The sequence below is a fragment of the Mobula hypostoma genome, chromosome 28 (assembly GCF_963921235.1).
Source record: "Mobula hypostoma chromosome 28, sMobHyp1.1, whole genome shotgun sequence".
In the NCBI taxonomy this organism is placed as follows: domain Eukaryota; kingdom Metazoa; phylum Chordata; class Chondrichthyes; order Myliobatiformes; family Myliobatidae; genus Mobula; species Mobula hypostoma.
Window position 1 is genome coordinate 18,375,327 of NC_086124.1, and position 65,068 is coordinate 18,440,394.

The following is a 65,068-nucleotide window of genomic DNA, read 5'->3' on the forward strand; positions in this document are numbered from 1 at the left end:
AAAGATTTCCATATACTTTAGTCCTTGGAACGTAGAAGACTGAAGTAAGATTTGATAGAGGTATACAAAACTATGAGGTAAATGCAAGCAGGCTAGGCAGTTTGCACAGATGTTGGGCAGGACGACAACCAGAGGTTATGGGTTCGGGGTTGAAGATGAAAGGTTTTGGGAAAAAGTCTGTCAGAGGGTTGTGAGAGTGTGGAACGAACTTCCAGCGAAGGTGGTGCATAGGAGCTCGATTTCAACGTTTAGGAGAAGCTTCGACATGCCATAGAACATAGAACATAGAGTAGTACAACACAGTACAGGACCTTCGGCCCACAATGTTGTGCAAACCCTTAAACCCTACCTCTCGTATAAACCCCCAGTGTAAATTCCTCCATATACCTGTCTAGCAGTTTCTTAAATTTCACTAGTGTATCTGCCTCCACCACTGACTCAGGCAGTGCATTCCACGCACCAACCACTCTCTGAGTAAAAAACCTTCCTCTAATATCCCCCTTGAACTTCCCACCCCTTACCTTAAAGCCATGTCCTCTTGTATTGAGCAGTGGTGCCCTGGGGAAGAGGCGCTGGCTATCCACTCTATCTATTCCTCTTACTATCTTGTACACCTCTATCATGTCTCCTCTCATCCTCCTTCTCTCCAAAGAGTAAAGCCCTAGCTCCCTTAATCTCTGATCATGATGCATACTATCTAAACCAGGCAGCATCCTGATAAATCTCCTCTGTACCATTTCCAATGCTTCCACATCCTTCCTAGAGTGAGGTGACCATAAATGGACACAGTACTCCAAGTGTGGCTTAACCAGAATTTTATAGAGCTGCATCATTACCTCGCGACTTTTAAACTCTGTCCCTTGACTTATGAAAGCTAACACGCCATAAGCTTTCTTAACTACCCTATCCACCTGTGAGGCAACTTTCAGGGATCTATGGACATGGACCCCCAGGTCCATCTGCTCATCCAGACTACCAAATATCCTGCCATTTACTTTGTACTCTGCCTTGGAGTTTGTCCTTCCAAAGTGTACCACCTCACACTTCTCTGGGTTGAACTCCATCTGCCACCTCTCAGAACACTTCTGCATCCTATCAATGTCTCTCAGCAATATTCGACAATCCTCTACAATATCCACAACACCACTAAACTTTGTGTCGTCTGCAAACTTTCCAACCCACCCTTCTACCCCCACATACATGTCGTTAATAAAAATCACAAACAGCAGCGGTCCCAGAACTGATCCTTGTGGAAAATCACTAGTCACAGCCCTCCAATCCGAATGTACTCCCTCCACCACGACCCTCTGCTTTCTTCAGGCGAGCCAATTCTGAATCAACCTGGCCAAACTTCCCTGGATCCCATGCTTTCTGACGTCCTAAATAAGCCTACCTTGTCAAATAAGGAACTTTGTCAAAGGAAGCATGTAGATCACATCCACTGCACTACCCTCATCTACATGCCTGGTGCCCTCCTCAGAGAACTCTATCAGGCTTGTTAGACACGATCTGCCCTTCACAAAGCCATGCTGACTGTCCCTGATCAGACCATGATTCTCTAAATGCCCATACATCCTATCTCTAAGAATCTTTTCCAACAGCTGTCCTATCACAGACGTAAGGCTCACTGGTCTATTATTACCTGGACTATCCCTACTACCTTTTTTGAACAAGGGGACAACATTCGCCTCCCTCCAGTCTTCCCGTACCATTCCCATGGACAACGAGGACGTGAGATCCTAGCCAGAGGCTCAGCAATCTCTTCCCTCAACCCGTGGAGCAGCCTGGGGAATATTCCGTTAGGCCCCGGGTACTTGCCCGTCTTAATGTATTTTAGCAACTCCAACATCTCGTCTCCCTTAATATCAACATGCCCCAGAACATCAACCTCACGCATATTGCCCTCACCTTCATCAAGATCCCTGTCATTGGTGAATACTGAAGAAAAGTATTCATTGAGGACCTCGCTCACTTCCTCAGCCTCCAGACACATCTCCCCACCTTTTTCTGTAATCAGTCCTACCTTCACCCCTGTCACCATTTTGTTCTTCATATAATTGAAGAATGCCTTGGGGTTTTCCTTCACTCTACTCGTCACGGTCTTCTCATGCCCCCTTCTTGCTCTCCTTAGCCCCTTCTTAAGCTCCTTTCTTGCTGCCCGATATTCCTCAATAGATGCTTGCTTCCTAAGCCTCATGTATGCTGCCTTCTTCCACCTGACTAGATTTTCCACCTCACTTGTCACCCATGGTTCCTTCACCCTACCATTCTTTATCTTCCTCACCGGGACAAAATTATCCATTACATCCCGCAAGAGATCTCTAAACATCGACCACATGTCCATAGTACATTTCCCTGCAAAAGTATCATCCAATTCACACCGGCAAGTTCTCGCATTATAGCCTCATAATTTGCCCTTTCCCAATTAAAAATTTTCCTGTCCTCTGTGATTCTATCCTTTTCAATGATAATGTTAAATGCCAGGGAGCGGTGGTCACTGTCCCCCAGATGCTCGCCCACTGAGAGATCTTTGACCTGACCCCGTTTATTACCTAATATTAGATCCAGTATGGCATTCCCCCTAGTCGGCCTGTCAACATATTGTGACAGGAATCCGTCCAGGACACACTTAACAATCTCTGCCCCGTCTAAACCATTGGAACTAATCGGGTGCCAATCAATATTAGGGAAATTAAAGTCACCCATTATAGTAACCCTGTTATTTTTGCACCTTTCCAAAATCCGCCTCCCAATCTGCTCCTTGGCATCTCGGCTGCTAACAGGGAATACTCCCAATGGAGTAACTGCTTGCTTCCTGTTCCTGACTTCTACTCATGCTGACTCAAAAGAGGATCATGCTACATTAAATACCATTTCTGTTGCTGTGATAGTATCCGTGACCAGTAATGCCACCCCTCCTCCCTTTCACCACCCCCCCCCAATCTCTTTTAGAACACTGAAATCCAGGACTATTGAGAATCCATTCCTGCCTTGGTGCCAGCCAAGTCTCTGTAATGGCCACTATCATAGTTCCATGTTTGAATCCAAGCTCGCAGTTCATCACCTTTGTTCGTGATGCTTCTTGCATTGAAGTACACGCACTTTAGCCCTTCTACCTTACTACTTTTTCACCCTTTATTCTGGTTCTCTTTCCTCAAAGCCTCTCTATATGTTAGATCTGGCTTTCCTCCATGCACTATACCCCTGCAGTTCTCACATGACTTTTATCCTCCTCCACCTCATCTTCTCTAAAACTCTGGTTCCCCTCACCCTGAAAATCTCGTTTAACCCCCCAGGAGAAGAACTAGCAAACCTTCCCGCAAGGATATTAGTCCTCCTCCAGGTCAGGTGCAACCCATCCCTTCGGAACAGTTCCCACCTTCCCTGGAACAAGGCTCAATTGTCCAGAAACATGAAGCCTTCCCTCCTGCATCAAGTCCATAGCCACGTATTTAGCCGCATTATCTTCCTATTTCCAGCCTCACTAGCACGTGGCACAGGTAGAAATCCTGAGATTGCAACCCTGGAGGTCCTGTCCTTCAGTTTTGCACCTGACTCCTTAATCTCTCTTGTAGGACCTCCTCCGTCTTCCTATCCAATTCATTGGTCCCTATGTGGACCACGACATCTTGCTGCTCACCCTCCCACTTGAGAATACTGAGAACTCGATCAGGGATATCGCGGACCCTGGCACCAGGGAGGCAACAGACCATCCAGGAAGCTCGATCTCTCCCACAGAACCTCCTATCTATACCCTTAACGCTCGAATCTCCTATCACTACTGCTCTCCTCTTTTCCCTCCTTCCCTTCTGAGCTGAGGGTCCAGTCTCGGTGCCAGAGACACGACCACTGCAACTTGTTCCTGGTAGGTCTTCCCCACCAACTGTATCCAAAACGGTATACTTATTGTTGATGGGAACGGCCACGGGGTGCTCTGTTCATTCTGTCTATTCCCCTTCTCTCTCCTGATAGTCACCCAGCTACCTGTCTCCTGACTTTTAGGGGTGGCTATCTCCACGAAAATCTTGTCTATTTCTACCTCTGCCTCACGAGTGATCCGAAGTTTATCCAGCTCCAGCTCCAGTTCCCTAACTCGTACCATGCCGTGTATGGTAGGGCTATGATGCCGTGCAGGTCGATGGGAATAGGAATTTTAAATGTTCGGCAAGGGATAGATTGGCACAATAGCCCGTTTCTGCTTTGAACTTTTCTATGACTCTGTGATTCATTGAGTGTCAGTGCACATCAATATACACACGTACAACAGAGCACAAATCGGCATAGTTAGACCTGCAGTGCCGGCATCCATAGCAAGTATAATATCCAGTTCCTGCCTTATCCCCATAACCTTGGATTCCGCTATCTTTAAGAGCTCTATCCATCTTTTTCTTGAAAGCATCCAGAAACTTGGCCTCCACAGCCTTCTGAGGCAGAGCATTCCATATATCCACCACTCTCTGGGTGAAAAAGCTTTTCCTCAACTCCGTTCTAAATGGCCTACCCCTATCTCTTAAACTGTGGTCTCTGGTTCTGGACTCACCCATCAGCAGGAACATGCTTCCTGCCTGCAGCGTGTCCAATCCCTCAACAATCTTATATATTTCAATAAGATCCTCTCTCAGCCTTCTAAATTCCAGAGTATACAAGCCCAGTCGCTCAAATCTTTCGACATATGACAGTCCCGCCATCCCTGGAATTAACCTTGTGAACCTACGCTGCGCTCCCTCCCTCAATAGCAAGAATGTCCTTCCTCAAATTTGGAGACGAAAACTGCACACAGTACTCCAGGTGTGGTCTCACCAGGGCCCTGTACAGCTGCAGAAGGACCTCTTTGCTCTTATACTCAATTCCCCTTGTTATGAAGGCCAGCATGCCATTGGCTTTTTTCACTGCATGCTTTACTTGCATGCTTGCTTTCAGTGACTGATGCACAAGAACATCTAAATCTCATTGTGCTTCCCCTTTTCCTAACTTGAGTCCATTTAGGTAATAATCTGTCTTCCTGTTCTAACCACCAAAGTGGATAACCTCACATTTATCCACATTAAACCGCATCTGTCATGCATCTGCCCACTCACCCAGCCTGTCCAAATCACCCTGCATTCTCATAACATCCTCCTCACATTTCACACTGCCTCCCAGCTTTGTGTCATCGGCAAATTTGCTAATGTTACTTTTAATTCTCTCATCTAAATTATTAATATATATTGTAAACAGCTGCGGTCCCAGCACTGAACCCTGCGGTACCCCACTGGTCACCGCCTGCCATTCCGAAAGGGACCAGTTAATCGCTACTCTTTGTTTTCTGTCAGCCAGCCAATTTTCAATCCAAGTCAGTACTCTGCCCCCAATACCATGTGCCCTAATTTTGCCCACTAATCTCCTATGTGGGACTTTATCAAAGGCTTTCTGAAAGTCCAGGTACACTACATCCACTGGCTCTCCCTTGTCCATTTTCATAGTTACACCCTCAAAAAATTCCAGAAGATTAGTCAAGCATGATTTCCCCTTCGTAAGTCCATGCTGACTCGGACCAATCCTGTTACTACTATCCAAATGTCTCGTAATTTCATCTTTTATAATTGACTCCAGCATCTTTCCCACCACCGACGTCAGGCTAACCGGTCTATAATTCCCTGTTTTCTCTCTTCCTCCCTTCTTGAAGAGAGGGACAATGTTAGCCACCCTCCAATCCACAGGAACTGATCCTGAATCTATAGAGCATTGGAAGATCGTTACCAATGCGTCCAAGATTTCTCAAGCCACCTCCTTAAGTACCCTGGGATGCAGACCATCAGGTCCCGGGGACTTATCAGCCTTCAGACCCAACGGCCTATCCAACAGCATTTCCTGCCTAATATAAATTTCCTTCAATTCATCCATTACCCTAGGTCTTTTGGCCACTATTACACTATTACACTATTACACTATTACATTGTTTGTGTCTTCCCCAGTGAAGACAGATCCAAAGTACCTGTTCAACTCGTCTGCCATTTCCTTGTTCCCCATAATAAATTCACCCGCTTCTGTCTTCAAGGGACCAATTTTGGTCTTAACTATTTTTTTTTTCCTTCCCACATAGCTAAAGAAGCTTTCATTATCCTTCTTTATATTCTTGGCTAGTTTACATTCATACCTCACTTTTTCTCCGCGTATTGCCTTTTTAGTTACCTTCTGTTGCTCTTTAAAAGATTCCCAATCCTCCGGCTTCCCACTCGTCTTTGCTATGTTATACTTCTTCTCTTTCATTTTTATGCTGTCCATTATTTCCCTTGTCAGCCTCGGCCTCCCCTTACTCCCCTTAGGATCTTTCTTCCTCTTTGGAACGAACTGATCTTGCACCTTCCTCATTATTCCCAGAAACACTTGCCATTGCTGTTCCACTGTCATCCCTGCTAGGGTATTGTTCCATTGAACTTTGGCCAGCTCCTCCCTCATAGCACCATAGTTCCCTTTGTTCAACTGTAATACTGACACTTCCGAGTTTCCCTTCTTGCTTGAATATTTGTAGTGCAAGTGCAATTAAATATTCTATCCCTGCATTGATTGGAAATTTTGGCCAAATTCAGCTTTGCTCTACACCTTTCTAAAAAAAAAAATGCCCATAATTTTTTGGAATTTCGTACCAAAATCTCTCTTCCTGTCTATGTAATTCTGGGTTTCTACCTAGTACAACTACATAATTCAGTCACTAATATCCTACTCTGGTTCCAAATATTTCATGTACTATTAGTCCTACAAAATTCACGTCAACGAGTACACTCTTCACAACTGTTTATTTTCTTTGCAGCGTCAATGACATCTAACCGATTATTTCACCATTCGCTCATTCGCAGGCTTCAACTTAACTCCGTTCCCAGCTGTATATGCACTCATTATTCTCTCCGTCTTCCGGGTACTAGGTGGGTTGAAACAACTCTTGAGGAATATGTAATCTGCGTATCGTTAAACAATCTGGAAATTGTCGCCCTCCTGGTAAAGAACCGTGGCGCCGTACTAACATGTTTGTCAAATCTTACCCTCCTAATCGCTTCATATTGAATGGATCAGTAAACACCATCTAGCCACTGCACAAAATTGGTGGCTGCAAACTAGCCGCTTCCCAGCGTACTGTATAGGCAATGCTACACTGGTGCAGAGCTAAATAGAGAAGCGATAACTTTATATCATTGTGGTATATGATGCGTAGAAATATTGCTTCCGTTGCAGCCATTGTTATTTTTAGCTTCTGTAAAAAGACCCCAAAAATTCGCCTGTGTTAAAGTTGCGTTGCCATTGTCACGTACCTGTCACGTACCTTTCACGAACCAGAAATAGTGTTAATTTCCTCTTCACCGATGCTTCAACTACTGGTCGTTTTTGCTAAAAATATTTAGTTGTTATACTGCTGCTGCGTTCTGTAAAAGGACGGCCGATGTCAGCCAGACAGCATACAGTAAGTAATGTGTTTACCTTTGTTATAGTAAGCTCTACAACCTATGTATTATTACCGAAAGAGATGTGGACGAACGTTTAGAAAATTTAAATTGCTCAATTTCATTTGCCAAAAATAAAAATAAAAATACGAAAATTCTTCTCCTCACAATTTCTTCAGGTCATCTGTCGATTTTTAAATGACAGTTTTGCTCTGACTTCTTCCATTATGATTGGATCATTGTAGAGATTTCTTTCATGATGTTGAGCGATATTACTGAGGTTGCGTTATTACTGATCTACAAACGATTCAATAGAGCTCCTTTGCATCGGTATTTGAGATAACGTTGTGTTTAGGGCTGTCATAGCCCATGGGGGCGGGATGTATGTAGTGGGGATAAGTATGTAGTGCAGAACTATTTCGACTGATAGGAAAAAGGGCAAAGTCTGGTTACGGGCGCCTTAAAAACAATCGCTTCAGGCAGCTCATGATAAAATGGCGGAGCAGGATTCCTGAGGAAACTCTCCAATTTCCCATTTTTAACGCGTGCCTCGTGCCTATTTTATAGTTATAATGTCCTCGGTGTTCCATCTCATGCCATGTTTCTACGTAGAGAAAAAAAAATGCTCTGACATCGAAATTAAATACTTACGGTGGTGTGTATGTTTGGTTCTGAGTGTGTTAGCATGAATATATTCATGTGTTTTATTTGTTTTGATTAGTTTTCAATCATTTTCAATGCTTCATTTTGTCCAGTTTTAATGGACAGACATTCTTAACAACAAAACAGCAATACGCAGCCATGGCACCTTTTGAAAATCGCCGGTCCATAATAGACCATTAACGTTTAGACCATTAAATCTATTTGACAGGATATAAACGTATTTGCCGAGGGATAGTAACTGAAGTAATAGGGCTGAGGGTGAGGTAGTTTGTTTAGTTGGTTTATTAACAGAGGCAGTTTGTAAATAGACAATATAGACAATAGGTGCAGGAGTAGGCCATTCGGCTCTTCGAGCCACCACCGCCATTCACTGGGATCACGGCTGATCATCCACAATCAGTATCCAGTTCCTGCCTTATACCCAGAACCTTTGATTCCGCTATTTTAAGAGCTCTATCCATCTCTTTCTTGAAAGCATCCAGAGACTTGGCCTCCACTGCCTTCTGAGGCAGAGCATTCCAGATATCCACCACTCTCTGGGTGAAATAACTTCCTAACAAGGAAAGGTTGATGAATTTACCGTCCACAGCATGAATACAATGTAAAAGGCGGACAATATTGGAAAAGGTGAATACAGAACTGAAGGTTTTATATATGAACGTGCGCAGCATACGGGTTAAGATAGATGAACTTTTAACACAGTTACAGGTCGGCATATATGACGTTGCGGGCAACACTGAAGCGTGACTAAAAGAAGAAGGTTATAGAAAGGAGCTTAACGTAAGTAATGTAAGATCAGCAGCAGCAGACGGGGTTGCGTAGCTCTGTTAGTAAAAATAAATGAAATCAATTTATTAGAAAGAGGTGACATAGGGGGATAATAGGTTACAAATTACAACGGCGGGAGGCGGAGGTGGTGGAAAATGCATGCCAAAAGACCAAGGCTATGATAGTTATGGGGGATTACAGGCTGCTGGTAGATTAGTAAAATCAGGTTAGTGCCTGCTTCCAAGACAGGGGTATTTTTAGAATCCCTACGAGATGGTCTTTTAGAGCAGCTGGCGGTTGAGCCCACTAAAAGATCCGCTAATCTGGATTAGCTGTTGTGCATTGAGACGGAATTGATTACAGAGATTAAGGTAAAGCAACCACTGGGGACAGGTGACCATTAAATTTTAGTATTCACGCTACAATTTGAGAAGGAGAAGGTAAAGTCAGACGTATTAGCATTGCAATGAAGTAAACGGAATTCCAGTGGCATGAACTAAGAGCTTGTCATCATCGGTTGTAAAGGAAAATTGGTGGAGATGACGGCTGAGCAGTAACGTCTGGAATTTCTGGGACCAATTCTGAAGGCTCAGGGTATATGAATGATAAAGAAGTATTCTAAAGGCAGGAAGACACAACAGTGGCCGACAGGAGACTTCAAAGCCCGCATAGACATCAAAGAGAATGCATATAATACATCTCAAGTTAGTGGAAAACTGAGGGGTGAGAAAGCTTTTAAAACCCACGGAAGGGAGAATCTTGAGAGGCTGAAATATCTAATGATACACAATCACCTGCATCGGATGGCACATAACCCTGAAGTATTTGGCTGAAATAATTGTGGGTGAATTAGTGATAATCTTTCAAGTATCAATTCATTCTGGCATGATTCCGGAGGAATGGAAAATTGCAAATATCACTCCAGTCTTCAAGGCAGGGAGAGAGGCAGAAGTGTGAAAATTATAGGCCAGTTCATCTAAACTCAGTGGTTAGGAAGATGCTGGAGTCGATTGTTAAGTATGTGGCATCTGAATAAATGGATGTTAAAATAGGCCGCAATCAGCATGGTTTTCTTTCGAGATGGTATTCTTTGAAGAAATAACAATCAGAAATGACAAAGCAGAATCGGTATATTTCGGTGACTTGGATTTTCATATGTCCTTTGACAAGTTGCCACATGAGGCAGCTTAAGAAGTTAAGATCCTATGGTATTATAATGAATGATCATGGTCAGGATCGCGGACCATACTAAGATAGGCGGAGAGGCAGGTAGTTTTTAGGAAGTAGAGAACCTGCCGAAGAACAGAAAGACATTAGGAGTATGCGCAAAGCAATGGCAAATGGCATATAGTGTCAGGAAGTGTATGATCATGCATTTTGGTTGAAGAAATAAAAAGATAAACTGTGTTACAAATGGAGAGAAAATATAAAAGTCTCTGGTGCAAAGGGACTTGGGAGTGCTCGTGTGGGATTCCCTAAAGCATAATTTACAGGTTCAGTCTGTAGTCGGGAAGGCAAACGCGATGTTCGCATTCGTTTTTAGAGGTCTAGAAAATAAAAACAACAATGTAATGTTGAACAAAAACAACAGGAATTCTGCAGATGCTGGAAATTCAAGCAACATACATCAAAGTTGCTGGTGAACGCAGCAGGCCAGGCAGCATCTATAGGAAGAGGCGCAGTCGACGTTTCAGGCCGAGACTCTTCGTCAGGACTAACTGAAGAGGGTGTCGGCCTGAAACGTCGACTGCGCCTCTTCCTATAGATGCTGCCTGGCCTGCTGCGTTCACCAGCAACTTTGATGTATGTTGATGTAATGTTGAGGCTTGATAAAGCACTGATAAGGCCTCACTTGCAGCATTGCGAGCAGTTTGGTCCCATTATCTGAGAAAGGGTGTGCTGATATTGAAGAGGTTTCAAAATAAGCTCACGAAAATTATTCCGGGATTGTCGTATGGAAGTGTTTGATCGTTTCCTACGGTAGCGGCGTCGAACTCCGGAGGACACAGCCTCCGAGTAGAGCGGCATCCTTTTAAAACGGGCATTAAGAGGAATTCGTTTAGGCAGATTGTTGTGAATCTGTGGAATTCATTGCCACAGGTGGCGGTGGAGGCCGATTCATTGCCTATATTTAAGACGGAGTTTGAGAGGTTCTTGATTATTCTGGGAATTAAGGGTGTCCGGGAGAAGGGGACTGACAGCGAAAATGAATCAACCATGATGAAATTGCAGGGCCGACTCGTTTGGCCAAATGGCCTAATGCTGCTCGTATGTCTCATGTTCCTGTGGCCTTATAGTTCCTGCTCAGTTCCTCCAGCACTTTCTATGTGTTAATCTCACTCGTTCGCTTCCGCCAGCCATTTGCTTACTTCTCCAAATTTCAGCATCAACATTTTCTTGTATCTCTGGCAGCGCTGAATAACATTCGTAACAATTCCATTTTTTTTTTGTCATTCCGTGTTGGTTTCAATTATATTGCAAAGACCGAGCAGATATAACATACTAAATGTTCAAAGATTTTCACAAAAAATGTTCACAACTGTTTATTTTCTTTGCAGCGTCAATGCCATCTAACCGATTATTTCACCATTCGCTCATTCGCAGGCTTCAACTTAACTCCGTTCCCAGCTGTATATGCACTCATTATTCTCTCCGTCTTCCGGGTACTAGGTGGGTTGAAACAACTCTTGAGGAATATGTAATCTGCGTATCGTTAAACAATCTGGAAATTGTCGCCCTCCTGGTAAAGAACCGTGGCGCCGTACTAACATGTTCGTCAAATCTTACCCTCCTAATCGCTTCATATTGAATGGAGCAGTAAACACCATCTAGCCACTGCACAAAATTGGTGGCTGCAAACTAGCCGCTTCCCAGCGTACTGTATAGGCAATGCTACACTGGTGCAGAGCTAAATAGAGAAGCGATAACTTTATATCATTGTGGTATATGATGCGGAGATATATTTTTTCCGTTGCAGCCATTGTTATTTTTAGCTTTTGTAAAAAGACCCCAAAAGTTCGCCTGTGATAAAGTTGCGTTTCCATTGTCACGCACCTGTGACGTACCTTTCACGAACCAGAAATAGTGTTAATTTCCTCTTCACCGATGCTTCAACTGCTGGTCATTTTTGCTAAAAATATTTAGTTGTTATACTGCTGCTGCGTTCTGTAAAATGACGGCCGATGTCAGCCAGACAGCATACAGTAAGTAAAGTGTTTACCTTTGTTATAGTAAGCTCTACAACCTATGTATTATTACCGAAAGAGATGTGGACGAACGTTTAGAAAATTTAAATTGCTCAATTTCATTTGCCAAAAAATAAAAATAAAAATACGAAAATTCTTCTCCTCACAATTTCTTCAGATCATCTGTCGATTTTTAAATGACAGTTTTGCTCTGACTTCTTCCATTATGATTGGATCATTGTAGAGATTTCTTTCATGATGTTGAGCGATATAACTGAGGTTGCGTTATTACTGATCTACAAACGGTTCAATAGAGCTCCTTTGCATCGGTATTTGAGATAACGTTGTACTTAGGGCTGTCATAGCCCATGGGGGCGAGATGTATGTAGTGGGGATAAGTATGTAGTGCAGAATTATTTCTACTGATAGGAAAAAGGGCAAAGTCTGGTTACGGGCGCCTTAAAAACAATCGCTTCAGGCAGCTCATGATAAAATGGCGGAGCAGACTCGGTGGGTCGAATGGCCGACTTTTGCTCCTTTGTCTTATGGTCTTGTCTTATGAAGCTCGTCAGCCGTAGTTGGCAGCTGATCTAGGAGAAAATATCTGATCTCTCCTACATTGCGGCTATATCCACTCACGGGTAATGCTTCGAGAGTAAACCCAAGGGAAAATAGAGCTCCCTAACGCAGTTCTATGTTGAGTCCTACGACGCCACTGTTGTCAAACTGTATTGGTCTCGGTCGTCCATTTGTATTCAACAGCTGCGTGGAGAGAGTGAATCTGGTAAATGGTATACAGCTTGTTCTCTATATCGCATTGCCCTGGCTTCGGTGCTGGCTTGTGTATGCAATCTAGACAGCTAGGAAGCAACAGTCATGGTCGACTCCGACTCTGTATGTATTTAAAAAAAATCAGTGAAATTTGCTGTATCTTCAATGTAGCAGATTTAACCATTTACCTCATCCACATTGCCACGATAATTTTCTTCATCCGTTCCTTGCATACATTTTCAACAGATGGGTGAGCAGAACACAAGCTTCGTTGAACGTATTGTCTTCTTGGGTAAGTGATGCAAAGAATGTTTCTACGACAGTGGGAAAAGAGTTTGAGTAGTTAAATTGCAAGCCGGACATCAGGTCCTGTACTCGTTTGTGTTGGAAATAGCCATTAACATTTGCTACATCCACTCATTTTCAACGACGGTGTTTGACATTTAAAAACGCAAACACGAGGAAATCTGCAGATGCTGGAATTTCAAGCAACACACACACAAAATGCTGGTGAACGCAGTAGGCCAGGCAGCATCTCTAGGAAGAGGTACAGTCGACGTTTCGGGCGACGAGGGGGAAGCCCAGAGGATGGGCAAGGAGTATAGTGAGAGGGTCAGTGGGAGAAAAAGGAGAGAGAGAAAACAAATAAATAAATAACGATGGTGTACGCAGGGGAGGTGGGGCATTAACGGAAGTTAGAGAAGTCAAACGCATCTCTCCCATTTCACGCACATCTGCTCTCATCCCATCCTCCCGGCACCCCACTAGGAATAGGGTTCCCCTTGTCCTCGCCTACCACCCCACCAGCCTCCGGGTCCAACAGATAATTCTCCGTACCTTCCGCCACCTCCAACGGGATCGCACAACTTAGCACACCTTTCTTCCACACCCCACCCCCCCCCCCGCTTTCCGCATTCGTCCCCCCACCCCCATCCTTTCCTACCGATCTTCCTCCCGGCGCGTCCGGTGCTCCCGATGCGGCCTTCCATGTATTGGCGAGACCCGTCGCAGGCTGGGAGACCGTTTCGCTGAACACGTACGCTCTGTCCGCCAGAGAAAGCAAGGTCTCCCGGTGGCCACACATTTTAATTCCACGTCCTATTCCCATTCTGTTATGTCTATTTATGGCCTCCTCTACTGTCAAGATGAAGCCACACTCAGGTTGGAGGAGCAACACCTTATATTCCATTCGGGTAGCCTCCAACCTGATTGGCATGAACATTGAATTCTCTAACTTCCGTTAATGCCCCACCTCCCCTTTGTACCCCATCCGTTATTTATTTATTTATGTGTTTGTTTTTTTTTTCTCTCTTTCCTTGTTCTCCCTCGTTCCCTCTCACTATAGTCCTTGCCCATCCTCTGGGCTTCCCCTCTCCCCTTTTCTTTCTCCCTAGGCCTCCCGTTCCATGATCCTCTCATATCCCTTTTGCCCATCAACTTTCGAGCTCTTAGCTCCATCCCTCCCCCTCCTGTCTTCTCTTATCATTTCGGATCTCTCCCTCACCCTCCCACTTTCAAATCTCTTACTATCTCTTCTTTCAGTTAGTCCTGACGAAGGGTCCCGGCCCGAAACGTCGACTGAACCTCTTCCTATAGATGCTCCCTGGCCTGCAGCGTTCAGCCGCATTTTTTAATGTGTGTTGTTTGACGTTTAAAATTCTGTTTTGCTTTAGCAATGCCATTTTATTTTTTTATTTCTTTTACTGCAATATTTATTGTGCATCGTTAGACATAAATCGATTTTGCTGTTTCATATAAGTTATGCCACTGTTGCTGTTCTGACATTTTATTGTTATTTTCAGGGCTTCTCCTTGCTGGTTGCCCATTTACTTCAGAAGGTTAGTACGGAAATAACTGTTAAGCTAACCTGTGCAGCAAACACAAAATGCTGCAGAAACTCAATTGGTCTGGCAGCATCTACAGAGAACAATAAAGGGACGACATTTCGGATCGAGAAATGTATTCCTTTCCATGGGTGCTGTCTTCCCTGCTGAGTTCCTCCACCATTTTATTTGTGTTGCTCTAGATTCCTAGAATCTCCAGCATTTCGTGTGTTTATGTTAAACTACTTGGCCTCCTATTGCCTAAACTCCATTGTGAATCCAGAATACTTGTCAAAGTCACTGAAGCTCCAGGTGAAGGTGAATGAGGAGAACAAAAATAGAAAATACAGAAAACAGGCTCATAGAGCAAAACACACACCGCATAGTGACTCCACGTACTGTAATCACAAAACAGACCGACAACTTCTCTGGTTACTCGTCCTCTCAGTAAGTATACACAATCCATTGGGATATACAATAATCACGTTTGTCATCGACATTTGATGACTAGCTTTTTGTCCTTCACATTTCCTTTGTAAGTATTGTGCGACACTCGCAGGATTCCTGAGGAAACTCTCCAATTTCCCATTTTTAACGCGTGCCTCGTGCCTATTTTATAGTCATGATGTCCTCGGTGTTCCATCTCATGCCATGTTTCTATGTAGAGAAAAAAAAATGCTCTGACATCGAAATTAAATACTTACGGTGGTGTGTATGTTTGGTTCTGAGTGTGTTAGCATGAATATATAGTAATGTGTTTTATTTGATTTGATTAGTTTTCAATCATTTTCAATGCTTCATTTTGTCCAGTTTTAATGGACAGACATTCTTAACAACAAAACAGCAATGCGCAGCCGTGGCACCTTTTGAAAATCGCCCGTCCATAATTAACCATTAACGTTTAGACCATTAAATCTAGGATATAAACTTATTTGGCGAGGGATAGTAACTGAAGTAAGAGTGCTGAGGGTGAGGTAGTTTGTTTAGTTGGTTTATTAACAGAGGCAGTTTGTAAATAGACAATATAGACAATAGGGGCAGGAGTAGGCCATTCGGCTCTTCGAGCCACCACCGCCATTCACTGGGATCACGGCTGATCATCCACAATCAGTATCCAGTTCCCGCCTTATCCCCAGAACCTTTGATTCCGCTATTTTAAGAGCTCTATCCATCTCTTTCTTGAAAGCATCCAGAGACGTGGCCTCCACTGCCTTCTGAGGCAGAGCATTCCAGATATCCACCACTCTCTGGGTGAAATAACTTCCTAACAAGGAAAGGTTGATGAATTTACCGTCCACAGCATGCATACAATGTAAAAGGCGGACAATATTGGAAAAGGTGAATACAGAACTGAAGGTTTTATATATGAACGTGCGCAGCATACGGGTTAAGATAGATGAACTTTTAACACAGTTACAGGTCGGCATATATGCCGTTGCAGGCAACACTGAAGCGTGACTAAAAGAAGAAGGTTATAGAAAGGAGCTTAACGTAAGTAATGTAAGATCAGCAGCAGCAGACGGGGTTGCGTAGCTCTGTTAATAAAAATAAATGAAATCAATTTATTAGAAAGAGTTGACATAGGGAGATGATAAGTTACAAATTACAACGGCGGGAGGCGGGGGTGGTGGAAAATGCATGCCAAAAGATCAATGCTACGATAGTTATGGAGGATTACAGGCCTCTGGTAGATTAGGAAAATCAGGTTAGTGCCTGCTTCCAAGACAGGGGTATTTTTAGAATCCCTACGAGATGATTTTTTAGAGCAGCTGGTGGTTGAGCCCACTAGAAGATCCGCTATTCTGGATTAGCTGTTGTGCATTGAGACGGAATTGATTACAGAGATTAAGGTAAAGCAACCACTGGGGACAGGTGACCATTAAATTTTAGTATTCACGCTACAATTTGAGAAGGAGAAGGTAAAGTCAGACGTATTAGCATTGCAATGAAGTAAACGGAATTCCAGTGGCATGAACTAAGAGCTTGTCATCATTGTTTGGAAAGGAAAATTGGTGGAGATGACGACTGAGCAGTAACGTCTGGAATTTCTGGGACCAATTCTGAAGGATCAGGGTATATGAATGATAAAGAAGTATTCTAAAGGCAGGAAGACACAACAGTGGCCGACAGGAGACTTCAAAGCCCGCATAAAAATCAAACAGAATGCATATAATACACCTCAACTTAGTGGAAAACTGAGGGGTGAGAAAGCTTTTAAAACCAACGGAAGGGAGAAGGATCTTGAGAGGCTGAAATATCTAATGATACACAATCACTTGCATCGGATGAGGTATTTGGCTGAAACAATTGTGGGTGAATTAGTGATAATCTTTCAAGTATCAATTCATTCTGGCATGATTCCGGAGGAATGGAAAATTGCAAATATCACTCTAGTCTTCAAGGCAGGGAGAGAGGCAGAAGTGTGAAAATTATAGGCCAGTTCATCTAAACTCAGTGGTTTGGAAGATGTTGGAGTCGATTGTTAAGGATGTGGCATCTGAATAATTGGATGTTAAAATAGGCCTCAATCAGCATGGTTTTCTTTCGAGATGGTATTCTTTGAAGAAATAACGAACAGAAATGACAAAACAGAATCGGTATATTTCGGTGACCTGGATTTTCATATGTCCTTTGGCAAGTTGCCACATGAGGCAGCTTAAAAAGTTAAGATCCTATGCTATTATAATGAGATAGCAATATGGATAAAGCATTGGTTGATTGGCGGGAGACAAAGACTGGGAAAAACGGACGATTTCCTGGCTGGCTGTCGGTAGCCTGGGGTGTTCCACAGAGGTCTGACCGCTTGGTTTTATGTTTAAATCCATGGCATCGATGACGGAATTGATGGAATCATGGTCAGGATTGCGGACCATACTAAGATAGGTGGAGAGGCAGGTAGTAGAAGTAGAGAAGGAAGTAGAGAAGCTGCCGAAGAACAGAAAGACATTAGGAGTATGCGCAAAGCAATGGCAAATGGGATATAGTGTCAGGAAGTGTATGATCATGCATTTTGGTTGAAGAAATAAAAAGATAAACTGTGTTACAAATGGAGAGAAAATATAAACGTCTCTGGTGCAAAGGGACTTGGGAGTGCTCGTGTGGGATTCCCTAAAGGATAATTTACAGGTTGAGTCTGTAGTCGGGTAGGTAAACGCGATGTTCGCATTCGTTTTTAGAGGTCTAGAAAATAAAAACAACGATGTAATGTTGAGGCTTGATAAAGCACTGATAAGGCCTCACTTGCAGCATTGCGAGCAGTTTGGTCCCATTATCTGAGAAAGGGTGTGCTGATATTGAAGAGGCTTCAAAATAAGCTCACGGAAATTATTCCGGGATTGTCGTATGGAAGTGTTTGATCGTTTTCTACGGTAGCGGCGTCGAACTCCGGAGGACACAGCCTCCGAGTAGAGCGGCATCCTTTTAAAACGGGCATTAAGAGGAATTCGTTTAGGCAGATTGTTGTGAATCTGTGGAATTCATTGCCACAGGTGGCGGTGGAGGCCGATTCATTGGCTATATTTAAGACGGAGTTTGAGAGGTTCTTGATTAGTCTGGGAATTAAGGGTTTCCGGGAGAAGGGAACCGAGAGCGAAAATGAATCAACCATGATGAAATTGCAGGGCCGACTCGATTGGCCAAATGGCCTAATGCTGCTCGTATATCTCATGTTCCTGTGGCCGTATAGTTCCTGCTCAGTTCCTCCAGCACTTTCTATGTGTTAATCTCACTCGTTCGCTTCCGCCAGCCATTGGCTTATTTCTCCAAATTTCAGCATCTACATTTTCTTGTATCTCTGGCAGCGCTGAATAACATTCGTTACAATTCCATTTTTTTTTTGTCCTTCCGTGTTGGTTTCAATTATATTGCAAAGAGCGAGCAGATATAACTTCCTAAATGTTCAAAGAGAACCAATCCTGTAATTTCGCGATATCCTACGTCCAGGGAATAGCAATTTGAATTGAATGATTGGCTGAGCAATGGGAAAAGGGGAATTTCTTGATCATTTTCAAAATAATCAAAATATTCGTCAAAAAGCACATTAAAGCCAAAAAAATCTGCATTGCAAAAAACGCGTATGTTTTTTTTTTAAATTCCCTCTGACCAAGGACGAGAACGCTTGATGTTTACTTTGTCTGTTGCCAGGCATATTCCAGATACACCATCTTGTTTATCGCCGCAACTTTGCTTCATTAGTTATATTTTTTTCTGCTTATTCAAGGACAACGTAAACCGACGATGATGATGAATCCACCCCTGGAAGGTGTCGTTAAAGGGGAAACAGTTAACCTGGAATGCGCTGTTGGTTCTCCGTGTTCGGGTGGATGGCTTTCCTTGCACAAGTACAAACAGGAAACATTTGACGCTCAAATACGAATCACGGATCCAAAATGTTCAAGCGCCTTTACAATTGAAGCGATTATAGACACGTCTTACACATGTGCTTTCAACTCAGTTGGAGCCCCATACCTTAGGAATGTAGTGTACAGTGATCCCGTGTCAATTTCTGTACTCGGTAAGGGATACCTCTGGACGTGTTCACGCTGTTTTAGGAAGTTTGTTGTATCTATTCAGCTGCACTTATAATGTTTTTAGACATTTGGATACAGCAGGGAAGCCAATAGCTTACAATGCTAGGGGCCGTAGATAGAAATTAACGATGCAATTAATGAAAATATCCTTATAAACTGCGGAAGAGACACGAGAGACTACAATTGAATCTGGAGAGAAAAAAAGCATACCGTGGGATGAACTCAGTGCGTCGAGCACAATCTGTGGTAGGAAGAGATTTGCTGACATTGATTTCCAAATGAACTTGTTTACAGCGTATAGAACATATAACAGTATAGTCGCAGGAACAGACCTTTCGGTCCACAATTCCTTTCCTCTCATAAATGTGGCTCAATTCTGTTACACCCTACAGAAATTGATTTGTAGATTGAATACCAACCGCCTAGGCAGGTAAGTGGAATTATAGCATAGAAACAGAGCATTGAGTTCACCGAGACCATGAAAATCATAAAGCATCAATTTAAACAGACACTACCTTAAACTTATTTTATTCTCGCCCTCAGTATTTAACTCCTCACCAATGCCCGCAGATGCTTTATATTTGCCAAATAATCTAACACCTAGGAGGCATAAGTATAAAACGAACTACGTTAGGGAAACCCGTTCAGGAGAATCCTGCAAACACCATAGACAGAGAGAAAGGAAAATCACAAATGAGCCCGCTTTGCTGCCTCTGTGAGGCAGCAGCTGCTCGGTAAATTCAGGAACTTAAAAGCGATTTTGAAATTATGCTTAGTCTCAATATTTACTCTCACTGGCAGTCTGTTGGACACAGGTAGGAATTTTGCAAAGTTATGGGTAAACGCTGGCAGATGAAATCAAACTTGGTCTGAATCATTGCGCTTGTCGAAATATACGTTCACATGTAAGTTAGTGCGTAGATTTAATTTGAAATGCTTCTCGGGAACATGACCCTATCACCCATTCGCCAATGTTGCGAGGAAAGACCAACAAATATTTGCAGCGATACGAAGCTTAACTTAATCCAGATGTCTCTGCGTATGTTCAAATAAGCAATTTTCTATCCGAGCAAACTAATGGATTCTCAAGCACAAATGAAAGTATATTTATTTTCCTCATTTGTACCAGCCTATAACATCAATGCACTGTGCTGCTTGATGAATTCTCACCTCTCCACCCATATACACACGCACATACGTACGATTTATTCTCATGATAAGAGTCTCATAACAGCACAAAAAAAATCCTTTCGCCCCAATTTATGTACGGCAACCAGGGATAATATAATTTAGTATCACAGATTCATGAGGTTATGCAGCTTTGAATAAGGCCCTTTGGCTCATTTGGCCCATATCTGTTTGTTTATCCGATTTTCCTACGCGTTTGAACCATATCCACCTGAGGTTTTCCTACAGATATACCTGTCTCTTCAATTCCAGCTTGCACGTGTGCTCTCCAGTGTCTGCATTAATGACTTGGCTCCCGAGTCTGTTATTAATCTTTCCATTCTTAAGTTAAACCTCGGCCTTCTAGTTTTGATTTGCCTTCCTCTTCCATAGAAAACAATAGTTTGTCCAGTAATGGTGATTATTCCCATTATGATTTCTACGCCTTCTGAGGGGTTACCTCTCAGCCTCTCATTCTTCAACGAATGAAGTCCTAACCTGAGAAATTCATCACAAATCAACTTCTAGCAATATTGGCCTCAATGCATTTCCTCTTTTTGCCCCAAGTCCTCTGAACATTTTCTATCGACATGCCACTTCAAAGATGTTTTAATGTTTGTACTTATTCTAGCCTGTACCACATCGCGTGGCAACTTTTTCCATAAATCCACAGAAGTTTGATGCTAATCTACCTTGAATGTGGCAATAATAGAATTAGCCTAAATGGCAGTGCGATAGCAAATGCATACTGTTATGTTGCACTGTTTGTTTCACCTTTACCTTCCACTAATTTCAGATCGTCCGATGATGCCGGAAATACATCTGAATAGCAAATTTACAATATTTGTGAAAGGAGAGACCGTAAAGATTGCCTGTCTACTGAGTATGAGTTTCTCGTGTAATCAGATGTACTTGCTTAAAAACGATGAGAAAATATCCAAACAGGGAGTCCAAAGTGGCGTCCACAGCCATTTTATCACCTCATTTGAAACTGTACCGGATGACTCCGAACATTACACCTGCCAGTGTGCTTTGTTAGTATCTGGAAAGTGGCTGACATCATATCCCAGTGATGCGATCAGTATATCTGTTATAAGTACGTATGTTTGAGGTTTATTGCTTTGAAGAGTGCTGTACAGCATTATACCAGGTTTTCTACATCAGTGCAACAACTTTTTCCAACGTGTTTCGCGGCGACGGGGAATGGATTTATAGTGGTTGCGATGTTCCAAGGCTATAGACCTTTTATTTAAACTGTAAATATGTTTTCTAGGACACTCACAGCCGGCACTCTCCCCTTCCCTCCCCCCCCCCCCCACCCTCTCCGTGTTGAGCACGTTTGGAATTACAGTTAACTGTAATTTGTCTCTGTAACACTTGTCCGTACATGACTTTATATCAGGTTACACACATCAAAGTTGCTGGTGAACGCAGCAGGCCAGGCAGCATCTCTAGGAAGAGGTACAGTCGACGTTTCAGGCAGAGACCCTTCGTCAGGACTAACTGAAGGAAGAGTTAGTAACAGATTATTAACTCTCTTACTAACTCTAACCAATCTCTTACTAACTCTTCCTTCAGTTAGTCCTGACGAAAGGTCACGGCCTGAAACGTCGACTGTACCTCTTCCTAGATATGCTGCCTGGCCGGCTGCGTTCACCAGTAACTTTGATGTGTGTTGCTTGAATTTCCAGCATCTGCAGAATTCCTGTTGTTTGCTTTTATATCAGGTTGTCGGTTTTCTTTTTATTTGAGTTTTTCGTCGGGGGCTAGAGGATTTCCTCTGCATTCCGCAGCCTTGCATTCTTTTACCAACGGTCCATCCGCTGCTCTGCACCCATTGAACAGATAATGTTCTAGTACCATGCGTCAAACGACATCCCCGACTGTCCCTGCAGTATTGCACACGTCTTTTGTCTGATAAACAATATCCGACCTGTAACATCGGTTCTGATTCTCTGTCTCACAAATGCGTCCTGGCGTACTGAGTGTTGCATTTTCCTTTTTCAGTTTCGCAGTGATAAACCTTCCCCACATCTACCTGTTTACCTGTCCTTAGGTCGGCCCACGAAGCCAATCCTCTCTCTAAATCACACAGAAGATCTAATTGTGAAGGGCGAGTCCGTGGAACTGAGATGCGCCGTTAAATTTTATGCTTCTTCTACGAGATATTATTTATACAAGAGTGAACTCCAAACATTCGATTTTCAATATCGTACTGAAAAGGATCGACATTTCATGACGTTTCTGATTACACCAAGCGCCACTGACTATTACACCTGCGTCGTTGCAGTGTACGTGCTGGGACACTGGGAATATTCAGAACACAGTGACAGAATGAATGTCTCAATAATCGGTAATAATGCCACAGATGAAATATTATATCACATTTGATCGTTAATGTATTAGGCATTAAAATAAGGTTTCCAAATGTAATAATATTGCTTGTTATCCATTAATCAGATCGCCCACGGAAGCCGACAATCAGTACAAATTGGAATGGAAATGCGCTTCTCAAAGGGGAGACTATCCAGCTGAAATGCGAAACTGAAAGTCAGTATTACGTTCGCAATTTTGCTTTGTACAAAGGCAAAGACGGACACTTGGAGAAGAGCATACGTGTTGACTTTGGTTACAATACTGTCGCGTTTGAAACTTCAGTCAATCACTCAGAAATCTACTGGTGCGCCTACCAAGCGGTAATATCAGGGCACATGATAGACTCAGAGAGAAGTAGAAGCTTGTATGTACCCGTAGTTGGTAAGTCCAGCAATTGATAACAAAAATTTTCTACATGACCAGAATCCATAAACGTCTGTCTAGATATTTCAGAGGCAGGTGTATTGTTGGCTATGTACTAACACACACAATATGGATCTGCCGACCTACCAAGACTCATATTTCTTTCATCCTCTTCAATCTCTAATTTTTAAAGATTATCGTTTGTTTATTTTTTAAGTAATCTGGTAATTTGTTTATTATCGTCTCAAGTGCCTAGATGCGGTTTAAAAGGAAAGTCTGTGTGCCCGAAAAAAGATAGATAAATTGATAGATAGATAGATATACTTTATTGATCCCAAGGGAACTTTAGTTAATTATCCCGTATACAAATAGGACGCCAATCAAATAAAAATATATTAAAGGAAAACTTTCCGTTTTCAGACTACAAAGAAGGCAAAGTTTAAATAAAGGAATGAAGGGCAAAATCTACGACTGAAGACAATGAAAGTTCAGTAATTTATCATTAGCGTATAAGTTAGTCCTTTCTATCAGTAAGATGTAAGATCACGGATTCAGTATTCAATTCAATAGCCCGTAGTCATCAAAATTAATTTGCAACATTTTTATTCAACTACACTAAATTTTATTGATATGTACTCTGTCGATGCACTTAACACATAGGGTTTCCTGAGATTATAAATTTAGTTCCATGACATAAGAAAAAATGAAATAAACATTAAATAATGCGTTTCTAAAAATAGCATGCCATTTAGTATTACTGATTTTATTTTATTTTAATTCATTTCAAGATTCATTTTGGATCAAAACCATCTGTCCCATCGTGCCGCACCGCCCAGCAATTCATCTATTTAACACCAGCCTAATCACGGAACAATTTACAAATACTAATTAACCCACGAGCCTGCACATCTTTGGAATGTGGGAGGAAACCTAGTTGCTCATGGGAGAACGTGCAAACTGCATACAGACGGCGCCGGAATTGAACTCTGCAATGCCCCGATCCATAATAACGTCCTGCTAACCCGTGAAGTACCGTGGCGCCCTTAGCTTCGTTTCAATAAATATTTCTAGCGTGTTTTATTTCATGCACCTCCAAAATCCTAACTAAAATATTAAATTGCCGGTGTCTGACCTTGGACAGCATATTAATGATAATTTAAATTGTTATATGATTGCAGGTCCTCTCAAGAAACCAGAGATTTTCCTGAACGAAAATTTCCCTATATATATAAAAGGGGAGATGTTGCTACTAACATGCAAAGCACCAGTGCGGGGACCAAACAGAACATTTCACATCTACAGTGTAAATAAGACATTTCCAAATACAACATCTCGCATCATCGAGGGGACACTTTCGGTAACCTTGGACCTAACAGGGGTGTTGCATGCCGGGAAGGAAATCTACAGATGTCTTTATAAAACAATGGTCCGAGGACGTCAGATTGACTCGGAGCAAAGTGATCCATTGGTAATAAGTGTAACAGGTCAGTGGCTTCTACTGCATTGTTTGTTTTCATTTGCCTTCAATTTATTGTGTTCCAATCTATGTACTTTGGTCACTCGGGGGCATTTCTGTTTGTTTTCATTCAGAACCCTATCCTTGCTGGCATTCTTATTAAATCATTTGGCCATATTTATAATTTGTTTCTTACTGTCACATGCACAAAAATAGAGTGAGCATGGACTCCGCAAAGACCATTCCTCACATAAGATTTCGAGGCAGTACCAAAAATTAGTATGGGAAATTTTCGAAGTTCAAAGTAAGCTTTATTATCAGGGTACATATATGTCATCATATACAGCACTGATTTTTTCCTGTAGGCATACTGGCCAAATCTATAGAATATGAACTATGACAGGATCAATGGAAATCAAATAGAGCTGAGAAAACAACTCTCTGTGTACATGCAAATATAAGCATATAGCAATATATAACGAGAGCAAGACAAGCCAAGGTAAAGAATGGGATCATTGGTTGTGCAAACATCTCAATATGTGAGTGCAGTTATCTACTTTTGATCAAGACCCTGATGACTGAGGATAGACAACGTTCTTGAACATGGTAGTGCGAGTTCTTAGGTTATTGGACCTTCTACATGATGGCAGCAGAGAGAAAAGAACATGGCCTGGGTGGTGAGGATCTTTGATGATGGATGGTTCTTTCCTGCGACAGCGTTTCATGCAGATATGCTCAATAGATGGGAGGGCTTTACCCGTGATGTACTAGGCCGAATCCATTTTATTTTAATGCATTTTCCTTTCAAATGCGTTGATGTTCCCAGAAAAGGCCGTGATGCTGTCAGTTAATACACTCTCCACTATACATAGCCATAGTCATAGTCATAGTCATACTTTATTGATCCCGAGGGAAATTGATTTTTGTTACAGTGGCCCCAACCAAGAATAGAGTATACATATAGCAATGTAAACCCATAAATAATTAAATAGTAATATGTAAATTATGCCAGGAAATAAGTCCAGGACCAGCCTATTGGCTCAGAATGTCTGACCCTCCGAGGGAGGACTTGTAAAGTTTCATGGCCACAGGCAGGAATGACTTCCTATGATGCTCAGTGTTGCATCTCGGTGGAATGAGTCTCTGGCTGAATGTACTCCTGTGGCCAACCAATACATTATGTAGTGGACGGGAGACATTTCCCAAGATGGCATGCAACTTAGACAGCACCCCCTTTTCAGACACCACCGTAAGAGAGTCCAGTTCCATGCCCACAACATCACTGGCCCTACGAATGTGTTTGTTGATTCTGTTGGAGTCTGCTGCCCCAGCACACAACAGCAAACATGATAGCACTGGCCACTACAGACTCGTAGAACATCTATAGATGTTTGCCAAAATCTTTGTTGCCATACCGAATCTCCGGTGACTATTAAGGAAGTAAAGGCGCTGACGTTCTGTCTTTGTTATGACGGTTATATGATTGGTCCAGAAAGAAATATCTGCAGCTAGACAACTGCGGTGCAGAGGCCATGACGTAATACATCGAGAGTACAACACTTCATCGTTATTCTCTTGTTGCCAGTTTAATAGTCTTACCACAATGGGATAAAAATTGTACATGAGTGAGTCGGCAAGTTTTAGCAAGCTTCCGTATATTCTACCCAATAGTAGGTGTAGAAGATAAAACTGCTGAGGAGATAAAGGTCAAGATCATGTTGGTTGTTTACTGAGGCTTCGGGAAATATAGTCAGACGTGAAGTGGCAGATTTTCCTGATAGCCTGGGTTACGTTCACAAGCGTTTGCAATGTCTTTCTGGAAGAGCTGCTGCCATACCATCTTGTGATGGATCCGGGTAGGATGCTTTCTATACTGCATCTGTGAAAATACTGCTGAAGGTCAACGGGGATATATCGAATTTCATCAAGCTTGTGAGTACGTAGAGGCGCTTGTGTCCTTTCTTGACCATAGCATCGAAGTGGCAAAGATGCAAATTATAAGTGATATGCTTACCTCGGGATGTGAAGCTCTCAAAGTCATGGACACAGGCAAATTTGTGAATGTCACTGTACTTTCTTTTCAATGACGGGATCTCAGTTTTGCTAACATTGAGGCAGAAATCGCTACCTTGTCTTCGTATCACTACATGCTCTCTACTTTCTTCCAAAATTGCAACTCGGAGGAATATGTTTTAGAGACGCAGGAACATCATCCTTCGTTTTATCTCAAGGCACACTTGCCAATGTTACAATTCCAATATTTGAATTCTAATATTTCAATGTAAAGCTCTTCTGCATCCCTGGATGTATCAGAGTCTGAGTCGCAAAAAAAAAAAATTGTTGTTATATAAGGTAGATATTTCCCCAGAAAAAAAACAGTGGTTTTTATTTACATTTGCCATTTCGTAAGACTAGTAAAAAAAAATAATACTGAGGTTGAAGAACCAAAGAGCTTGTGCGGTAGTGTTTTCTATAACGATGCCAATGTTTAACCAACTATGCATCACTGTTTTTGCGCTACTTTGCAGATCGTCCGTTAAAACCAATAATTGCGCTGGAAAGTGATGACCCGATGACAGGGAGGGAACAAAATCGCAGTGTTCGTTGCACAGCTCCCCAACATTACACTGTTAATAAGTTTTATTTATACACAAATTATGGAAAACAATCTTATAAATATAGCAAATCAAACGGGTTACATTCCGCAACATTCAACCTCACGGAGCCCCTTTTAAATTGGAACGTCGAATATCTTACCTGTCAATATGAGGTATGGATATCCGGTCGATCAATAGTTTCAGAGATCAGTGATCGTCTGTTTTTCATCCGATCAGGTAAGAGAGACAATGCTCATACAACCCTTCCAGAATTATGGTATAACTCATAAACGGTAACTCATTTACAGAATAATTTAAATTTACCTTCTCCTTCCGTTGAAGCAGATACCATTAGAGATCAATTACCTAATTCGTTCTCTGTCATGGACTTTTCAACTCTGAAAATAAACCTTAACTGGGATTTAAGGTTTGAAATTTTTTGAGATTTGAAATGCAAGCTATAAATATCAAGAGACAGGAAGAAACGCAGTTTCTGTAATGTTCAGGCAACGAAGTTAAGACTCGGAGGTCCAAATACATATCACCCAAAAAAAAAAATAACAAGGCCATAAGATCAGAAGACTTAGGCTCAGAAATAGGCTAGTCTACTTTTGGACACAGCACTGTCATTTCACCATGGCTGATCCCGCATCCCATTCACCCCCATACACCTGCCCTTCACCATAACCCTTGATATACCAACCAGTCATGAATCGATCAATTTCCACTTTGAAAATTCCCACGGACAAGGCCTCCACGCAGTCTGTGGCAGAGCATTCCAAAGATTCAGCACTTTTTGACTCAAAAAGATTCCTTCTTATTTCTGGTCCGAATGATAACTCCTCAAATTTGAGTTTGTGTCCTCTAGTTCTGGATACACCCATCAAAGGAAAGATTCTCCCCACGTTTTCTATATCTTGTCATTTCAACATTCAGTAGGTTTCAGTGCGATCCCCACGCATTCTTCTAAATTTCAGTTAGCGCGAGCTCAAATATGTCGAACACTCCTCAGACGTTAACCCCTTCATTCCCGGAATTATCCTCGTGAAATATTTCTGGACTCTCTGCAATGATAATACATTTTTTTGAGATGGGGGGTCAGAACTATTAACAAGACACCAAGTGCGGCCTGACTAGTGTTTCATAAAGCATCAATATTATCTGCTTCTCTGTATATTCTATTCCCCTTGAAATAAAAAAACAACGTTGAATTTGGCTTCTTTACCACAGACTCAATCTGCGAATTAACCTTCTGGGATTCTTGCACGAGAACTCCTAAGTCCCTTTGAACCTGTGATGTTTGAATTATTCCCCATTTAGATAATACTCTGCACTATTGTACCTTTTACCAAAATGCACTTTCATACACTTCCCAACACTCTATTCCATATCCCAAAGTTTTGCCCATTTTTCGAATTCGCCTAACTCCAGCTGCAATCGCTTGCTTCTGCAGCACTACCACTCCACCTATTGTATCATCGGCAAACTCTGCCACTGCCACAAAGCCATCTATTCCACTATCTAAATCATTGACAAACAACTTGAACAACAGTAGCCATCCCAATTCTGACCCCTGAGCAACACCACCAGTCACTGACAGCTAACTAGAAAAGACCCCCTTTATTCCCACTCGCTGTTTCCTGCCTGTCAGCGATCCCTCTATCCGTGCCTGTATTTCCTGTAACAGCATTAAGATTTATCTTGATAAGCAGCCACATGTGAGGCACCTTATCAAATGCCTTCTGAAAATCTAAGCAAGTGACATCCGCTGCCTCCCCTTTGTCCACTTTGCTTTCCATGGGACAGGATCATGGGACACCTACCCCTCGTACCCCATCCGTTATTTATTTATTTATTTATTTATATACACACATTCTTTTTCTCTCTCTCCTTTTTCTCCCTCTGTCCCTCTCACTTTACCCCTTGCCCATCCTATGGGCTTCGCCTCTCCCCCTTCTCTTTCTCCCTAGGCCTCCTGTACCATGATCCTCTCATATCCCTTTTGCCAATCAACTGTCCAGCTCTTGGCTCCATCCCTCCCCCTCCTGTCTTCTCCTATCATTACGGATCTCCCCTCCCCCTCCCACTTTCAAATATCCTACTTGCTCTTCTCTCAGTTAGTCGTGACGAAGTGTCTCGGCCCGTAACGTCGACCGTACCTCTTCCTATAGATGCTGCCTGACCTGCTGCGTTCACCAGCAACTTTTATGTGTGTTGCTTAAGAATTTTCTGTCTGCCTAGCACTGTTTCTTTTGTAATAGCAATGGCACTCACTTTTGCTCCCGGACACTCGCGGATCTCCAGCGTACAGCTAGTGTCTTCCACTGTAAAGAGGGAGACAAAGAACTTATGAAGTACACCAGCCAATTCTTTGCCCCCCACTATTACTTCACCAGTATATTTTCCAGCGGTGCAATATCAACTGTAGCCTCCCTTTTATCATTTATAAAGGTGAAAAGAATTGTTAGTTCACTGCTTTATAGTATCGGCTAGTTTGCCCTCAGATTTAATCTTTTTCCACTTATAGCATTTTACTTGCCTTTGATCAACCAACTTCTCTGGCTTTAGTGCAGTCCTTAACTTCCCTTTGTCAGCCATGGCTGCCTAGTCCTGCGATCTGCGAACATATTCTTCCGGGGAACTTAACTATCCGCCGCCTTGTGAACTATTCCAGAGACTTTAGCCACCACTGTGCTGCTGTCATTTCCCCCAGTATCTTTCTCCAATCCACCTGAGCAAGCTCCTTTCTCATGCCTCTGTAATTTCCCTTATTCCGTTGGGATACTGATACATGTGACCTATGCTTTTCCCTCTCAAATCTCAGTATGAATTTAATTATGCTATGATCACTGCCTCCTAAGGGTTCCGTTACCTTAAGCTGATTAACAAAATCGGGTTTATTACACAACACCTAATCTAAGATAACTTTTCCCCTAGTAGGGTCGAGCACAAACTGCTCTGAAAAGCCTTCAACGTAGACATTCAACAAATACCCTCTCTTGTGATCGGACGCCAAACTAATGCCCCAGCATATTGAAGCCCGCCAGTACAATTGTGACATTACAGATATCATGCGGTTTCCAGCTCCCTTTGCAATCTCAACCCCACATCCTGATTACTATTTTGATGTCTATCTATGATTCCCATCACGATTTTTAACCTTAACTCCACTCACAAAGATTGACCATTCTCTTGCATTATGTCAACAGTTTCTAAAGGTGCAATTCAATCTCTTACCAACAGAGGCACACCATCTCCTATGCCTTGCTGCCTGTCTTTTCGATACAAAATATGTCCTTTGATGTTAACCTCCTAGATATGACCTTATTTCAGCCACGACTCAATGCTGCCCAAAACATTATACCAAGTAATTTCTAAATGCACCACGAGTTCGGCCACCTTACTCCAAACGTTACGTGCTTTTAAGTACAACACATTCAATCCTGCATTCTTCGCCTTTTTGATTTTTGCCTCTGCGGTACGACTTAACTCTTTGCCCTCTCTGCAGTTGTACCGAATCATTGGTTTGTCCTTCATTACATTAATTTTACATATTGCATCGTCTACTTGTGAACCTGCTGGTTCATCGTCAGTTCTATCATTCTGGTTCCCATCACCCTGCCATATTAATTTAAACCACTCCCAATAGCTCTACCAATCCTGCCCACAAGGACATTGGCCCCCTCGGATTCAAGTGCAACCTGTCACTTTTGTACAGGTCACACCTGCCCCAGAAGAGGTCCCAATGATATAGAAATCTGAATCCCTATACCCGGCTCCAATGTTTATCCGGTATTTCATTCTATTCCTATCCTTAACGTCACGTGGCACAGGATGCAAACCCGAGATTACTACCCTTGAGGTCCTGCTTCTCAGATTCCTCCCTAACCCCCGTATTATGTTCTCAGTATTTCCTCCCTCTTCATGCCTATGTCGTTGATACCAATATGTACCACGACGTCTCACTGTTCACACGTCCTTTTCAGGATATTGTGGCCGCGTTCAGAAAAAAATCGTGGACCCTGGCACCTGGAAGGCAAACTTTTCTCCGTGTTTCCATTTTGCATTCAGAGAATTATCTTTCTGTCCCCCTCACTGCAGAGTCCCCTGTTACTGTTGTCCTACTTTTCAGTTTCCTACCTTTCTGAGCCACAGGGTCGGACTCTGTGCCAGAGGCACGGCCGCTGCTGCTTCCTCCGGTAGATCCCGCCCCCTCCCCCCCAACAGTACACAAAATAGAGTACTTATTGTTGAGTGGGACGGCCACAAGGGTGCTCTCCATTATCTGACTTTGTCCCTTCCCTCTCCTAACAGTCACCCATTTATCTCTCTCCTGTAGAATTGAGATAACTACCTCCCTGTAGCTCCTGTCTATCATTGCTTCACTATCGCCAGCAAGCCGACAGTCATCGAGCTGTAGCTTCAGTTCTCTAACACGATCCCTAAGGAGTTGAATCTCGATGCACCTGATGCAGGTGTGTCCATCGGGGAAGCTTCTAGTCTGCAGGAAATCCCACATCTGACACCCAGAACAGAATACAGGCACTGCAGACATAACACTATTCGCTCAAGAGTAAAATAAGAAATAAAGAATGAACTTACTTGCTTACTTTGCGTCTGCCTGTTCCCGCCGAATTACTTGTTGAGCCAAAGCCTTATTACTCTGTCTCAGGCTACTCCAACGACGACCGTTCCCATGATAATCGCGAGGCAGTACCTCTCCTTTCTAGAGACTGAGTTTTAAAGCTCTTCACCGGACCTGCGCAGGGTTGCTTCTGATGCATCATCGCAGTACTCCAATTGAAGAGGTGTCCAGAAATATCCGCCAGAGGATGCATTATTTGTTGTCCGTTCTCTTGCCATCCTCCCTATATCCAGTATATTTATATTACAGTACATGAGTATTACTGCTTTCAGTCCTGACAATGTTCTCCTCAACTTTTCCTTCCAGCCTCCACTGCAGGATGTCAATTGAGCAATGACTGGAACTGAGTTCACGAAAAAAGTTCAGACATTCCATGTTTTTTCCTGTAGTCTAGCCATACCCTGTATAATATCATATTATTTGAGCCATAGACCAATGGAACACGAATACGCGTTTGTCGGCTCATTAGGCCATACGAATCGCATTGGCCGCATGATCCCAATTTCCTGCATTCCGCTTATAACATTCCAAGTTTCACCTTTCCATTCACGCATTCAGTGACTTCTTAGATGTTATATTGATGTACATGCATTATCTGCTTCTTCTGGATGCTCATTCAGCTATTTATTAGACTTTGCTGATAAAAATTGATCCTTGCCCCCCACGCGTCATAAAGCTATGCCCCTATTTGTAGGATCTTGGACCTCGGGGAAAAGACATTTGCCATCCACATTATGTCTCTCATAGTTAACAAAAATGGATAAGTTTGCCCACATTCTCCATCTTTCTAAGGAATAAAACGCTAGCTTGGACAGTCCTTCCCTATACATGAGTTTCTTTTGCTTTGGCAACGCCTTTATATATCAATCTAACCCCGGCTTTCCGATAACATGGTGTTGAAAAGAGTGCACATTGCTCCAAGCGCTGTCTGGCCACGGTTTTGTACAACCGCAGCTCCTCTACTCAGTGTCTTATTCGAAGACGCCCGGCCTACTAACAACAATTCGCTATCTTCTCTACCTGTGGCACCACTATAAATAAACTACTTTGTCCCTCTATTCCATGACTCCCACTAGAGGCCTGCAATTTATAGTGGAATTTCTACGCTGGTTTAGCTTTCCATAATGCATCTGCTCACATTCATTTCTTTATTGAAATGCATTTACCACTCCACGACCTGGTTCCCCAATTAATAAATCCCCCTGTAATCTACAGTCGCCTCAGTCACTATAATCAAAACTTTCAAATTTCTGAACGTGCTGTAGAAAGAAGAAAATCTCCACAAGTGGAAACCAAAACTTGCTCCCAAATTCCTGCAAAACGAATGAAAGGTCGACTGTCATGAGAAATAGATCTCTTCAACGAAGCTATTGCATAAATAGAGTAATACATTTAAGGGTTCAGCGAATCCATGACGAATCCAATGGGGATAGTTTGTTAGTATAAGAACAAATTTACTTTAATGCAAAGTAAAACATGGTCAGAGATTTGTTTTTTGCCCTCGACCGTATAACGGGTGAGAGCAACTCTCTGTCTGCCTGTGCTAGTCAGCTGCGCTTGAGACAGACAAACATACTCAGTGCTCATGCTGCAGATTACATGAACGCTGCTATGAGGGGCTATGGGCAGACTGCCCGAGGTATGACGCCTAGTTTCTAGGTGAATCATATTGATGTATACAGTGATTATCTTTTCGTAAGTGTGCATCGATAATTAGCGTGAGTCTGTTTGTAAGTTGTTACTATTCCGTGCTTTGTTGCTGAAATAAAGAAACTCATTATGATTCTTCCTCAAGATTCAATTTTCGAATGGCATTCCTGGCAATTCATGCTTTCCGTGGGAGCAGCGGTGCTTCTGTTTATGATCGCCGTCCTTGTGTCTGTTACCGTGGCGAGAAAGAAGAGAGGTAATTAGTCCTTGACTAACAGTATGCACAAATTAGTAGTATAACTATATGGTAGGACGCATTGTGCAAAGTATAATATTATTACATTTGACAGTAATTATAGACTATCGGTTGAACTACTCCGCAAAAGATCTCAGCGGGAACTAAATGAGATGATTTAATGGAGTTTTCTGAACATTTTGCAGAAGTGTTGAGAATATACTACATACGCATTAAATGAAACATACGTATATGTTTGAGTTAATCGGATTTGTCAGGTGTAGCTGGGGCAACGTAGCTTGAAGGTCCGGAAGTGCCTTCTACGTGACGTATCACTAGCTAAATAGATAAAAATAGGTGCATGGGAAGGAAATCGTCCATTTCAAATCAGGATTATGTATTTCGACGAAGTTCTTCATCCATCTAAACGTCGATCTTCTACACTGCCCCCAGATTTCCTGATTTCCTTACAGTTAGAGAGCTTAGGACCGAGGTGGAGCCCACAGGAATCAATATTGAACTTTTCATAACTTGCTTTCATTTATCTTTTTATCAGAAATGCATATTATGATTTCATTAGTTATCCTCGGTACCTTCTGCTATACTTGTGTATATTGCTTACTTGGCATGTCGCAAGTGTCACATATTATCACCGTTACATAGACATAGAATAGTCCAGCGCAGTACAGGCCCTTCGGCCCGCAATGTTGTGCAGACCATCAAACCCTTCCTCCCATATAAGCGCCACCTTAGATTCCTCCATATACCTGTCTAGTAGTCTCTTAAACTTCACAAGTGTATCTGCCTCCACCACTGACTCAGGCAGTGCATTCCACGCAGCAACTACTCTCTGAGTAAAAAAACCTTCCTCTAATATTCCCCTTGAACTCCCCCCCCCCCCTTACCTTGAAGCCATGTCCTCTTGTATTGAGCAGTGGTGCCCTGGGGAAGAGGCGCTGGCTATTCACTCTGTCTATTCCTCTTATTATCTTGTACACCTCTATCATGTCTCCTCTCATCCTCCTTCTCTCCAAAGAGTAAAGCCCTAGCTCCCTTAATCTCTGCTCATAATGCATACTTTCTAAACCAGGCAGCATCCTGATAAATCTCCTCTGTACCCTTTCGAATGCTTCCACATCCTTCCTATAGTGAGGTGACCAGAACTGGACACAGTACTCCAAGTGTGGCCTAACCAGAGTTTTATAGAGTTGCATCATTACATCGCGACTCTTAAACTCTGTCCCTCGACTTATGAAAGCTAACACCCCATAAGCTTTCTTAACTACCCTATCCACCTATGAGGCAACTTTCAGAGATCTGTGGACATGTACCCCGATATCCCTCTGCTCCTCCACACTACCAAGTATCCTGCCATTTACTTTGCACTCTGCCTTGGAGTTTGTCCTTCCAAAGTGTACCACCTCACACTTCTCCGGGTTGAACGCCATCTGCCACTTCTCACCCCACTTCTGCATCCTATCAATGTCTCTATGCAATCTTTGACAATCCTCTACACTATCTACAACACCACCAACCTTTGTGTCGTCTGCAAACTTGCCAACCCACCCTTCTACCCCCACATCCAGGTCGTTAATAAAAATCACGAAAAGTAGAGGTCCCAGAACAGATCCTTGTGGGACACCACTAGTCACAATCCTCCAATCTGAATGTACTCCCTCCGCCACCACCCTCTGCCTTCTACAGGCAAGCCAATTCTGAATCCACCTGGCCAAACTTCCCTGGATCCCATGACTTCTAACTTTCTGAATAAGCCTACCGTGTGGAACCTTGTCAAATGCCTTACTAAAATCCATATAGATCACATCCTCTGCACTACCCTCATCTATATGCCTGGTCACCTCCTCAAAGAACTCTATCAGGCTTGTTAGACACGATCTGCCCTTCACAAAGCCATGCTGACTGTCCCTGATCAGACCATGATTCTCTAAATACCTATAGATCCAATCTCTAAAAATCTTTTCCAACAGCTTTCCCACCACAGACGTAAGGCTCACTGGTCTATAATTACCCGGACTATCTCTACTACCTTTTTTGAACAAGGAAACAACATTCGCCTCCCTCAAATCCTCCGGTACCATTCCCGTGGACAACGAGGACATAAATATCCTAGCCAGAGGCTCAGCAATCTCTTCTCTCGCCTCCTGGAGCAGCCTGGGGAATATTCCGTCAGGCATCAGTTACAGACATCAACATTATTCAATCGATTGCACTTACTCTCATTCTCTGTATCTCAGGTAAATGCGCGTTCTCTGATTCACAGTCCGAATAAAAGGGCTTCGTTCAGAAATACAGAATTTTACCTATCCACAAACACTGGATGATCTGCTAGTTTTCTTTCCAACTTCTGATTCTCTTTCAGCATGCCGGTTTCTGCAGACGAATTTTTACCTGTTTATTTTATTTCCTTCTATTCATATTTGACACAAGTGATCTCAGAACTTCTCCTGCTCTTCACAGAATGCTTTCTGAAACTTCCTGCCGCGAGCATGAAGAACCTTGCATGTCATTTTTAATCACGCTTTCAACCAGAGGTTTTACACTTTCCTGACAACTTCTAACGATCCATACGAAGGCTCGCAATCAAAAAAGGCGAGCGTTTCATTTCTGTCCACCGATGTAACATAACCAGATGAGGTAATCAAGTCATTTAATTGCTGCAACGCACATTTAGTAATGAAGGAACTCAGCAGGTCAGACAGCATCTATGGAAATGAATAAACAGCCAGGAACGTCGCCTGTTTCCATCGGTACTCATGACCTGCCGTGTTTCTCCGGCATTTTGTGTGTGTTGCTTTCGATTTCCAGCATCTGCCGACTTCTTCCGACTTCCTGGTATTAACTATGTTAAAATATTAACTATATTTTAATATTTGATCTCAATTCAAGCGCATACAGTCTCTTGTACCTCCAATTCCATGATCCCCCTCCTTTCTACTCCTCGCGGCGAATAGTAGCTTTGTTCTTCTATGAAAAGTGTCGTCGTCCACAAACTCTTCGTGAAATTCATTGAAGTCAGTTATATTTTAAGTAAACCGTGTAGAATCTTACCCTGCGCAATCTCGGTTCATGCGATAAATTTCCCTTCCCTGAAGGTATAGATCCAATGAATTAAATATTGCCTCTCTGTGTTCGTGTTCCCCTGTTAATTAAACAGACCAGCACTGGCCACGTGACTCGAGGTCCTATTTAATCAATGTTTTCCAAAGTTAGAGTAAGAAATCATTAAAATCCTGCTCAAACCTTTTAAACATAAATAGAAAAGTAAGCTCTTTTTTTTTCTAATTGATTGAAACTTTGTATTGTCATGATTTAACTGTGTTGGCCTGTATTTACTTGTTTTCCTGTGAATAGCAGCATTATCCATTTGTTTCAACGTTATAAAATTCATTCTGTTGTGTGTTTAGTGACTTGAATCAGAATCAGCCCAAATGTCCAAATCTTGCAACTGTCCAAATGTGTATGAAACGTAAGGCCACTACCAATTCTTATGGCTGGCAGATTCTTCGCTATATCATCGCAGTCTACCTGATAATGATTCCAATAAGGTCCCTTTTGAACTTTTTTTCACCTCACTTTAATTCTACCATTTCGTGGCTTTTACTGTTCTGAGAACAGATTGCGACAATTCGTGATAGGATACCCTCCAATGACTTTATGAACCTCAATTACGCTACGTTGTGACGAATGCCAACATTTCACAAAATGTACTGATTTTTTTCTCTGTCATTTTTTTATTCTACCATGCGAACCGAACGACTCAGCGAAGAAAAGGTGAGATATTTGTTTATTTTCTTTCCTGAAATACCAATACACTGCTGCTCCCTGCTACGTTTAATATAAATACAGAACGTAACAATATAGTAGATCGCTCGACGCTTAAGTATATTTATAATTTTAAAAGTATGCAGTTATTGTTTACGCTTGCCAAGGATATGTTATGCAGTAGATTATATAACATTATTTATACTGTCAACTATATATATTTTTATGTCTTGACAAAGTAAATGCTTAGCATTGCGTGAGTTCATTGTAAGGAACAAGAGATGGCTATCATCTTATTTGTTGACATGTCGTTACTAATATAAGAGTATCTTCAGAAGGAAAAGCATACATTCCTTTTTCATAATTAACCTTGAATTAGCGGTGTTGGACGGCTTTACGGATCTGCAGCTTACTTTATTCCTCGTAGACGTTTACAGTGTGATTTTGTTCAGAGAAACCAGGGATAAATTGCAACAGTAACAAAAGACTAGTAAACACCGTGTGCGTTGCACCAAGAACGTATTTTCCAAGTCCTGGTCGAGGTGGACTGGAAAGGACACCCTCAGTATGTATATTCCACGGCAGCAGTAGATCTTGTACTTCCTCCTTGTATACGATGGTGGCAATAAAGCGCTGCTGCATTTTATATAGTAAAAAAAAATGGAAGTCTACGTTTTTATTTCAGTGTGCTGTTGCTGATATTCTAATTAGAATAGAGACGCTTAACTGGATAATCACGTCAACTGTTCCAGAATTCTAATTTTTCACAGAGCACGGCCGAAGTCATGATCCATATTTAAACAAAGGGCATTGATTCCAAAAGACAATGGATAATTGCCTAATGCAGATAAAAGAAACCAGATGGTATCAAATGAAACTAGGTACCGTTACAGATTTCATACAGAACTCATGGGGAGTAATATATTATTTTTTCCCAATGTTTACTTTAGAATCCATGTTGAAATAACTGTCCTTCAGACTTGCGCCAGTTCTGAACAAAGATCACAGTTCACAGTAAATTCGTTACCAAAGTACATAAATATCTCCACATACAATCCTGAAATCCGTTTCCTTGGGGCATGCTCAGTATATCCTTGATAGAATAATAACCACAATAGAATCAATGAAAAAAACACAACAAATTATGCAGTGCGCAAAGGGCAACAAGCTGTGCCAATCCAAAATAAAGGAAAATAGTAAAAAATAAACAAATAAGCAATAAATTTCGCGAACATGAGATGAAAGTGTGCCTGAGGGTTCTGGAAATTTTTCACTGTTCCAGCAAGTGTGGTTCATTGATATTATTCGCTTTCGTTCAATAATTTGATGGTTGAGGAGTAATAACTGTTCCTGAACTTGGCGGTGTGTGTCATCAGGCTCCTTTGTATTGTTTTTGACAGGAGCAGCGAGACGACACCATGGCCTGGGTGTAGAGGGTCCTTGATGACTGCTGCTGCTTTCCTGTGACTTTTTGTCGGATTTTCCATTCAAGAGCATTGATGATTCCCTAATAGGGTGTGATGCAGCTAGTCAGTATAAGCACCACCAGGCACCTATAGAAGTTTGTCAAAGTTTTAGATGTCATGCTGAGTCTTCGGAAACTCAGGGGGAATAAAGACCTTGCTGCTCTTTTAGATTTTTTTTAGATTATGAGGACACTCAGTCGTCGTTTATTGTCATTTAGTAATGCATGCATTAAAAAATGATGCAATGTTCCTCCAGTAGATATCACAGAAACACAAGACAGACCAAAACTAAAAAACTGACAAAAAAAAAACCATAATTATAACATATAGTTACAATAGTGCAAAGCAATACCGTAATTTTTGGTATGGACCATGGGCACGGTAGAAAAAAATCTCAAAGTCTCGGAAGTCCCATCATCTCACGCAGACGGTAGAAGTATGAAGAAAACTCTCCCTGCCATGAACCTCCAGCGCCGCAAACTTGCCGCTGCAGCACCCGACCACAGCCGACTCTTGAGTCCGTCGGAAAAATTCGAACCTCCGACCAGCCCTCCGACACCGAACACCGAGCACCATCTCTGCCGAGAGCTTCGACTCCGTCCCCGGCCGCCAGCAACAGGCAAGGCCTGGGATTCGGGCCCTACCCCTCCGGAGATTCTCGATCGCACAGTAGCAGCGGCAGCGAAGCGGGCATTTCAGAAGTTTCTGCAGATGTTCCTCAGTGCTTTTTACGTCTGTCTCCATCAAATCAGGATTGTGGACGGCATCCTACTTGACAGATACCGATATCATTCACCGGAGAGGCCGCGCGCGTTGCGTCGCGCCGCCGTTTATTTTCCGTAATTGCTTTTACGTGCTATTGCTAAGTAATTCTGGACACATATATAATAGAATGTAACCTTGCATCTTCACCCTTTCAGAAATGATTCTTTACCATTGGAAGAAAGCAGACCTCCTGTTTTTATCTGTGAGTTAAATATATTTATCCACACTTACCAAAAATATATTTTATTATTCTATTTGTTTCTTTATTCCAGAATGTTTTAACTTTCGAATTTGGCTTAAATGGGAGGCAAGAATAGCATAAAAAGCCAAGAGTTTTTTTTTACTTGTTTATTATGCAGGGGGGAAAACGTATTGATTACCTTGATACATTGATAATTTTACCATGTTTTTTTTTCCGTTTCGAAGCATTGTTGTGAATTGTTTTTCATGATGTAGTAAAATCTGCCGTTATCACGTGAAAATCATATGGAAAATGTCCATGTTGCTCTGGTACCTGGTTTTTCACCAGGTAGAATTTCCCATGGAAATGAACAAATATTCAAATCCAATAATTTATGGGAGATGTTTCCCAAACAACCAAGTGGCATTTTATTCAGAAAGACAGATAACTGAGCACTAGATTATTAGTCATCAAGAGCTTGCAACCAACAAGTAGGACGTAGGAAGGAAATAGAAAAGAATACTCAGACAGCTATCCAATATTTTTAAACAACAACAGATCCGAATAGAAAGACATTGTAAACCAGAACAAGGAACAGTCAGTAAAATGGACAAAGTATATGGAAACATTCGTAGAATCGGCAAGGAACATAAACTATATTTAGTTAATCTAATGTGCATTAAGGGTGTTCAATGTAACAATATTACATTTCAGACACAAACGTCGCTAATGAAGGGAGGACAGTTCAGTCAGATGTAAGTCTATTCAATTTAAATAATTGCCTGTATACTATCCTCCATCCCTTTACCTGTTGCTCTCTCTCTCTCTCTCTCTCTCTCTCTCTCTGCCCGTCTGTCTATCATTCCATCTGTCCCTCCATCCATCCATCTCTTCATCTATCTACCACTCCAACTATCTCCCTGTCTGTTTAAATATCTATCTATCCACCAACCTATCCATCTATCTTCAAGGGCATACAAAAATATTAACTTTCCTTGGAAGTTTTCAAGGTTTTATTGTTTTATAATATTGAATCACAGTGGATTTAATTTGGCTTTTTTGACAATTATCAACAGAAAACGACTTGTCATGTCAAAGTGAAAAGGCATTTCTACAAAGTGATCTAAATGAGTTGCAAACGCAAAACACTGAATAATTGACTGCATAAGTGTTCACCCATTTTATTGACGCACCAAATCATCATTGACGCAGAAAATTGCTTTAAGAATTCACAGAATTAGTTAAATTGAGATCATCTGTGTTCAATCAAAGTGTTTCAATTGATTGTACTAAAGATAAACTTGTATCTGGAAGGTCCAACTGCTGGTGAGTCAGCATCCTGGGGGGAAAAAACTCCATCATAAAAACACTCCAAGCAACTCCACGTAAAGGTTACCGAAAAACACAAGTTAGGAGATGGAATTATACAATAAAATTTCCACTGAATATCCCTTTTAATACTATGAAGTCAATCACCAAGAAATAGAAGAATCTGACTCAACTGTAAATCTACCTAGAGCAGGATTTCCTCAAAAGCTGAGTGACCGTGCAAGAAGAGGACTAGTGAGGGAGGCCGCCAAGACATCTATGATAATTCTGGAGGAGCTGCAAACTTCGGCTGAGATGGGAGAAACTACAAACGCAACAACTGTTGCCCGGTGCTTCACCAGTCGCAGCATTATAGGAGTGTAGCAAAGCGAAATCCACTGTTGATAAACAGATCTCATATGATATCTCGGCTGGAGATTGCCAGAAGGCATGTGGGAGACTCTGAAGTCAGCTGGAAGAAGGATTTATGGCCAGATGAGAGCAAGATTGAGCGAATTGGCCATCAGTCCAAATATCATCAGATAAACAACCTGCATCATCAAAGCACACCATCCCTACCTTAAAGCTTGACGTTGGCTAAATCATGCTGTGGGGATGCTTCACTGCAGCAGGCTCCGGAAGGATTCTGAACGTATACGGTAAAATGACTGCAGCAAAATACAGGGAAATCTGATGCAAGAGAATTGCGTTCTGGTAGAAGGCTTGTTTTCCAACAAGATAACGAACCCAAGCATAAAGCCAAAGCTACACGGCAAAGGTTTAAAAACAACATAGTTAATGCCCAATACAAGAGAAAATCTGCAGATGCTTGAAATTAAGTAACACAGACACAATGCTTGAGGAAGTCAGCAGGCCAGACAGCATCTATAGAACGGAGTACTTTCGATTTTTCTTCCATAACACTTCATCGGAGCTGGAGAAAAAAAAAGATGAGATGACAGGGTTAGAAGGTGGGGGTGGGGGAAGAAGAAACAGAAGGTAATCTGTGAAACCGGGAAGGGGGTGGCTGAGAAAGGAGCTGGAAAGTTTATCGGTGAAAGCGATAAAGGGTTGGAGAAAGGGGAATCGAATAGGACAGAACAGAAGGCAATGGGAGAAAGAAAAGGAGGAGGAGCTCCAAGATAGCAGAAAGGAAAATGGGGATGGGGAATGGGGAATACGGAGGGGTGTCCATTACCTGAAGTTGGAGAAATTGATGTTCGTGCCATCAGATTGTAGGCTATCCAGACGGAATATAAGGCGTTGTTCGTCCAACCTTAGATTGGCCCCATCGCGCAATACAGGAGGCCATAGATTGACATGTCGGAATCGGAATTGGAAGTGCCATTAAATGGGTGATTACTGGGAGATCGAAGAAGTCTCCCAATCTATGTCGGGTCTCACCTATATACAGAAGGCCACACCGAGAGCATCAGGTACCGTAGGTGACCTGAACAGACTCACAGGTGAAGTGTCACCTCACTTGTGATTACTGTTTAGGGCCCTAAATGCTGGTGAGGGAGGAGGTGTAGAGGCAGGTGTAGCACTTGTTCTGCTTGTGTAGGGTGCGATCCCCTTGGAAATCAGAATATGAGAGGGAGGTGGGGTGGAGGGAAAGACGTGCCTGCTGGTGAGATCTCGTTGGAAGTGACGCAAGTTATTTGCTGGACGCGAAGACGGGTGCAGTCGTACACGAAAACAAGATGAACCCCGTCCCTCGTGAGTGCAGAAGTGCGTGAAATGGAAGAGTTGCGGTTAAGGACAGTGTTGACGGTGGAGAAAGAGAAATACCCAAACTTTGAAGAAGAAAAAGGACATCGTTTGTGTTATCGAATGAAAAGTCCCATCCTGAGAGCAGATACGGCAGAGACGGAGGAATTGAGAGAGGGGGATAGCATATTTACAAGTCACAGAAGAGGTACAGTACAGAGTGGGCAAGTCTGTGTCCAGACCTCAATCCAATTCAGAATTTGTGGGTGGACTTAAAAAGGTACTACTCACTCAGGGATCCCATGCAATTTGACAGAGCTTGAGCTGATTTGTAAAGAAGACTGGAGAAAGAAAGCAGTTTATAGATGTGCAAAGCTGTTAGATACTTATCGACACAGAATTGTAGAACTGCCAAAATTGCATCTACTAAGCACTGACTTGAAGGAGGTAAGTAATTATGCAAGTAATTATTTAACATTTAATAGTATTTACTAATTTTAGAAAAAAATTGTGGAAATTTGTTTTCACTTTGACCTGAGAGAGTGTTCTCTGTTGATCCACTCTAAAGCCAATTTAAATTCATTGTGATTTAATGTTGTAAAACTTTAAAATATGAAACCTTCCAAGGGGTGGGGTGAATACTTTTTTTATAGAGGCACTGCATCTACAGTATCTATCTAGGCCGGCTGGTGGCGCAGTGACATCAGCGCCTGACTCCGGAGCGAAGGTTTCCATCCGTGCCGGGTGGAGTGTCGAGCTCGCAAATCGGCCTCTTAAAAAAAAAACTGCGCTGTCAGAAGGAGGTGGGGGACCCTCACAGAATCTTTCCAACAAGACAACCACTTGGGAAAAAAGTGGTCGCCGAGGCTCTGGCAGAGTATGGCGCACGAAAAAAAAATTATCTATCTATCCATATCTTCCTCTGCCTTTCTATCTCACTATTTCTCTCTCTTTTTCTCTTTCTTTATATACATCTATGCTTGTATCTATCCATCTATTTCCTGTCTGCTTTCCTATCTGTCCAATTAGCTTTTCAATTAGCTATTTAATTATCTATCTATCTAGCTATCGTTTGTGTCGATTTATGATCACAGTGAATGGCGGTGTTGGCTCGAAGGGCCGAATGGCCTACTCCTACGCCTATTGTCTTTTGTCTATCTGCTCAGCAGGCCATATAATTGCTTACTTTTCACTTCGTTTATGTACCAGCAGCAAATACGTATTGATAAAAAGTTTTGAATTATGTGAAATATGTGATAAATATTCATCAGGTTGAACACGAATATGCCACGATCCTTCAGCCTGAAGAAACTGAAGCTTCGAACACCTTTCGGACGAGACAGGTGTCGCTCTATGCCGCAATCAAATAAGCCCTATGAATGAACAGGTTTGCGGATTTCCTATGTGTCTATTCATTATATTCTGAAGCAGATTCTCGACCACAAACATTGACACTTTCCTTTCCACATTGATGCTGCCAGATATGCTACGTTAGTCCTGCAGTGTTGTTTTTTTAATATTTCGCTCCAGACTCCAGCAACTCTAGTCTCTTGTACCTTTGCTGTAACTGCTATGTCTATTAGATCTCCATTCCGAGAACTTATTCGTTACAACGATGATTACCTCTAAGAATTTCTATTCAGCATACTTTCTTGTTATCCAATAATTCCAATGTATATTTTCAGTACAAGGGAATGCCATTGTGCTGTCTGAGGGCATTGAGAAACTCCGCATAAAAGAAATAAATGTATTTAGGCATTTTCTATGTCTGAGTGTTATCTTGATCAGAAATTATTATAACATGCATCTGCAATGTTCTATTTTTCGGCAGCTTTGCAGTGCAGGACGTAAAAATAATATGTTTCAAAAGGGGATTAATGATGTGGTGTTCATTAGTTCACGAAACGTTCAGAAATCTAATGGAAGAAGATGTTTCTAAGATTTTAAGGCTGACTCTTCCGCCTCGAAAACCGCTTCGACGATAAGTAGTGACGCAGAGGGAATATCCTGAATAGTGAGAGTCTTTAATGATCGATAGCCATCTTGAGGCTCCACCTCTGTAAGACGTCCTCAATTGTGCTGAGAATCGTTGCTGTGATGGAAATGGCTGAGTCTACAACCCGCTGCAGCTTTTTGTGATTATACATATTGGGGCCGTTACAAATGACGTTGATTAGACCAAACACGATGCGTTCTACAGAATATTGCCAACATTTTAAATCTACTCAAAGTCCTCATGAGGGATAGCCGCTAGCGTGCTTTCTTCGTGACCGCATAAATATGCTAGGCCAAGGATTATATTTTAGAGACGTTAATGCTAAATAACTTCAATCTTCTCATGCCGACACCCCACTGACAAAATGTATGTGTTCTCCAGGATTCCCCTTTCTAAAGGGCACAAATAATAGACTGGTCTTGCAGACGCTGAGTACGCAGATGATATTAGTAGCATTGGAGATGTCCTTGTATTCTGAACCAGTCATTATTGAAATGGATTGAAGTGAGTTGGAGTAAATCATTTATTTTTTACATTTAGCAGCGGCCACGATACATTCTGTTGCCACAGTGAAGTTTGCATATAACATAGTGAGGCAGCAGGTTAGGATGATCTCTACCGTGGATCTGGAGAAGTGCTTGAGTATAGCTGTGCATAGTCCAGCTTTGTCCAGACTCCTTAGTAAGCAGAGGCTTTACTGAGAATTTTAGTTGTGAAGAATGTGTTCTAAGAGCATGAAATGCTGTTAGAGATGTGTACTTCCAGGAGTTTGAAACTGCTGTCAGTTTCCACTGTTATACCGCCGAAGAATTGCACGGTCCCTGATCTTTCTTGTAAATGTCAAGAATCCTATGAGAACTACCGCGTCTACACAGTCACAGGCCAAAGCGCCTCGTAATATTTTTCCCATGATTCTTCTCTTACGGAGACTCGAGGATAGAGTACAACGTTGCAGAGATATTTCAGGATTTTGGTCAGGTGTCGCAGCTGTTAATGTGGAGCGCCACTGCTCCAGGCACCAAGTTCGATCCTGACCTCCAGTGTTAATACGTGCACATTGTTCATTCCCCGTTTGACACAGTGGGTTTTCTCCATCTTTTCTGGTTTCCTCCCACTTTCCAATGGTGTCCGTTTAGCAGATCAACTGACCAAACTATATTGCCCGTAGTGTGTAAGCTTCTGGTAGAATGGGAGAAAGGGGTTAATTGAATGCAATCTGAATCGAACGTATGGAATTTGTGTTAGCTGGTGTTTGATTATTGGGCTAGAGATTGTAGGCTATATGCTTTCTTCACGGCTGTATGCTCCTGCGAACTCGGTTGCTGATTCCATGCGGGTAATACATGGCATAGGATTCATTGTTTCAGGAATATCTTTCGGGATTGGGAATGAGGGAATGAAAACTAAATTGCAATAAAATTGGTCTTGTTTATTCTTGTAAATATTTGTTTCTTAAATATTACTATTCTGATTTGAATTATACTGTTGTTCACTTCACAGCTATTTAAGATAGAATTTACAGTTTACATTGCTTTTCCTTGACAGCTTTACCAGTCGAGGATTAGGGTACAGGTTAACTCAATTGAAAGATACCAAGACGCATTACTTTCCAGACATCGTCGCGAGAATTCAAGAGACTTCGAATCAGAACATTGACATGGTGTCTTCTGATTCATAATGGGATATTCTGCTGTAGGTGGACAGTTATCAACTGATCAGCGTTTTTTTTTATCTGCGGATATCATTCTTACCTGCGCTTGAAATCAGTTTCTATCCTACCCTCCTCACCAACCAAACGCTGTTCGTTAGCACAATTGATGTGCCTTCTATACGTTTGTAATTTCCTTGAGAAATATACTAGTGCATGTTTATAACAACCAGGTGTATAAAACCCTGGTGAGGACGTTGAAATAATATGAATTTGGCGAAACGTAGATTTTCTCTTTAATTCTGCAGCTTGTAGTATTTACATAGGGAAAAAATGTATCATAACGACATACGCTTTTATCAACGTGACTTAACCAAAATAAAACATTAAACCTGTGAACTTTTCATAAAGACATGTGTCTATGAGATGGTGCAAAGTCCCATTCACTTTCAAAAACCCGGCTTGGATAAGGGTCCACTTCACTGCGAGAGGAAATCCACAGCGGTCAGGTCTCTGCCGCTGGGTTTGGCTCTGTGGCTCAGAAGTGCAACGGGCGTAGGAGAATGCTGTAGTGACAGTGGTTTCCATAGTTAGGGGAGCAGAGTCCCGAAAGGCTCCTCGCCCCACCCCGGACTGCAATTTCAAATGAGCTGGTCCGCCACTTATTCTTATACGCTGACTTTTAGATATCTTCATGCAGGTGAGTGATGTTACCGGACCGGTCATGGATGCAGGTGGGCATTCTTGACTAATAACACTACAAGTTCCACTCTCCTTTGTGTGCAGGTAAGAGAAGACCGTGGAAATTAGTACCAGGGACAGCTTGGCCGTACATGCTGAGAGGATATTATTCAAAACATCCTTTCTTTGTAGTAGCCTTCCTACCGACTAGCATGAGCAAGGGGTTCATCTAAGGCACAGCAGTGGCATGCATACGGCACCAGATATCAATCGCAACACCCTTTGTGAATAATCGGTAGAGCTAGGAAGTGCATATCCAGAAAGTGTCATTCATCTTCCAACGAGTGACCAGCTTAACAACAGAATTTTTCATAGACACTGCCTTTCCAGGATACAGCTCCTGCTCACGCTTGCCATCCACCATGCACCTTGTACCTGTACCGAACATCCCATCTGCGCCAACACCCCCCAGCAGGTGGGGAAATCGTTTTAAGCGTCACGAAATTCCAATTATATAAATGGTGCGTCGGGAAATACGAGCCCTTAAAGCACTTACTCCACCAGCACTATTAAGGCTGTTCCCATTGGCTGGAATATACTACTGCCTCTCAGCTCCCCAAAAATGATAAAACCCAAAAACCATAAAATTGCCCCCAATAATCTTTTTTTATTTGTCATCGAAGGAATCGATATCAGTGTCATCCCTTCTGTGATGTATTAAGGAGTCTTCATAGACATTCAACAATATGACCCGTAGGTCCAGTGTGCAAATTCAAACGCGATCTGCAGGATCGACACCACAAAGCAGCATTCACCACCTTGCTATTCCGTCGTGCAATGAGGTACGAATACGCTCGCTCTTGATTAATCACTGGATACGTAGAAAATAGAAAAGCAACAGAACTACCAGTATTGCTCCCCAAATGCTCAAATCCCTCTGAAAAGCACGTACTGTACCTCATATCAGAAAATAAAGTTGACCAAATTTCTACTCAAATTTCATATGGCCAGTATGAAAAATCAGCGATTCCTAAAACCAATTATATGGGGAAACAAGTAACAAAATAACAAATTAAGACACAATAAACACATACCAGATTTAAAAAAAAACAAGAAGCAAAATAACTGTCTGAATAAACGGAGGAAACAACGTAACCGATTAAAAAAAAAACAAACTCAAAGCAAAGAGCCCAAGCTGTACTCCTCTTCTTTAAAACTTCCTATACAACTGCGAAAATGTAAAACAGACAATTATTTTCTCACAGAGATACAGCACACTTATCAGAGAATAACTGATAAGGAAAAGGAAACTGGGCAGGTCCGAAGACATTCTCAGACTCCCTTAAAGCTCTTAAAGGCTATGCCCTTTCTCCGAAACACACACACACACACACACACACACACACACACACACACGCACACACACACATACACAAACTAGCCGTCTGGCCACACTGCACGTTTCTCCGCATTCAATTTCTCACACTCTATTTAGCGGAAGAGGGATGCAGGTCGAATACCCTCCTCCTTACAACAATGAGGCACTAACCACCGCGATTCCCTGGCGAACGTTAGAAAATATCCTTTGTAGGGAACACAGAATGTAATGGGAGGACTCTGGCAGTGGACAAAAGTAACCCTTATCCACAGAGGACTTGAAGAATGACCCTTCCCTCTCAGCAGTCTCCCTTTTTTGCTTCTGCTGACACTATTTCGACATTGCATAGAGGGTGGAGGTTGGTCATCCAGTTATCTGCTCCTCCAAAGTCCCAGCTTTACGCAAGGCTGAAAACATTTTTTACGGGACATACGGGATCCCCTACTCCCCGACTGCTTATCTAACTTTCGTACTTGGCTACACGCACCCTCTTCTATAAATTCTAAACCTTTTATTAATTGAATGCATATAGGATAACCAACACCTGGTGCTATTAAAGACAACACTAACATTTTAATTAGAAAAATTTCGGAAGTAATCGCGTGTCCTACCATTCCAAAAGTTAATTCAACATTCTCTGGTGGGATATCGCAGTAAATTTCTGTGAAAAGAGCCCACTGGTGTAGAACTTTAGTACCCGCCTCTACTGTACTGTATTCCTTGTTTTTGTCTTAGAAATGCGCATAACAACAGATATCCTCATATTATAAGTAAAAGAGACTGTGCAGATACTGGAATCTACAGCATGAGTCACAAGATGCTGAAGAAATTCAGCTGGTGGGAAAGATTCGACGCTTCGGGCTGAGACTATTTTCAGGACTGGGAAGGAAGGGGGACGACACCTGAATAGAAAGGTTGGGGGAAGGGAAGGATAACTAACTGGAACGTGTTAGGTGATGCCAGGTGGACGGGAAGGTAAAGGATGCATAAGAAATTTGACAAGAGAGAAGTGTGAACCATGAGAGAAAGGGAAGAAGGAAGGATCCCAAAGGGAATGATAGGTGGGAGACGAGAAAAGAGAAGAGGATAAAGTGTTAAATACAATAAGAAGGAAACCGGAGGAAAAACATGTACCGGAAGGAGATTTCTACACCATAGCAACAGGTTGAAGGCTACCTTGACGAAATGTGGGGTATTCCGTCGAGGGAGCGTAACAGCACAGGTGTGCGGGATAATGAAAATACCATCTTTGATCCTCGCCTTTGTTATCCGGTGTATAGGCTACAGAACCTGAACTGCCATAAAAACCCAGGTTGAATCAAGAGCCTAGTTTCTACTTGTGTTGAATTTCCTCCTTACTCTGGTGATCACACGGCTTTCTACAGTGTACAAAGGAATTCTCGTACTTCCTAAGATGAGCGGGTCGATAGGTTAGTTGGCCCTCTGACTTGCCCTTATTCTGCTGTTGACTGGTTCAACTCAATGTAAGTTGATGAGAATGCGGAGATAACTCTGAAATATGGGGTTACTGTCAATTGGTATCTATATTCTGCATCATCCCCTTAGGAGGAACAACGTGTCTATATATCGTATATCAGAGGCAGAAGAAAGGAAATTATAAACATGAGAAATTATGCAACACATACAGAATTCTGCAGAAACACAACAGGTCAGGCAGCATCTATGGAAATGAATAAACAACCGACTCTTCTTCATGCAACACACATCAAAGTTGCTGGTTAACGCAGCAGGCCAGGCAGCATCTCTAGGAAGAGGCACAGTCGACGTTTCAGGCCGAGACCTTTCGTCATGACTAACTGAAGAAAGAGCTAGTAAGAGATTTAAAAGTGGGAGGGGGAGGGGAAGATCCAAAATGATAGTTGAAGACAGGAGGGGGAGGGATGATGCCAAGAGCTGGACGGGTGATTGGCAAAAGAGGTACGAGAGGATCATGGGACAGGAGGCCCAGGGAGAAGGAAAAGGGGGAGGGGGGGAAGCCCAGAGTATGGGCAAGGGGTATAGTCAGAGGGACAGAGGGGGAAGAAGGAGAGTGAGAGAAAGAATGTTTGTATATAAATAACGGATGGGGTACGAGGGGGAGGTGGGGCATTAGCGGAAGTTAGAGAAGTCAATGTTCATGCCATCAAGTTGGAGGCTACCCAGCCGGAATATAAGGTGTTGTTCCTCCAACCTGAGTGCGGCTTCATCTTTACAGTAGAGGAGGCCGTGGATAGACATGTCAGAATGGGAATGGGATGTGGAATTAAAACGTGTGGCCATTGGGAGATCCTGCTTTCTCTGGCGGACAGAGGGTAGGTGTTCAGCAAAACGATCTCCTAGTCTGCGTCGGTTCTCGCCAATATATAGAGGACCACATCGGGAGCCCCGGACGCAGTATAACACCGGAGGCTCCGGAAGGCTTCTGATCGTATAGGGTAAAATGAATGCAGCAAAATACAGGGAAATCTGATGCAAGAGAACTGCGATTTAGGAGAAGACTTGTTTTCCGGCAAGATAATGAACGTAAGCATAAAGCCAAAGCTACACGGCAAAGGTCTAAAAACAACAAACTTAATACCCAATACAAGAGAAAATCTGCAGATGCTTGATATCCAAGCAACACACACACAATGTTTGAGGAAGTCAGCAGGCCAGACAGCATCTATGGAACGGAGTACTGTCGACGTATCGTCGGTGACACTTCATCAGAGCTGGAGAAAAAAAAAGATGAGAAGACAGGGTTAGAAGGTGGGGGTGGGGGAGGAAGAAACAGAAGGTGATCTGTGAAACCGGGATGGGGGTGGGTGGGAAAGGAGCTGGAAAGTTTATCGGTGAAAGCGATAAAGCGTTGGAGAAGGGGGAATCGAATAGGAGAGGACAGAAGGCCATGGCAGAAAGAGAAGGAGGAGGAGCTCCAAAGATAGCAGGAAGGAAAAAGGGGTGGGGAATGGAGAATACGGAGGGGTGGCCAGTACCAGAAGTTGGAGAAATTGATGTTCGTGCCATCAGATTGTAGGCTATCCAGACGGAATATAAGGGGTTGCTCCTCCATCCTTAGATTGGCACCATAGCGCAATACAGGAGGCCATGGACTGACATGTCGGAATTGGAATTGGGAGTGCAATTAAATGGGTGGCCACTGGGAGATTGCAGCGGTCCCCCAATCTATGTCGGGTCTCACCTATATACAAAGGCCGCACCGAGAGCACCAGGTACCGTAGATGACCTGAACGGACTCACAGGTGAAGTGTCACCTCACTTGTAATTACTCTTTGGGGCCCTAATTGGTGGTGAGGGAGGAGGTGTAGAGGCAGGTGTAGCACTTGTTCCGCTTGCGTAGGGTGCGACCCTTTGGAAATCAGAATGTGAGAGGGAGGTGGGGTGGAGGGAAAGACGTGCCTGCTGGTGAGATCTCGTTGGAAGTGACGGTAGTTATTTGCTGGACGCGAAGAATGGTGGGGTCGTATATGAAAACAAGATGAACCCTATCCCTTGTGAGTGCAGACGTGCACGAAATGGAAGAGTTGCGGTTAAGCACAGCGTTGATGGTGGAGGAAAGGAAATATCCTACCTCTGAAGAAGAAAAAGGACGTCGTTTTCGTTATCGAATGAAAAGTCCCATTCTGAGAGCAGAAGCGGCAGAGACGGAGGAATTGAGAGAGGAGGATAGCATATCTACAAGTAACAGAAGAGGTATAGTACAGAGTGGCAAGTCAGTGTCCAGACCTCAACCCAATTCAGAGTTTGTGGGTGGACTTAAAAAGGTACTACTCACTCAGAGCTTGAACTGATTTGTAAAGAAGACTGGAGAAAGAATGCAGTTTATAAATGTGCAAAGCTGATAGATACTTATCCACACAGATTTAAGGCTGTAATTCCTGCCAAAAGTGCATCCACTAAATACTGACTTGAAGGAGGTAAGTAATTATGCAATTAATTATTTAATGTTTAATAATATTTACTAATTTTAGAAAAAAAATGTGAAAATTTGTTTTCCCTTTAACTTGAAAGAGTCCTCTCTGTTGATCCACTCTAAAGCCAATTTAATTCCACTGTGATTTAATGTTGTAAAACTTTAAAATATGAAACCTTCCAAGGTTTGGGATGAATACTTTTTTATATATAGGCACTGTATCTACAGTATCTGTCTAGGCCGGCAGGTGGCGTAGTGACATCAGCGCCTGACTCCGGAGCGAAGGTTTCCATGCGTGCCGCAAGGGGGTGTCGAGCTCGCAACTCTGCCTCGTAAAAAAAATTGCGCTGTCAGAAGGACGTGCGGGACCACTCACAGAATCTTTCCACCAAGACAACCACTTGAAAAAAAAGTGGTCGCCAAGGCTGTGGCAGTGTATGGCGCACGAAAAAAAAATCTATCTATCTATATCTTCCAAACAACAGGAATTCTGCAGATGCTGGAAATTCAAGCAACACACATCAAAGTTGCTGGTGAACGCAGCAGGCCAGGCAGCATCTCTAGGAAGAGGTACAGTCGACGTTTCAGGTCGAGACTGGAACGTCGACTGTACCTCTTCCCAGAGATGCTGCCTGGCCTGCTGCGTTCACCAGCAACTTTCATGTGTGTTGCTATCTATATCTTCCTCTGCCTTTCTATCTCACAATTTCTCTCTCTGTCTCTCTCTTTCTTTATATACATCTATGCATGTAGCTATCCATCTATCCTTCCTGTCTGCTTTCCTAGTTGTCCAATTAGCTTTTCAATTAGCTGTTTAACTATCTATCTATCTAGCTATCCTTTATGTCGATTTATGATCACAGTGAATGGCGGTGCTGGCTCGATGGACCGAATGGCCTACTCCTACACCTATTGTCTATTGTCTATCTGCTCAGCAGGCCATATAATTGCTTACTTTTCACTTCGTTTATGTACCAGCAGCAAGTACGTATTGATAAAAAGTTTTGAATTATGTGAAGTATGTGATAAATATTCATCAGGTTGAACACGAATATGCCACGATCCTTCAGCCTGAAGAAACTGAAGCTTCGAACAACTTTTGGACGAGACAGGGTCGCTCTATACCGCAATTAGCCCTATGAATGAACAGGTTTGCGGATTTCCTATGTTTCTGTTCATTATATTCTGAAGCAGATTCTGGACCGCAAACATTGACACTTTCCTTTCCTCATTGATGCTGCCAGATATGCTACGTTAGTCCTGCAGTGCTGTTTTTTTAATATTTCGTTCCAGACTCCAGCAACTCTAGTCTCTTGTATCTTTGCTGTAACGCTATGTCTATTAGATCTCCATTCCGAGAACTTATTCGTTACAACCCTGGTTACCTCTAAGAATTTCTATTCGGCATGCTTTTTTGTTATCCAATTATTCTAATTTATATTTTCAGTACAAAGGAATGTCATTGTGATGGCTGAGGGCTTGGAGAAGCTCCGTCTAAAAGAAACAAATTTATTTAGGCATTTTCTATGTCTGAGTGTTATCTTGATCAGAATGAGGATCTGGTTTATTATAACATGCATCTGCAATATTCTATTTTTCGGCAGATTTACAGTGCAGGACGTAAAAATAATGTAAGTTTAAAAAGGTGATTAATAATATGGTATTCATTAGTTCACGAAACGTTCAGAAATCTAATGGAGGAAGGGAAGAAGATGTTTCAAAGATTTTAACCGTGAGTCTTCCGACTCCAAAGCCGCTTCGACGATGAGTAGTGACGCAAAGGGAATGTCCTGAATGGTGAGAGTCTTTAATGATCGATAACTATATTGAGGCTCCACCTCTGTAAGACGTCCTCAATTGTGTTGAGAATCGTTGCTGTGATGGAAATGGCTGAGTCTACAACCCGCTGCAGCTTTTTTGTGATTATGCATACTGGGGCCGTTACAAATGACGTTGATTAGACCAAACACGATGCGTTCTACAGAATATTGCCAACTTTTTAAATCTACTCAAAGTACAAATGAGGTATAGCCGCTGGCGTGCTTTCTTCGTGGCTACATAAATATGCTAGGCCAAAGATTATATTTTAGAAACGTTGATGCTAAATAACTTCAATCTTCTCAAGCCGACACCCCGCTGACGAAATGTATGTGTTCTCCAGAATTCCCCTTTCTAAAGGGAACAAATAATAGACTGGTCTTGCAGACGCTGAGTGCACAGATGATATTCATAGCATTGAAGATGCCCTTGTATTTTGAACGACTCATTATTGAAATGGAGTGAAGCGAGTTGGATTAAATTATTTATTTTTTACACTTAGCAAGGGCACGACACATTCTGTCCAGCGCAGTGCAGTTTGCATATAACATAATGAGGCAGCAGGTTAGGATGCTCTCCACCGCGGATCTGGAGAAGTGCTTGAGTATAGCTGTGCATAGTTCAGCTTTGTCCAGACTCCTTAGTAAGCAGAGGCTTTGCTGAGAGTTTAAGTTGTGAAGGATGTGCTCTGAGAGCATGAAATATTGTTAGAGATGTGTACTTCCAGGAGTTTGAAACTGCTGTCAGTTTCCACTGTTATACCGCCGAAGAATTGCACGGTCCCTGATCTTTCTTGTAAATGTCAAGAAGCCTGTGAGAACTACCGCGTCTGCACAGTCACAGGCCAAAGCACCTAGTAATATTTTTCCTATGATTCTTCTCTTACGGAGATTCGAGGATAGAGTACAACGTTGCAGAGATATTTCAGGATTTTGGTCAGGTGTCGCAGCTGTTAATGTGGAGCGCCACTGCTCCAGGCACCAAGTTCGATCCTGACCTCCAGTGTTAATACGTGCACATTGTTCATTCCCCGTTTGACACAGTGGGTTTTCTCCACTTTATCTGGTTTCCTCCCACTTTCCAATGACGTCCGTTTAGCAGATCAACTGACCAAACTCCATTGCCCGTAGTGTGTAAGCTTCTGGTAGAATGGGAGAAGGGGTTAATAGAATGCAATCTGAATCGAACGTATGGAATTTGTGTTAGCTGGTGTTTGATTATTGGGCTAGAGATTGTAGGTTATATGCATTCTTCACGGCTGTATGCTCCTATGAACTCGGTTGCTGATTCCATGCGGGTAATACATGGCATAGGATTCATTGTTTCAGCAATATCTTTCGGGATTGGGAATGAGGGAATGAACACTAAATTGCAATAAAATTGGTCTTATTTATTCTTCTAGATATTTGTTTCTTAAATATTACTTTTCTGATTTGAATTATACTTTTGCTCACTTCACAGTTATTTAAGATAGAATTTACAGTTTACATTACATTTCCTTGACAGCTTTACCAGTCGAGGATTAGGGGACAGGTTAACTCAATTGAAAGATACCAAGACGCATTACTTTCCAGACATCGCCGCTAGAATTCAAGAGACTTCAAATCAGAACATTGATATGGTGTCTTCTGATTCATAATGGGATATTCTGCTGTAGGTGGACAGTTATCAACTGATCAGCTAATGCTCTAACCATATTAGTAACTTTCCTGTAATAGCACAGGTCTTAACTTGGTAAGTAGCCTCATGTGTGGCATCTTGTCAAATGCTTTCTGAAGGTCAAATATACGACATCCACTGTATCCCCTTTATCGATCCTGCTTATAATCTCCGCAAAGAACTCCGTTAGGTTCGTCAGGCAGGATTTTCCCTTAAGGAAATCATGCTGACTTTGTCCCATTTTGCCCTGTGTGACAAGGTACTCCATCACCTCATCCTTACCATTTGACTGTAACATCTTGCCAACTACTGAGGTCAGGCTAACTGGTCTATATATATATATTTCCTGTTGCTTTCCTCCTTTCTTAAAGAGTGGTGTGACAGTTGAAAATTTTCAGTCCTCTGGCACCATGCCAGAGTCCAATCATTTTTGAAAGGTCATTGCTAATGCCGCCACAATCTCAAACGCTACTTCTTTCAGAACCCGAAGGTGCTGTTCATCTGGTCTGAGTGACCTGTCCTTTCAGGTGTTTCGGCTTTTTCAGCACCTTCTCCCTTGCAATAGTAACTGCACACACTTCTCTTTCTTCACACACTACAACATCTGGCACACTGCTTGTGTCTTCCACAGTGAAGACTGGTACAAAATACTCATTTAGTTCATATGCCATTTGCTTGTCCCCCATTATTTTTCGCCTGCCTCATTATTTAGCGGTCCTATATTCACTCTGATCTCTATCTCTCTTTTATTCTTTGCAATCTTTAAAAGCTTTTACTATCCACTTTGATATTATTTGCTAGATTCCTTTCATATTTCATCTTTTCCCTTCTAATGATTTCATTAATTGCTCTTTGTAGAAGCTGCCAAATTCTCTATCTTACCACTAATTTTTGCTGTTTTGTTTTTACATCAGCTTTGACTTCCCTTGTCAGCCACAGTATTATTATTTTTCCGTTTGAGTATTTCTTCATTTTTGGAAAACACATGTCCTGCACCTTCCTCATTTTCCCCCAGAAATGCACGTCATTGCTGCTTTGCTGACATCCCTGCTTCCAGCTCCTTCAAATTTACTTTGGCCAACTCTTCTCTCATACCACTGTAATTTCCCTAATTCCACTGAAATACATAAACGTCAGACTTTACTTTCTCCCTGTGAGATGTCAAATTGAACTCAAGCAGATTGTGATCACTGTCTCCTCAGGGTTCTTTTACCTTAAGCTCCCTAATCGCCTCCGGTTCATTACATATCACCGAATCCATTATAGTTGATCCTCGAGTAGACTCACCGACAAACTGTTCTAAAAAGCCATCTCATAGTTATTAAATAAACTCACTCACTTAAGACTCATTAGCAACCTTATTTTACCGATCCACCTGCAAGTTGAAATCTCTCATATCATGACATTGCTCTTTTGACACACTTTTTCTATTTGCTGTTGCAATTTGTGGTCCACCTCCCAGCCATTGCCGGGTCTCCTATATATAACTGCCATCAGGTCCTTGTGCATTTTCAGTTTCACCCCAGAAGTATTCAACGTCTACAATGACTTTATCATCTGCATATCGGATCTCCATGGTGGAAATATTTGACACTTTGCTCTTTGCCTTGAACCTGTTAAGGTTAAAGAGCTCCTTATCTGTCCTATAGAGAATCTGGACTCCTTGTGGAAGGTTTTGGCCTGAGAAGTGAAGAATAGGTGCAATGAAAACGGCAGAGTTGAGGCAATAATTCACCCTTGTTTAACCCCCGTCTCACCTTTAAATAACAGACCAATCGCAATAGTCATGTAAAATCTGGATAGTTCCAAAATTTGCTCACAGACCCAGTACCGCAGAAATATCGCAGAAATACCGCAGAAATATTAAAGGCCACCAGATCACTTATCTTGGATTAAAGCTGTACGTCATCCCCAAGACATCGCCTTGATCCCTCATCCTCCTCTTTAGATTTACGTGTTCAGCTCTCAAAGATATAAAAAAAATATATCTTTATTGATGGTAGATTACAGGGAGCGATCCCCATGAGAAATATTGCATTCCACGGACATCTTAAAATGTTTTTCTCCCGCACAACTTCCGTTTGCACTTCCCTCTTTCCTCTCTTTATTCGATGTTCCACCTTCCTATAGACTTTATCAACTTCATCCTTTTGTCACTTCCACCTATCACGATGGTCCTGTCATTTCAGTCTCTGAGGCCAAGCATCCTTCAGGAGGGCACTTGGCCCAGTCAGAGGTACTTGATCATGGACGAAAGACCCGTGCTGATCAACTGGCTGGAGTGTTCGGCAATATCTTTAACCTCTCATTTCGGCAGTGTGTGGTACCTAGCTGTTGCAGGCAGGCTCCATTTATACCGGTGTTAGGAAGAGCAGGTTAACTTACCTCAATGGCTATCGCCCAGCGACACTTCCTTATACAGTAATGATGTGTTTTGAGAGGTTACTGATTAGATATATCAACTCCTACCTGAGAAATAATTTAGATCTGATTCAATTTGCCAACTGAAACAACAGGTCCACAGCAGATGACATTTCATTGGCTCTTCATTCTACCCTGAAACATCAGGCCAGCAAAGATGCATATCAGCTGAGCTCAGTATTTAAGACCATCATTCCCTCAAAACAAATCAATAAGCTCCAAGACCTTGGTCTCATTTCTACCTTGTGCAATTGAATGCTCAGTTTCCTCACTTTCTGACCCCAGTCAGTTCAGATTGGAAACATCATCACCTCCACAATCTCCATCATCACAGGTGCACCACAAGGCTGTGTGCTTAGCCCCCTGCTCGACTCACTTTATGCTTATGACTGTGCGGCTATGCACAGCTCCAATGCCATATTTAATTTTGCTGATGACACCTCTGCCAGTGGTGGAATCAGAGGCGATGGCAAATCAGCATATAGGATGGAGATTAGAAATCTTGCTGAGTGGTGCCACAACAACAATCTCTCACTTAATATCAGGAAGACCAAGGAGATGAATATTGACTTCAGAAGGAGATAACTGGAGGTCCATGAGCCATTCCTCATCGAGAGAGTCAGAGATGGAGAAGGTCAACAATTTTAATTTCCTCGGTGTTATTATTTCTGAGGATCTTCCTGGTTAAGTGCACTACAAAGAAAACAGACCTAATCCTCTACTTTCTTAGAAGTTTGCGAAGACTTGGCACGCCATCTAAACCATTGACAAACGTCTGTAGATGTGAAGTGGAGAGTATATTGACTGATTGTATCATGGCCAGGTATGGAAACACCAATGCCCTTAAAAGGAAGAAAAACAACAAAAAAGTACTGAATATGGCCCAATCCTCCACAGGTAAAGTTCTCCCCACGACTGAGCACATCTACAAGTGCGCTATTGAAGGATAGAGGCATCCATTATCAAAGACCCACACCGAGACCATACTCTCTTCTCACTGCTGCCATCTCGAAGAAGGTACAGGAGCCTCGGGACCCACATAAGCAGCTTCAGGAGAAGTTATTACCTCTTAATCAGAGAGGCTCTTGAAGCAGAGAGGATAACTTCCGGCATGCGTAGATGTTCTGATGTTTGTGTAACTTCATTCAACTTCTCTTCCCCTATCAATGAACTGTTCCCACAATCTATCGATTCACTTTCAAGGACTCTTCATTTCATGTTCCCGATCTCTTTGCTTATTTATTTATTTATTTATTTATTTATTCATTCATTCATTCATTCATTCATTAATTTTTATTGTTGTTATTTGCTTTTTTGCTTTTTGTACGAAATCACTTTTTATTGGGCTTCAACGGAAATGCGGCTTGTTGCCTCTCGCTAACAGCCACTGGACTCCGCAGCGAGAAACCCACCTTTCTCATGCTTCGTACATCTAGGGTAAATATGCTTTTGGTTCCACCAAATCAGTGAGGCCCATCCAGACCACGGTTTGTGCGACTGTTGTATGATGTTCTGACCATGACAATTGCCCGTTTGTTAGAAATAACAGATCGCACACTGCATGCAGTTATAAAGTAGTATATTTACGAATGTTAACTTAAGCAAAAAGTTATTAAAGGAAAGAAAGCCAAAAATGAAAAAGGCCTATTATTCTTAAACGGTCAAATGTGCACTTAAGACCATAAGACCATAAGACCATAAGGCAAAGGAGCAGAAGTAGGCCATTCGGCCCATCGAGTCTGCTCCGCCATTTTATCATGAGCTGATCCATTCTCCTATTTAGTCCCACTCCCTCGCCTTCTCACCATAACCTTTGATGCCCTGGCTACTCAGATACCTATCAATCTCTGCCTTAAATACACCCGATGACTTGACCTCCACTGCTGCCCGTGGCAACAAATTCCATAGATTCACCGCCCTCTGACTAAAAAAATTTCTTAGTGTCTCTGTTCTGAATGGGCACCCTTCAATTCTTAAGTCATGCCCTCTCGTACTAGACTCCCTCATCATGGGAAACAACTTTGCCACATCCACTCTGTCCATGCCTTTCAACATTCGAAATGTTTCTATGAAGTCTCCCCTCATTCTTCTGTACTCCAAGGAATACTGTCCAGAGTGGAGAAACGTTCCTCATATGTTAACCCTCTCATTCCTGGAATCATTCTAGTGAATCTTCTCTGTACCCTCACCAACGTCAGTACATCCTTTCTTAAATAAGGAGACCAACGCTGCCCACAGTACTCCAAGTGAGGTCTCACCAGCTTAAGTGAGGTCTCTCCACTTAAGTTGGAGCTAATCTTGAATTTGTCTTTCACTCAACCGCTGGACCTTCTGTCTGCGGAAAAGAGCACAGTACTTCCGAATGTCCCTTGAAATACATCTCGACCAATGGGACTACTGGTCCTCCTTGAAGCCGTTCACCTGCCAAAGCATCTTGTGCAACAGGGATGCCATGCTCAGCCATCTTCTCTCCTGTCTTCCCAAGCCCCCGCCCAAAAAAGACCTCAACTAAGCATTCTCCTGAACCTTCTCCCAATTCCACCTTCCTGATTGACTGACAGAACATTGCTAAGTTGAACAACAAAGCCTCTTTCTCTCAGCTCAAACCCCAACAGGCCGAAAGGAGAACAGAAAGCTCTTACAGAACTGCTCTAGTGAAATACCTACAACATAGCAATATATACAATATCTTAACCAGGTCATTACATGTGTTACGTAACCGGCAACAATGAATGTCAATCGAGACAGGTTATATAAAAACAACCAAACATTTATTAAACACGGATAAACAAATTAAAAAAACACCCCAAGTCTCTAGCCAAGCCTCGCCTCAAGTCTCTAGCCGAGCCTCGCCCCAAGCTAAGCTTCAACACCCCAAGCCTCAAGCCCTCTGGTCTCAAGCCTCGCCTCAAGTCTCTGGCCTCAAGCCTCGCCTGAAGTCTTTGGTCTCAAGCCTCGCCTCAAGTCTCTAGTCTCAAGACTCTCCTCAAGTCTCTGGTCTCAAGCCTCGCCTCAAGTCTCTGGTCTCAAGCTTCGTCCTGCCTGCCAGCCAAGTCACGTTCTTGCCTAGTTCTGGGATCCGAGCCAGAGGCAAGAGCCAGGTTCTAGGTCCTTGTCCAGTCTCTGGCTCGGAGTCCAAGTCCGGGCTCCTAGCTTTCTTGTCCAGTCCTGTTCTGGGTTTCCGGTTTTCGTGTCCATGTCCTAGCCCTCACCTTGTATCCTAGTACTGTTACCAGTACTTCAGTGTCTGTGTCTTGCACTTGGGTCCGTTCCCAGCCACGACCTTATGACAGGAACATCTGGAAAGATAGATCTGTGAGCACTGACACCAGGATACACCTCTTCAAGAGTCTCGTCTGGCAAGTTACCCAATATGGCTGTGAAACATGGACTCTAAAAGCAGCTGATAGAAAGAAGTTGACAGCATTTGAGATGTGAACATACAGTCGGATTCTCTGGGAGTCAAACATTGAAAGGAGATCCAACAATTTCATCCTAGAAAAGATGGCACGAAACCAATACTTCTGGAAACCGTCAATTGGAGTTTTGTGCGATGTACAAACTAAAATAGAAGAGCAACACACATCAAAGTTGCTGGTGAACGCAGCAGGCCAGGCAGCATCTATAGGAAGAGGCGCAGTCGACGTTTCAGGCCGAGACCCTTCGTCAGGACTAACTGAAGGAAGAGTGAGTAAGGGATTTGAAAGCTGGAGGGGGAGGGGGAGATGCAAAATGATAGGAGAAGACAGGAGGGGGAGGGATAGAGCCGAGAGCTGGACAGGTGATAGGCAAAAGGGGATACGAGAGGATCATGGGACAGGAGGTCCGGGAAGAAAGACGGGGGGGGTGGGTGACCCAGAGGATGGGCAAGAGGTATATACAGAGGGTCAGAGGGAGAAAAAGGAGAGTGAGAGAAAGAATGTGTGCATAAAAATGAGTAACAGCTGGGGTACGAGGGGGAGGTGGGGCCCAGCGGAAGCCAGAGAAGTCAATGTTCATGCCATCAGGCTGGAGGCCACCCAGACGGAATATAAGGTGTTGTTCCTCCAACCTGAGTGTGGCTTCATCTCTACAGTAGAGGAGGCCGTGGACAGACACGTCAGAATATAGAAAATAGAAGAGTATCTGTTTCGTTACTTTCCCAGATTTGCTCCCAATTTCTGGACCGGTCTCAGTCAATATTACAGTGGGGTTCAAAGTATACTTCTGGTGCCTGACATGAACGTTTCCATGCCAAAAACATACTCAGGTATTTTGTTTTATTTACAACTGCGGCTTTTACCAATTCACTGCAGTATTGAACTGCTTAGGGAGAGAACGTCCTGCTAAAATATATTTTAATTTAAAAGTGTAGCTCGAACTTCCTCTAGCTTCTGATACAATAACGTAGCCACCGTGCATGGTTGACCTAAGTATTGTTCGGAAAAGGAGATCTGCTTTAGCAGGAGACAACATATAAATTGTTGAACACCTCCACTCCATGCATATTAAGATTATCTCCCGGGGTGGTCTTAAATTTTAATTCGGATTCCCATACCGTCTTTTTGGTGCCACGATGATGCTATCTTCATGGTGGAGGAAGAACGCCTTATATTCCGTCTGGGTAGCCTCCAAACTACTGGCACGAATATCACTGTCTCCTTACCCTAAACAACAAAAAATCCTCACCGTCCACTGTCCCTCTATTCTCCACTTTGGTCACTTATTCTTCTCGCTTTCTTATCGCCTCCTCCTAGGTCCATCCTCCTACCCTTGCTCCTATCAGATGCCTTCCTCTCCACTCTTTAACTTTACTACTCACCTGGTTTCAGCTATCAACATTTAGCTACCTTCATTTCCCCTTCCTTTCTAGTTCTGAAAAAGAGTTGCGAATCCAAAAGTCGACTGTTTGTTCGTTTGCATTAATGCTGCCTGACTAGCCGTGTTACTCCTGTGTTTTCTGAGTGTTACTGTGGATTTCCAGCACCTGCAGAATGGTTCGTGTAACATTATTAATTTCAAGTCCTGAAGGTTTTCTTTATCATTCTGTATTTTATTGCCACTTTTTATCTGACAACGTAAACTACTATGCATTGCACAACACTATATATGTTCTCCAAAAGGTAAGAACAGTGTTCAGGGAGGTCAAAACTGTGGCTTTTCCTTGGGCATCGTTGCTTTTCATTTATTCCAATCCGATTTTGCACATTTCCCTTTTCCTCCTGACTGGCGGAAGGAGCGGCGGTGGTGGGGCTGGGAGAACAAATTGCTGAGTTTCCCAATGACTGATTGTTACAGGTGCACCATTTCCAACTTATGGCAGGCATCGCGAAGCATGACGCGAAGTTGTCTAAAGTGAAATAATCGCATGTCTTCTACTTTTTCATACCTTGGCAACAAGTCGAAAGAGACTCTCTCTCTCTCTCTCTCTCTCTCTCTCTCTCTCTCTCTCTCTCTCTCCCCTCCCCCCGTCTCTCTCTCTCTCTCTCTCTCACACACACACACACACACACACGCACACAAAGACAGAAAGAACTGCGTACGAGTACGCACACCCACACAGGCAGACACAGACAAACACTCACCGCGAGACAAGCACACCAAAACACACACATAAACAAATACAAGCGCATTTAGAAGCTGACATAGAAATGTACGTACGCAAACAAATATAGATATCGAGGTGGATCGATGTACAAGAAAATGAAGGGCAGGCACAAGTACACACACGAGAAACACACGCAGAGTGACTGAGAGCACACAAATTACTTACAGTAATGCAATAGAAAAACGCAGTAAAAGGTCATCTCACTTAATATACCACTAAGTCTTCAGACGGCAGCCTGCAGTGGTTGAAAGCTCCTTTTTGAAAGTTTCCATTCTGCAGACACGACAGGAAGTGCACCTCTCTATAGAAAGACATTGAAATTCAGTTATTCCACAGATCTGATGCACGAATGCTCTTCAACACTTTGGTGAGAACAAGCACTGCGGTTTTGTAAAACAACAGATAGCCTGTATTTGCGAAATTGTGAAATGAAACTCTGATGGTATTTTGCAGCAGGGAGGAAGTTTTGGCTGTGTGCATTGCAGCGGTGTTCCTTAAGCCAGCTTCAATTGGCATTTTATTCATGTTAACCGTGTAAAACAAACTTCTTTAAGTACATGCCCGTTCATCATTAAACGTCGCTAAAGAAACTGGCAATGAGTCGCAGATCTTGTGCGTAGATGTCCCGAGTATTTCTGCAGTTCATTCACCAACTGCTCCTGCTCTGCGACTGCTCGTCCACTTCCCAAAGCTTTGCATATCGTTTACTAATCTTATAGACACCCGCAATTTTGCTGAACGTATTTTCATGTCCATCGATAACTCTTGGAGCATTTTAGACAGCAGCAACAGGCTGATTTTCCGAGTTCACAAGTGAACTAATCAATATAGGAACACACATCAAAGTTGCTGGTGAACGCAGCAGGCCTAATATAGAAAGCTATTTAATACTGGTCACATCAAGTCTCGGTCGCCGTTTAGCTTTCCCAGCCACACTATCCGTCTAAGCATCCAATAGCAGTTTGTTTCAAGCATGTCAGTTAGTCAGACAGCTCATGCTTTCACTATTGTACTTTTTAATCCCTTGTGCCCCTGAATATGTTCTTCCATTGCAATGGTTCACCTTTTGTGAAATACCATCAGAGTGATCGGTTTCCGTTTAATGGCCCAC

General features: G+C 42.6%; 1 protein-coding gene and 1 long non-coding RNA gene across 2 annotated transcripts; both read left to right on the plus strand.

The window, feature by feature from the left end:
• The first annotated feature begins 21,372 nt into the window (after window positions 1-21,372).
• On the plus strand, window positions 21,373-35,933 carry LOC134338735 (uncharacterized). Its single transcript, XM_063034778.1, has 7 exons — window positions 21,373-21,417; window positions 22,378-22,674; window positions 22,782-23,078; window positions 24,239-24,544; window positions 27,045-27,350; window positions 33,554-33,664; window positions 35,899-35,933. The coding sequence occupies exons 2-7, from the start codon at window positions 22,557-22,559 to the stop codon at window positions 35,931-35,933; spliced, it is 1,173 nt and encodes a 390-aa protein (XP_062890848.1). The 5' UTR covers window positions 21,373-21,417; window positions 22,378-22,556.
• A 3,877-nt stretch (window positions 35,934-39,810) lies between these two features.
• On the plus strand, window positions 39,811-46,886 carry LOC134339008 (uncharacterized). Its single transcript, XR_010016330.1, has 4 exons — window positions 39,811-39,859; window positions 40,553-40,593; window positions 44,128-44,243; window positions 46,398-46,886. It is a non-coding gene; the product is annotated as an uncharacterized LOC134339008 (long non-coding RNA).
• The last annotated feature ends 18,182 nt before the right edge of the window (window positions 46,887-65,068 follow it).

Coding starts and splice junctions, on each gene's coding strand:
- LOC134338735 (XM_063034778.1), top strand. CDS start 22,557: ATGACGTTTCTGATTACACCAAGCGCCACTGACTATTACACCTGCGTC. Junction 22,675..22,781: donor AATGAATGTCTCAATAATCG/GTAATAATGCCA, acceptor TCCATTAATCAG/ATCGCCCACGGAAGCCGACA. Junction 23,079..24,238: donor CTTGTATGTACCCGTAGTTG/GTAAGTCCAGCA, acceptor ATATGATTGCAG/GTCCTCTCAAGAAACCAGAG.